At 42.0% G+C, this 63343-nt stretch overlaps 1 protein-coding gene across 1 annotated transcript; it reads left to right on the top strand.

Annotated features, from left to right (window-relative positions):
* Positions 1 to 9759: 9759 nt before the first annotated feature.
* Positions 9760 to 48327, top strand: NAMPT (nicotinamide phosphoribosyltransferase). The gene is made up of 11 exons (XM_053255243.1): positions 9760 to 10117; positions 17764 to 17920; positions 20336 to 20439; positions 26431 to 26559; positions 27063 to 27221; positions 27572 to 27708; positions 29624 to 29849; positions 37892 to 38011; positions 41138 to 41278; positions 41421 to 41555; positions 42887 to 48327. Exons 1-11 carry the CDS (start codon positions 10058 to 10060, stop codon positions 42998 to 43000), a joined length of 1482 nt encoding a protein of 493 aa, XP_053111218.1. The 5' UTR covers positions 9760 to 10057; the 3' UTR covers positions 43001 to 48327.
* The last annotated feature ends 15016 nt before the right edge of the window (positions 48328 to 63343 follow it).

The following is a 63343-nucleotide window of genomic DNA, read 5'->3' as shown; positions in this document are numbered from 1 at the left end:
GTGTCCTCTCTGACTTACTTTAAAGACAGCTCCATGGTATTCAGACAAGTTACGGGAGCTGAAGTGGCGAGGTAGACCAGAGTTTCTTAACCTCGGGCCCCCAGATGTTGTTGGACTACAACTCCCATCATCCTCAGCCACAAAGGCCATGTCTGGAAATGATGGGAGTTGTAGTCCAACAACATCTGGGGGCCCAAGGGTAAGAAACCCTAAGGGAGACAATTAGAGCGCGTGTGGAGGAAAACTCAGTGTGAGTCTGATTGGGCACAACACAGAGCACATTTGAAGACCTATGCTCTTGCAGTATGGGCGGCAAAGAAGCAGTTCTTTTCTGCCCACATTGCTTCTGCAAATTCACATCCAGCTGAGTTGTCTAGGGTTGTGAGAGGATTAGTATGTACCCCCTCCCCCTTGAATTTAAACTTGGAACCATCAGTCACTCGCTGTGACGTCTTTAACAACCTTTTTGCAGACAAAATCTCTCAGATTCGAGCTGAGCTGGATTCCACAGTTACTGCAGAGTCTACTGTGGAGGTGTCCAGCAACTCCTCTTATGGGATTAGATTGGATCATTTTCAGTTTGTGACTCCTGAGGAAGTGGACAAACTGCTTTGGAATGTGCATAGTACAACCTGTTCCCTTGCCCCTTGCCCAACTTGGCTTATCGCACCTGATAATCATATTATCAGAGAAGGTCTGGTTAATATTATAAATGCTTCTCCGAGGGAGGGCAGGATGCCTCCTTGTCTTAAGGAGGCTATTATTAGACCACTTTTGAAGGAAGCTACGCTGGATCCCTCAGAGTTAGCTAATTACAGACCTGTTTCTAATCTTCCATGGTTGGGCAAGGTGGTTGAGCGGGTAGTGGCCTCTCAGCTCCAGGCAGTTTTGGATGATGCAGATTATCTAGACCCATTTCAAACTGGCTCTTGTGTGGGCTATAGGGTTGGTCGGCCTGATGGATGATCTCCAACTGGCTATCAACAGAGGGAGTGCGACTCTGCTGATCCTTTTAGATCTCTCTGCAGCTTCCAATACCATTGACCATGGTATCCTTCTGGAATGCCTGCGGGAAGTGGAATTGGGTGGCATTGTTTTACAGTGGTTCCACTCCTACCTCTCTGGCAGATTCCAGATGGTGTTGCTTGGAGACTGTTGTTCCACTAAGCAAGAATTGAAGTGTGGAGTTTCACAAGGCTCCATATTGTCTCCAATGCTCTTTAACATCTACATGAAACCGCTGAGAGAGATCATCAAGAGGCTTGGTGCAGGGTGTTATCAATATGCTGATGACACCCAGATTAACTTCTCCATGTCAACCTCATCAGGAAATGGTATATCTTCCCTAAATGCCTGCCTGGAAGCAGTAATGGGCTGGATGAGGGATAACAAACTGAGGTTGAATCCAAATAAGACAGAGGTACTGACTGTGGGGGGCCAGGACCTGAGGATGGTTTAGACCTGCCTGTTCTGAATGGGTTTACACTCCCCCTGAAAGATCAGGTATGTAGCTTGGGAGTGCTCCTGGACCCCAAACTCTCCCTGGCTTCTCAGGTGGAGAAACCTCCGCAATCACAGAGGTGGTGGCCAGAAGCGCTTTCTATCCGCTTCAGTTGATTTGTCAGCTATATCCATTTTTAGAGGTGAATGACCTTAAAACAGTGGTGCATATGCTGGTAACTTCCAGGCTTGACTACTGTAATGCGCTCTATGTGGGGCTGCCTTTGTACGTAGTCTGGAAACTACAATTGGTACAAAATGCAGCAGCCAGATTGGTCTCTGAGACAACACGAAGGGACCACATAACACCGGTTCTAAAAGAACTGCACTGGCTGCCATATGTTTCCGGGTGAAATACAAAGTGCTGGTTATTATCTATAAAATCCTTAATGGCTTGGGTCACGGCTATTTGATAGAGCACCTCTTTAAATTTTGTATACCACCTAGAGATATACATAGCAGGCGGTACAAAAATATGAAAATAGATAGATAGATAGATATTTCTGTAATCTGCTCACTCCCACTCCTCTACTCTGTCTTATTCATTTCTGGTACCACACCAAATGAAAACATCCTTGTTAAAAAGATACCAGAATAATAATATTTGGGGCATTTAACAAAGTAACATGTCACAGGCTACAGTACTGGTTGTGGACTTGGAGTAATGAAATTCGGTTCGTGCTGGCTACTGTCCTTCACACAAATCCACAATATAGACAGCTCGCAGTACTGAAAGCAATGCTAAATAATATATTGGATAAGAAACTTGGCAGAAAGTCAGTCAACAGCTATGAATAATATATATGTAAATGTGCACAACTGAAGTATACTAAACATAGAATTTTAGTACAGCTATTCCCAGTCATTATTTGGTACTTCCTTAGCGATAGAATGCTGCACTGCTTACCCTTCCCCTACACCAGGATTTACTTAACTTTATTACATAGAACAGCTTCTCACAGTTGCCCGTAAATAGGTACAACATAAGCAGGAAGGAACCAGAGGTTCCTAGGGGGTGCAAACTCCAGTTGGGCTCGTCATCTGAAGCAGCTGACACAGCCAGTTACCAACTTCCACTTAAGATTCTACCAAGAATCTCCACCCAACTTCAAAACTTTCTCACAATGAGTAACGAGTCAGGTTAGTGGCTTCAAATGGCATGCTGGATGGAAGCATGTACTCCCTAGGAACCTCTGGTTCATTCTACTTACTTTGTACCTACTTATGGGGCGATTGTGAAAAGCCGTCCAGACTGTACGCATGAGTATCTACCTTTTTCAGTATGTGTGTGTGTGGTGGTCTTTGATGACTGGTAGCTACTCTGGGCCACTAAAATCTGTATCACACCTCACTCATCTCAGCAGAGACTGAAACAAGCTGTTTTGGTCACTAAATGTGAAAAAAGATTCAGTGGATCTTTTCTAAACTTGGAACACATAGCTTATTATAAAAGTTATCACAAAACTCAATCAGTCTCTCACGAGTAAAAGGCTGCCCACCAGCCTCCTGTAGCTCAGGAGAGGAGTGAAGGAATGCTATTTTTGATTCCACTGATGTTTTTGTTTTTTCTTTGACCCTGTTACTGGTCCCTCACAGCAGAGTGAAGTGGCGGTAGAACAAAAAGGTTAATATTGGTTACACACCAATTGGTAACACACTTGAAGGGCACTCAGCATTGCTGAGGAATTTATTTCCCATTAAATACAGGGAAAAAGAAGCCAGACTCTGCCAATGTAACTGCTTCTGAATAACAGGGTCAATCATTTATCTGAAGCCTGAGAAAGTGTGCCTTGAATCTCTTTACTGGGACTCTTAAAGATATCAATAGGCTGTAAAAGATCTTATTGCTGTGGAAAATTACTATCCTGGCAAAAGTCAAACCAATATTATTATAGTTGCAATAGTGGTTTAACGGAAGATAAGCCAAATTGTATGAAAGCACTTCATATGAACCTGCCCAAATGTTAAAATTATTCACAGAGGCCCTACTTCAATCCCCTTACCTTCTGAAGCCTAGTGGGTGGAGCCTTTTCAGCTGCGGTGGCCCCCCAGTGGAATGCCTTCTCCAGCTATGTTTGTCTGGCACTAAAGACTATAACCTTCTTCAGATGTTATAAGAACACCCTGCTGTAGCCATGTACAATGGGGCAATGGGGGAGGAAGTCCCACCCTTGCGTCACTCCCCTGAGTGCCCTGCCACTCACGCTTACAACGGGGCCCATCTGAAGAGGGCAGAGCCCTACCCATGGTGGCGAATGGATGGTGGATCCACCTCACAATCACAGATGTGCCTGTCATCATGGGTAGGGCTCTGTAAGTGTGAACAGTGGGGTGCATGGGTGAGTGATGCGGCAAGGGAGGAATTTCCTCCCCCTTCGCCCTACTGTACACGGCTACAGTGGGGTGTTTTTATAATGTCTCAAGCTGCCTTCTGTCTTTTGGGCTTCAAGTGAAGAAGTAAAAAAGGCTCAGGTCTTCCAGCATATCAGCTAAACTGGTTTTAACAAACAGTTGTTATGGATTTTACTAATATTATTGTTTCAACCTGTTTTACTGTTCTTGTGGGGTTCATTTTATTCATTTGTACTATTGATTTTATTTGTTTGGTGTTGGCCATCCTGGGAGTTTTGCAAACTGAAGGGCAGCATAGTCTTGCTTGGTTTTCATCCTTGTTCTGAAAGAAACCTAAAGTTCTAATCCTGTTTTGTGCAATGTTTTCATATCACTTGATCCTGTAAATAGTGGTTTCCAAATATTTTTGCTAAGGAAACTACGTGTTAAGGTGAGTATACATTGTTTATGTATACTTGATATCAATTTTTGTCCCAGACCTCTTTGGCCTGTTTTGTGCTATATAATTATAACTGCTGGGAGTCTAATCACACTTTCTAACATAGGAGCTCGTGTGCTGTAGTGGCCAAGAATGTGAAGAGAGATTGGTACTTGTGCACACTCATTCCATTCTGGAAAACAGGTTTTGTACATCTTTGTATTGTTTAAACCTCCCCACCCCACTGAAAAACTTGTTTGACTAGATACATCAGTGGGATCAAATAAGTATGTTTGCACATTACGGAAAGCAGTCTTTCCCAATTCTCTTAAAAACTATTGTTTTGCTTAGTTCTCAACAAAGGTAGATGACGTGGTAAACCTGTTTCTAGGCTGTGTGGCTTCAGATGGCAGGTCAGGGCTCATATGAGTGTTCCCCCAAATGATGACGACGACGATGATGAATCCCTACAGATGGAGAACTGTCAGGATGAATACTAAGCTTGAACCCCAGTCTACCATGTACAGTAAACGTTTTTGTAAGAAGGAATATGTAATGTATTGTCAAAAGTGCTCTCCCTTGCAGTATGAAGTGGTACAATCCAGAAATGGATTTCCCAATTCATCTTTTTATGAGGCTATATTTCTCCATCTTTAATGGCTTTATTCATTCATGTGTTTTAACAGCTTCTCCTCCATTTAAGAGACTAATGCAGCTAGCAGGAAGAACCTTAAACTAGCCAGCCAAATGTCCATGGCCAGGCAGGCTTCTCTGGGGAGGGCATTCCAGAATTGGAACTGGATTGAAAAGGTCTCAGAAAGGCTCAAGGGCTTCATCAATTAAGCCCCATTCACTTGTTATTGTACCCAGGCACAGGGAGAACAGGAAAGTGCTAGCTAGCCCAGCCCTCCACCACCAGTGTATCCAATAGCCAAGTCCTCCACCCCAGCTCTCTTCAAGTACAGTGTTTATTTGCAGAGGCAAATGCTATACTTGGAGGAATTTTCCTCGGGTGCAGTGTTACAGAAACAGCTTGTCTTCGGCCTGCAGATAGAACCCCTCTATGTGATTTGGAGTTGCAGGCTTGTAACCTCCATCTTGGACACTTGAGTTCACAGGATCATGAACTCTGCATATGTCCATATTTGGCAAATATGCACTTTGGTCACTTAGCACAAGCAAACATGGAGCAGCACTGTACATGGTCAAGTTAACAAATGGCTACCGGGAGACCCCCATTCCTCTTGAAAAAAAGGGAGGAAGCTAGCAAGCAGACCTGGGTCAAAGAGGCCTTCACAGGTGAAATAGCTAACTCCCTTCGCAATGGAATTAGCTTTGCTAATCACTTTCACAACTACTCAGATAAGCATGGCACCCCTCCCCACCCCCAACCTCCTATCTCTTAGTTAATGAGCTGGCAAGTGAGTTTCAGCCCTTGCAGTCAGGATGCTTGACTTATGCATTGACTCAGGATATTTCTGAGTACAAGTACCCCTGGCCCAGCCATATGGCCTCAGGATCAGACTCCAGGTGGATCTTTGCCTTGCTGGTTCTCACGGGTTTGAGTGGTAGCTCTTTGCTCCTCACCACTGTTCTCTCTATTTTTTTTCATCTGTTTGCAGAATGAGTTTTGTTCTGGGCAGCAGTATCAAGGCAGTGTGTGTGCACATGCATTCAGAGTGGGGCCCTCCTGATTCAACCTGAGCAGGATCTAAAATTAACTGAGCGGACATCAAAAAAAACTTGTGAGCAGGCCTTAGAGAAAACTGCTCCTCACTCTTTCTTCTTCCCACTTTTCTGCTGCCTTCCCCCTGCAAGGAAGTCTACCTGTGCACCCCAACCTGTAAGTGTATCCAACACACCAACAGATAGTTAGTAATACTAACTGCCTATCCCCTTTAAAATCTCCTTGCTCCCTTCTCTCTCCTCAAGTTTATATCTTGGTGCTTTCTCAAGCAAAAGCCTTAAGCTAATTCATTGACAATTTGGAACTTAAGCTAAAATACCTCTACGTGAGACTCTAGTTAATACTGTTAAGATTTTATTGCCTCCTCACCTTGCCTAATCAATCTTTTTCTCTTCCTGTACCCCAGTAATCCCTAATAATCTGATTGTACCATATTCCTGTCTTCTCATCATTTCCAGACCAAAACTTTGCACAAATTCATTCTGAAATGCACTGTTCCATATAGTCACGCTGATTCCCCATGTTAGTCCAAAAGCCCGATTTGAGTGTTTGGCCAGCATTCCAGAACAGTTTCATTAACAGCAGAATTGCCTCTGCAAACAAATGTTATAGTCAGGGATAGCTCAGGTTGTGACTACAGAGCATGCTCCAATTTCTCCTGTATTTGAGTTACAATAATGTCTGAACAGGGGTTTAATAACCCAGTAATCCAAAAAGAGAAACAGAGCCTAGTTTCATATTTTGTAAAGCAAAGGAAAGGTTGTGCCGTCAATTCGGTGTCAACTCCTGGCAACCACAGAGCCATGTGGGGTTTTTTTGGTAGAATACAGGAGGGGTTTACCATTGCCATGTCCTGTGCAGTATGAGATGATGCCTTTCAGCACCTTCCTATATCGATGCTGCCCAATACAGGAGTTTCCCATAGTCTGGGAAACACCCCAGTGGGGATTCGAACCAAGATCTCTAGGCAGGTTGCTTCCCCACTATGCCATTAAGTGGCCCATTTTGTGTGTGTAGACAGATAGCACATTAAATATTATTTTTTCACAAGCTGGGTTCGTGGCCTAACATTTTAGAATCACTACATTTAAGTTTCTCTCATGCACTTAGGGATTTGACTTGTATGACAAACTAAGGTTAGCGTAGGGTGTATACAATGTATATTTTATATTATGGATACAATGAAGGCTTTATAGAATGTCCTAACAACTAGGGCTGTTACCCAATTAAAGTATTTGAGCAACCCAATGCTATGGTCCCACTATGCTAGTAGCAGCTACACCTGTAGCTAGATGTAATATAGCTGCTCTTCGATGCATTCTTAATAGCAAAGTATGAAGGAAAACAATAAGGAACATTAAAAAATATTTTTAAAAAATATTTTTTGGTTTAAACTAAGAGTTAAGGTGCTTCCAAGTTCACTTTGCTCTAAAAATTGTGGAAACTGGAAGTTAAGACAGTCACCTTAACTTCCTTGGCATGTAAGCAGAAAAGATTTTCTACAATCCTGTACATTATGCTAGCTTTAAAAAATAGGCTATATGCACCCATACCTTCACCTATAGCGGGCAGCAGCAATATAGGAAGATGCTGAAAGGCATCATCTCATCCTGCGTGGCAGATGGCAATGGTAAACCGCTCCTCTATTCTACCAAAGACAACCACAGGGCTCTGTGGTCGCCAGGAGTCGACATCGAATCGACGGCACACTTTACCTTTACCCATACTTTGCCTTGGTTTTTCAGATCACTGAATTTCTGCCTGGACATTTACTATAGTAGACAGTATTTGGGGGGAGCATTGTGCTTGCAAAGCATCAAGCAGAAATCCATGAGATGCATCATTAGCAAATGACTGGAGAACCTGTTGATTTTCTGTTTAGCCCACTATAAAGCTGAAAGAGCGTGACAAAATGTGGGTGCAAGGGGCCAATTTGTAAAACTAGTATCATATATGAAGACTGCAGAAAGTCTTTACTGTTTATATGACCCAGATATTATATGACATGACTTTCCATTATTCCCCACCAGCACATTTCCTGCCCTGGCTGTTTAAACCCCACCCCCCATCCACCAACCTCCCCCCCAAAAATCCCCAGGGATTGTTCCATTACAACTGCCAGTGGCTCACATCCCGACCAACAAAGTGTAATTGAAATAGCTCTGAAAGGTTCAGTTAACTCAACTCCACTGATGCCTTCAACACCTCTCCTTTCCTAGGAAGTGCTCTGTGTCACCTGAAAATATGTCCCTGAGGGTCATATTTTTGCCCTCAGGAACATATTTTTGGGTTACACAAAGGACTCCAAGGGGGAAAGGGAAGAAGTTGAAAACCACCCCCCCACACACATACTGAATAACTTGTGCAGTGTTATTCTGCAACTCTCCAGAAGCACTGGTGCTTTATTAACAAGGATGTCAGCCACTGTTTTTAAAATGGATTTCCATTATTCCCCATTTTTACAACAATCTGTCCATTACTTCCCTTCCTATTAATAGTGGAACTTACTTTGGAATAAACATGCAAAGGACTGTATGGTTATGCAACCACTGCAGGCACAAGAGGCTCAGTAAGCCACCAATCTCTGTTCTGAACAAGGGTCAATTTACACACACAGCTCATCTTGCTACCATATTATTGTTCTGTTAGCCCAGGCAGCCAAGCAGAAATGCAGGTGGCAGCCATCTTGAGGGAAAAGATTACTACTGAGAAAAAACAACGAGACCATTTGATATGTGCCCTCAGTTGATCATCTTGTTATAATGGGTACTTCAAAAGATATTAACTCAAGAAATACTCAACGGAGTTTTTATTCAAAACAACAAAAGTGTGAACCAGAAAAATCAGCTTACATACCAACAGTAACTGCAAACATGTAAGTTTGCATACATTAAATAGATCCTTTCAATTTAGTGCACGTAAAACCACTTTTAACAGTTACAATTTTAAGCCCATTTACACCAGCTCTGTTGAACTTAGTGGGCCTCACTTTGTAAACAGAATCCTGGACTCCCTTGCACAGAATCGGGCTGTAGGGCAGCAGTGCCAGGCACGCGTACAAGTCTCCGTGAACACGATCAGGCTTGTTTTTTTGGTGTTTTTTTTTGGTTTTGTTTTGTTTTTGCATACGGATAATTAATGGTAATGAAAATAACTATTAAGGTCATTCCAAGCTCCTTTGCAAAAACGCACATTCCATGGAACAGAGTGTGATTAAACAGAGTAAACGTGTTTAGGTCATGTGTTTGCGCTCCATGTGGAAGTGTGCATCACCGGCAGAGACGATAGTGGGGAATCCCAACCGCACTCACTCCTTTCGCCAGGGGAGCCAGTTCCTGCAGCTGGGGCCACTTCCTCGGTGCATGCCCTTCGCATTTCAGGTTCACTTTCTATTTCCCGGAACACGCTCCCGCCATCACTAAAGAAGAAAACCCTCCGCGCCAGAGAATCGAAAGCGTAGCCCTGCCCCTAACTGCGCACGCGCTTTCATTCCTTCGCCCGCCGCAGCCACCGCCATCCTTCTCAAGCACCCTCTCACGCCCTTTCTCCCTACCCTCCTCGGGCGACACCCGCGAACTAGAGCCTGCTATCCAATGAGGAGAGGGCAAAAAGTGAAGTATTAACCCATGTGACGTCAACCCCTCAGCCCCTACCCTTTTGCGTTCCTTGGAGAACGGCGGACCAAACAGAGGGTCGGACTCGGAGCGCTACCCACTCGTCACCTTACGTCACTGTCCCTCATTCTCCTCCCCCCCGCCCCGCGACTCGGGGATGTAGACCAATTAACAAAGACGTCGTCTTCCCCTCCCAGTGACCTCACAGCTCCTCTCTGTCCGTCCCTCCCCCCGCTCTAGCGGACAGCATCCAATCAAGGGCGGCGGCGGCCCTGTCCTTCGGCCCTCGTTGACGCTTTGGCCCCGCCCCCCCGGCCGCCGCTGGCGCTTGGCTGTGGGCATCGGGAGAGGCAGCCGAGCCCCTTCGCGTGCTCCTCACTTCCTTCCTCTCAGTGGCTGGTGCTTGCGCGGGGAACTCTTCTCCTTGCCTCCTTCTTCTGCCTCTCTCCGTTATCCTCGCGTGTGCCTCCTCAACCACCCGGCGACATGAAGAGTGCGGCGGAGGGAGCCGAATTCAACATCCTCTTGGCCACCGACTCCTACAAGGTTGGGGGTGAAGGAAGAGGGGAGGCAGGCGGGCGGGAAAAAAGCTGGGGCTGCTGGAGCGGGCGGGTGGTCCACTCATTTCGGTGCCTCGCCATTCCACTCTCCGAAGAGGGTGCCTTGCTCGGCTGGCTGCGGGCATTGCGGGGTCCCCTTTCCTGGCTCGGTGCCTCCTCTGCTGCCCGCCTCCCCCCGCTGCGCTGTTTTCTCTCCCCCCCCCCGCATCGCCGCCATCTGATTCCCGGTCTCCCTCTGCCCCCTCTATCTCTTCTCCCCCCTCCCCGCCGCTTCAGGCACCGGGCCAGGTCTGGTGGCTGGCTGCTAGAGGACCTGTGTTCGGGGCGCTGCATGGCGCTGGGTGCCCGGGGCTACGTGTGTGACGGCTCGCAGGCTATGCCTGCACGAGGGGCCTGCTAAAATCGGGGAGGGGAAGAGGTGGAATGATCGAATGGAGTACAGGCAGCAGGCTGGCTTGCCCTTGGTGCACCTGATGCTAGGAGGCTCTTGCCTGCTAGAGAACGCTGATACCACAGTATCTTTAAAGTTTGTATTTATTTAAAAGCGGTATATAAATATTCGTAGTAGTCGTCTCTACAGAGTAGCACGTTTCTTTGTTTTTGCTGCAACAAACTAAGGCTCTAATCGTATGCACGCTTAATTGGGAGTAAGCACCATTGAAATCTGGAACACTTTTAAGTCAAAGCGGCTGGAACACTAAGTTAAAGGTGGCTGGTAATTTTGGTATGGTGAAATGAAGCTGGTTGGGGCTAGTTATCTTCCGGTTAGAAGATCGGATCGGGGCATGTTATGGCTCTCTAGCGAAGAGAGTAGGAAAGGGAGGGCAGCCCAATACTTGGCTTATTCCTGAACATAACCTCTCTCTTATCACACTGTGCTTGGGTGGTGCACAGATGGGAAATAGGAGTTCTCGGGGACCTCTGCTGTTGTTGGTAGAGTGGGCAGGAGGGCTTGCTGGCCATGGTGGTTCTCCTTTGCCACATGCTGTACCTGGAGAAGTTCCCAGTAAAAGGGGAGGGAGAGATAAAATGGGCCAAGATAGAAAGTGAAACCTGTGTGGCAGGAAAGGGCTGCTTCAGCAGCGCAGCCTCTTTCACTTATTCTTTCAGTCTTGCATCCAGTCATCGCAGAGGGGAATAAATAAATCATGTTAAAACACTTGCTTCATTCCCCTTCTGTGCTAACGTTTGCTGACTGGTGGTGGGAAAGGTCACTGTCTTTTTGTGGAAAGGTCACCATTTGTAAGCAAGCAGATTAAAATGTATCTGATCAAAATGTACCAGGTTTCTAACTGTCAAAGTATGTTAACTGCATTTTTATGAAGCTAACAGATTCTGTTTATTGGTCTACAGACAGCTTTGTAACTTTTGTTAAAAGCCCTTACCAACAACTTGTATTCCTTCATTACTACAGATGTTGATTAAATGAACAGCAAAGTTGCAACTCTGGGGATCTTTCCGCCCTAAGTACATAGTTTATAATGCTCTGTAGAATCGCAGGGGGTTTGGTTGAATGTTACTAAATGCCTGTATTGCTGTCTTTAAGCATGTAGTTGTTTCTTACCAAAACATGATTCAGATTTTTTAATTTTTGTGTTATAATTACAGTAATTGCTGCTATAGTGACTTCCAAAGTTTAATTCTCTTACACAATTACTGGTTTGAAAAGCTTGGAACCGGAAATGAAAGTAGATCCTTGTGTTATGAAACAGAAAAGGTTTCTAATGCCAACAAGATAATCAAACTGTTTAAACCAGCCATACAATCTGTAGATGCTGATCATGAAAGTATTTAAATAGGCCCACTGATTTTAAGGGGAAGACAGGAAAGTTGTGCTTGAGGGAAACCCTGTCCCTTGATATTGTACTGTTCTAAGGGTAACGAAACTTTGATTTAAAAGCTATGCTCATACATTGCAGCATTGCATATGCTGTTTTATTTGTTGGCAGTGATTCACTTGCTACAGCTATGTTATAGCATTTACCAATGTACTAAGCACTTTGGCTTGATCCAGCCAGAGTGAAGTACTTCAGTCCCATTCATTTCAATGGGCAAGAGTTGGCACATGCCTGGACTTAAAAAATTCTTACCTCTCTCTGCGATGTGCTTTGTTTTTAATTTGACTTCATCATCATGATAATTAAAATGCTAGGGAAAATTGCTAGCTTCTCTGGCAATAGAAGTAATAAGATATCCGTATGAAAGTGTAATCCAAGCAAGTGATACTCTTTAAAGCTTGGGGTGGGCAGAGATTGTTGCTACAATTAAAGATTGTTAATCATGTTATAGCAACCTAATGGCGCAGCGGGGAAATGACTTGATTATCAAGCCAGAGGTTGCTGGTTCGAATCCCCGCTGGTATGTTTCCCAGACTATGGGAAACGTCTATATCGGGCAGCAGCAATATAGGAAGATGTGAAAGGCATCATCTCATACTGCACAGGAGATGGCTATGGTAAACCCCTCCTGTATTCTACCAAAGACAACCACAGGGTTCTGTGGTCACCAGCAGTTGAAACTGCCTCAACAGCACACTTTAATAATTTTATAAGTGTAACAGGACACACCTTAATTTTTGAAGTAAAAATCTTTTTCGCATGCCTACTTTTATAATTTGAAATCCTTCTGTTAGAGTACAAGGAGCTTTATCTTTGTCCAACATATTTCTATATAGCCTGAATAGTTTAGGATCTAGAGTGTTGAATTAAGATGTTGGAATATTCAAATCATGCTCTGCCACCTAACATTCAGGATGGGTTGGATGACTTGCTGTCCTTCAGCTTAACTTGAGAGAGTTCTTTTGCTGCTGTTTTTGTTTTTGTCAATTGTCGAACAGAACAATTCTGTTCTTTTTATAATGTATGCTTATGATGTATTCTTGTTTTAGTTAGTTGTAGAAATGTGCACGAACCAAGGTTTGGTGGCAAACCGATTTGGATGAGGTCCAAACTGGTTCCGAAATGAGCTGAACTGGGTCATTTGCTCCAAAAATTTCCCCAAAGGGCAAAATAGGGACATCTAAAACAAAAACACAGAGACTTGTACTGAGTAAATTAGGACAGTTGAAGAATTTGTTAGAGTGCCGTAAACAGAAATACAGGTTCGTGTCTCACTAAGCTTACAGTCTGAATTTTAATACTGAAGGAGCAGTGAGGGGTAATGAGAAGAATAAGCATGAGTTCAATTGCTTGTAGTTAAAGCCTTGTTTCAGTTAGTGGTGAAGACTAAGCGGTTACGCGAAAGGCTTCCTGAGAGAATTGGGTTTTGGAGAAAGAGAAATAAATGGCACTGTGTAGCTATTCTGGGAATTTCTTAGCTTTTAAAAGGAAAAATCTCCTAAGTCCAAATGGCTTCATATGTATTGAAACATGGCAGTCTACCAGATTAAAGGCCAGATTGTTTAGTTCCTGTGAGAAGCTAAAAGGTAAACAAACATGCTTACTTGTCTCAGAAAGGCAAGCAAGGATTTTCCCTGAATTTCTCTAGGAAGGGAAGTCCACAGGCCTAGAGCTGCCACTGTACAGAATCTGCTCCTTGTTGTCACAGGGTGTTGGCACTCTAAATCATGCCTCCCAGTTGATGTTAATGGTTGAAGACTATGGCATTCAGGCTGTTTAATACTACAACACACACCTTGAATTATGTCCAGAAGCTAATGGGGAACAGTGCAATTTACTACATATTCATGGTAATCCTTTCCCAGTTAAAATGAGCTGCCATCTTTTGCACTAGCTGCATCTTCCAAATACCTCTCAAGACAATCCTACAAAAGTACAATACTGCAATCAAGCCTGTAGGTTACAAGATTGACAGATTGCAAACTACACAGGCAAAGATGTGTAGTTTGTAATGCACTCTGTGACCTTAGCTGGACATCTTATTGCTCTTACTGAGATTCTTTTCCTATTAATACATAGGCTTTGGCGATGGAAAAATATTTGTCCAAAGGAAATACAAGGGACTGAACAATTTGACTGGTGCAATTTGACTTTGGAGTTACGAGCATTTACAAGAACTCTTTTAACTTTTGGTTAATCCAACTCACCGGCATGTAACATACAACGTACTTATGACTGATGTCTGTACTCACTGCTAAGCTGCATAGTACTAGTGATCTGGCGTGGTATGTCAGATTTTTAGAAATAAGTTTAACTTTCTTTATGGTAAAGTTCTGATTTCATCATAGGCATCCAGTCCTTGATTAGTCAGCTACTGATTTGTTTCTGTATGAAGAAATATTCTGATTGCAGAATTGGGAGTGTGCTCCATCTCAGAAAACTGGATACAGAATTGCAGTTCTTCTAATTGAAGAAGTGGTTTTTATGTTGCAGAGTATTTTAAAAGTTGTTTTGTGTTTGTTTTTTAGTCTTTAGATATTTAGCTTTTGTTTTCAAAAATTCTTATTAAGCAATTAAAAAGTGATCATGTGGAAATTTAGAACATTGAATAAACCATTCCAACAAATCTCTTGCTAAAACAGAGCCTAGTTTGTCTTTCTGGATTGGATGCTACAGTTTTTTTATTTTGAATAAAGATGTAACTGACTGGTATTTACCCACAATGTTGGTGGTGTATCATAGCCTAGATTTTAGTTAATACCACTATTGGAGATTACTGATCACGTCAGAAACTATTTAATAAATATCACCCCACATTCTGCTCTGAACCAAACCTTTGGGATGGCTTAGAGCTGTGATGTGTTGTTTTTTCAAGTGGGGGCCCACTTTTGCAACAAATATGTTCACTTTTTTTTTTTACCCTTATCAAACATCCCCTTGCAGTGTTGGACACTCAAACGCCACACCATTGTGCTGGTGTATCAGAAACAGTGAAACTGACCAGTTTAATTCATTGCCCAAGCTGAGAGAAATGCCTAAATAAATAAATAAACAGCATAAGTGATGGAAAGGAAAATTGAATTTTAAAAATCTTTTTATCTACAGCTTTTGTACTGCAGGTAAGGGAAAAATTAAATGCTTTTGTCTTGAAAATATCAGGACTTCATATTTCACAGTAAGGTGGGATATTGTTCCCTGAAAAGGTGTCATCAGACTGAAGCTTTGTATATTAAATTAACTGATTTTTGATGGCATACTCCAAACTTATTTTAGGGAAGGTACTAGTAGAAAGATAACAAGAGTGACTTACTAAAATTGTCATGATCAAACTATCAACCAAACGTGTTTTTCTTAAACTTGTTTTTGGCAACATTTCTTATGTAACTTGTAACAGTACTGTAACTGAAAAATATTCTACTTACGCATGCAGTAAACCCATGTCATGTGACGTTTGGGAGCAAAATGTATTATTCACGCCACAACTGTAGAAAGGAAAATTTGGCGACAGTCTTTTTTGGAGTGTGTATGTTATGGTTTTGTGTTATAGTTTTGCTTTGTTTTGTTTAACCTTGCCAATTAATATTGCCAGGAATCACATGATGGGCATGTGAGTCTAAAAGGAGCTTGTTTTTAGACAAGACAAAGAGCTCTAGACTTGCAGTGCAAATTTAAGAAAATCATGTGGCTGTACCTGGTGATAACTTTGGTTATATAATTAGTTGGAAGCAAAATTTGTAAAACTTGGCCTGTTCTTGAAGAAACCTTGTAATAAGGGGTGGGCGGGGGGGACATCCTGCAGATCCCTGAAACAATAATTCATGGGCATGCTGCTGCTATGGAACTACTCAGTGAAAACCTGTCACTTTTTACATTTAAGAACGTGAATTGCTGGTCACTTTCACTTCTCCATTGTGGAAAGTTCTTGTTTAAAATGTGTAAAAGAGGAGCATGCAGTGAAATACAACTGCATTCTTGAGCAGCTGGAAATTAGAGGCAGGGATGCTCTGGTTCTGAGCACAGGATAAATCCTGCTGGTTCAGACCAAAGGTCCACCAAATCTCTAGCATCCAGTTTCCCACTGTGGCTAACCAGATGCCTCTAGGAAGCTCTCAAGAAGAGCATTAAGGCAAATAGCTCTTTCCCGCTGTTGCTTTCCAGTACAGCAAATGATATTCACTGGCATGTTGGCCCTACACTTGGAGGTTCCATGTAACCGTTGTGACTAGTAGCTACTGGGCTGGTTCAGATATAATGCAATTTATTTTGTCTAACTGTGGTTTGTTTGTATGTCTGAACCTGAATAAATTAAGGTTATTCCTGGCCAATGATATGAGCCCATGGTTTGAAGTTGGTTTGCAAATAGCTGTTACTGCTAACTGTTGTTTCATGTTATGTCTGCATTCACAAACTATTGATAAAACTTAGAGCCAGTGTTCCCTCTAAGGTATGCACATGTGCACACAAATTTTTTTATGTCCACTCAGTTAATTTTAGATCGCACTCAGGCTGAATCAGGAAGGTCCCACTCTGAATTCACGTGCACCTTGATTCTGCTGCCCAGAACACAACTCATACCACACACACGGAAAAAGAAAAAAAAGAGGGAACACATGGCTATTGCTCCATGTCACAGTGTTCCCTCTAAGGCGTGCATGTGTGTGTTGATTCAGGAAGGCACCATTCTAAATGCACATGTCCACACACTGCCTCATTACTTCCACCCAAAACAAAACTCATTCTGCACATAAATGAAAAAAATTAGAGGGAATACTGGTCAGGAAACTACTGTACCATGGCAGTGGGAATGAACTCCTGACCATATAAAACTGAATCCTGAGCAGATGGGAAAACAAAAGTAGACAAGCTGCTCTAAACCACCATTTGCATGCTGTGCATTTGGAAGCTCCTACCATGGTTTGGATTCTTAACTGTGGTTAGCACAAACCAAAGTTTCATGTTACGTCTGACCCCGGCCACTGATAGACTTGTTCTCCATACATTTGTCTGCTTTCTCTTTTATAGCCATCTAAACTACATCTTGTGTCAGCAGATTCCATAAATTGTGTATCCTGAATCTCTTGTCAATAGTTTCATTGGATGACTCTAGCATTATATGAGAGTGAGAAAAAAATCCCACTTTGTTCACACCATGTATAATTTTATAAACCAAGTCCTGACAAAAAGATTTGGATCTGGAACCAGCCCAAAAATTTAGGAGTAAGACAATGGACACTTGACAAAATTACCAGACTTAGTGATTGATATTGTCGAGGTCAGGGGATAAATGGACTTCTCGTTATAAGTATGTTACTTGTAAAGGGGATAACAGAAACAGGGCTGCCTTGGGCAAATAAAGGTTTTATTACATAACTCTACCTCTGAAAATCCTTGTGGCCAAAGTTAAATTTCTGGACACCAGAGCTCCCTTGTGCCTTGGATTTGTCAAGTCCTTTTATAAACTTTCTCTAAAATACTTGTTCCATATATTGCTAGTAGGGGAAGCGGTGATAAAATGCTCCTTGTTTTCCAGAGCTAGGAAAAGTTGAGGACTTCTGATGAAGCTGTTCAAAATGCCTCAAGAAACCTCTATTATGACCAACACTTATTTGAGACGTGTTGAAGACCTTCCTCTTTGTCGTTTCTTATTTGGTGCCTTGCTTATTTGGTTTTTCTTGTTGAGCTGAAGTGTGAAACTGATCCTTGATGTAATATAAGCCTAGCTTATTTTGATAACTCTTTCTGGTATGTGATGAAATGTATTAAATTCTTATTGAGGCTTTTTTTTTAATTGTAGGTGACACACTATAAGCAATACCCACCCAATACAAGCAAAGTTTATTCCTACTTTGAATGTCGAGAGAAGAAGACGGAAAACTCTAAATTAAGGAAGGTGAAATATGAGGAAACTGTTTTTTACGGGTTGCAGTACATTCTTAAAAAATATTTAAAAGGTATTTTGCCCAACAATTTTATAAAAGTTGAACACAAATGCCGTTTCTCAACTTTTTGATAATAAGTTATCAAATAAGTTAGATAACTTTCAAAATGTCAATTTTGAATACAATTTCTCAAATGGTGGCATAGGTGAATCCTGGTCTGGATAGTGAGCCACTGACAATCATAAAAGTGGGTTCTGCGCCTGTGCAGACCGCTTTGTGATAAATTTGTTAGCTCTTCATGGTATCTATAACTGCTTTCCATGTGTGCTCCGCATTCCTGGGGGAAAGGCAAATAAAGTGATCCAAAAGAGTGATCTGTCTTGTCCTGTAGCATCTACTACTGGAAAATAGCTCTCCTTAGGGTTTGGGGCAGGATTTCTCTCCCTCCACACAGTATGAGAAGATGCCTTTCATCACCTTCTTATATCGCTGCTGCCCGATATAAGAGTTTCCCATATTCTGGGAAACACACTGGCGGGGCTTTGAACCAGCAGCTTCCTGCTCACTAGGCAGGTTGCTTCCCTGCTGTGTCATTAGATGGCATTAACTAAGTATACTGAGAACCAAATCTTATAGAGCATATACTTTACTTCTATGGGTTACCGTTTTGCTGGCTTCCTTCAGGGGAACTGTTAATAAATGTTTAGATACAGAAAAACCTTTGAGAGTGGAAGAATACACTAGAGTAACCAAGGAGGGCAATAATGCTATATACTGTTGGATTTGGTTAAGCTTTGAAAGAAAGTATTTTATGTTTAAATGTGAACATGTTATACATGAGTTGCATGGAAGAAAGGCACGAATAGAAATGCAATAAAATGCTTTAATAGTATTACACTTTTTGGGGAGGACATATTACTGTAATGTTGAGGTTTTGGCACAAGCATATACTTAAGATGGCAATTTGTTGTCATACAGCTAATATTTAGAAACCTATGTTGTATTCAAATTTGTATTCAAACTGAATAGAGAAGAGAACTTTTTCACAGATTCTCCTTACCTTTGCAGTCCCCTGTGCCAGAGATGTGTGGGGATTGAATTGGAAAAGCTTCCAGAAAATGTTCCCATGCAAAGTTCCTCACAGTTGCATACAATTTGATTATTTTTTTCTTAAAAAAAAAAAACACTATACAAATTTTCCTTATGCCTCAAATAGATTGTGATCTGATTTTGGCATGTTGGACCTATTTATACAGTTTAAAAAAAAACAAAAACACCCCTACCATATTAACTCCTCAAACTCTATCTCACAAGTTTTTCAAGTAGCTGAACTGAAATATTTGGTGGGGGAGGGAAGTCAATGAACACTTCATGTGTTTTAATTGTTATATTGAAACAAATTCAAAGCTTTATGTGAAAATAATTTTGTACTGGAATATGCAAATCAATAAAACATATGTATCTATCTCACACATTTCCTAGGGACAGTCATCTGAAAAATATTAATTACAGCTTTGAAATTGCTGGACTTGCCCAATAATTGTATCGCATCCATTGAGAGTGACTAATGGATTTTATGTAACAGTGCTAGATATCCAGCCTAGTGGTGACATGTGCAGCAGTGTGAGTTCTAGACTACTGCTGCCTGAATAGGTGAAGGAGTGATTTTTACCAATCATCACTTCCCTCTGGCAACCACTGTGCATAGTCAAAATATGTCCATGAGGGTCATGCAACCCTCAAGGACATATTTTGCTGATACACAGTAGCCTTCAAAGGGAAGCAGAATTGGTGGAAACCTCTGGTCTTCTGAGCTTTGAAAACTGGGTTGGAATGATCATCCTGTTGTTGGTATGCAGCTGTCTTCTTCAGATTGGTATTAAACAGATTGGTATCAATCAGCACAACATCTAGTGTATGAATATGAGAAAAATACTAGGGCAGTCCATTTCCTGGTTGCTGTAAGATGGAGGTAACAAAGAGTTAAAGCAATAAGAATTACCTTGCTATCATTGTACTCTTTACTTGATTAGATAAAATTTTGTCATGGATTATTTCCTCATATTGCGGGAAACTGATAGGTGGGGATAACCATGACGTATTTGCTATAACCTGGACTGATAATTATGTGCCCTAATTATAAAATATTTATTTATTTGCAAGTAAATTCTGCTTTTAAACCTATGGAACCTGCTTCCAAGTAAACCTGTGCACAACCCAATCCTATGCATGTTTACTTGGAAATTAGTCCTCTTGAGTTTAGTAGGGTGTATTTCCAATTGCAGCCAAAATCAGAAGAAGTTTCTTTAGCCAAGTCAAGAAATCAAAAACTTGGCATAATGATATGATTGTGCCTAGCCAAATTCTAGAAGGCATTTTAAAGTTGTTGTTGTTGTTAGTTCGATTTCTATACCGCCCTTCCAAAAATGGCTCAGGGCGGTTTACACAGAGAAATTGTTGCACAACTTAAACTGCTTTTCATCACAGGCAAAGTGGTAACCAAAGAGAAAATTCAGGAAGCCAAAGAAGTATATAAGGAACACTTTCAAGATGATGTCTTTAATGAAACAGGATGGAACTACATTCTTGAGGTAAAAGGGAAATGCTGATGACTTGAATTTAGGAGAAAATGTCTGGTTCTTTCCTTCTGAATAATTGCCAATCATATGACCATCAGATGTTTATTATTTATTTATCAAACTTGTTTATCAAACTCATATCTGGGCGGTTTACGACATAAAACAAGTTAAAACACAGGAAATAAAATCCTTAAAACAATTTAAAACCAGAGCCAGATTAAAAAGCTTGAGTGAAGATGTAAGTCTTCGGGTGCTTTTAAAAAGTTGTCAGAGATAGAGAGGCTCGTATTTCAGTAGGGAGCACATTCCACAGTCTCGGGGCAGCAACAGAGAAGACCTGTCCCTGTGTGGCCACCAGACGAGCCATTGATAACACCCAGGCCCTAAGCCTTTCAGGACTTTGTATTTTGCCCGGAAACTTATTGTCAGCCAGTGTAGATCTTTCAACACAGGAGTATTGTGTTCTCTCCAAGATGACCCAGAGACCAACCTGGCTGCCGCATTCTGGACCAACTGCATTTTCCAGACTACATACAGAGGCAGCCCCACAGAGAGTGCATTGCAGAAGTCCATTGCAGAAGTTACCAGCATATGTACCACTATTCTAAGGTTGTTCATCTCAAGAAACAGATCCAGCTAGCGTATCAGCCAAAGCTGATAGAAAGCACCTCTGTTTGTTATTCCTCATCCAGCCCATTGCCACATCCATGCGGGCATTTAGGGAGGTTATGTCTTCTCCTGATGACGTTGACATGGAGAAATAGATCTGGGTGTCAGCATACTGATGACACCTTGCACCACATCCCCGATGATCTCTCCCAGTGGTTTTATGTAGATGTTAAAAAGCATTGGATTCAGTATGAAGCCCTGAAGGACACCATACATAAGCTCACGTTTCAAAGAGTGACTGTCTCCAAGCTACACCATCTGAAATCTTATCTGAGAGGTAGGAGTGGACCCACTGTAAAATAATGCCTCCCACCCCCAACACTCTCAGATGTTCCAGAAGGATACTATGGTCCATAGTATCAAAAGCTGCTGAGAGATCCAAAAGGACCAACAGAGTCACACTTCCTCTGTCAATTCCCAGTTGGAGATCATCCGTCAGGCTGACCAAGGCAGTCTCCACCCCTAACCTGCTTGAAAGCCAGTTTGAAATGGGTCTAGATCAGGGATTCTCAATGTGTGGGTCCCCAGATGTAATTCAACTCCCATAATTCCCAACCAAAGGCCACTGGGGCCGGGGATTATGGGAGTTGAAGTCGAATAACATCTGGGGACCCACACGTTGAGAAACCCTGGTCTAGATAATTGGTTTTCCCCAAGACTGTCTAGATTTGGGAGGCCACCACCTTCTCAATTAGAGGTGTGCACGGACCGGAGGCCATTTTGATCCGGACCGGTCCGGCAGGGGTGGTGGCTACCTTTAAGGGCGGGGGGGTAGAACTTACCCCTCCCGCCGCTCTTCCCCCTCTGGCGCTGCTTTTAGAATCCACGTTTTCGGGGCGGCAGCGTTCTTCCCTGCTGCCCCGGCCCCCGTCGTTGCCCAGAAGTAGTGTAGAAGCCAACACGCATGCGTGCGTCGCGGCGTGCGCCTGGCACCGCCGTGCGCACGCATGCCGCGACGCATGCATGCGTGTTGGCTTCTACACTACTTCTGGGCAATGACGGGGGCCGGGGCAGCAGGGAAGAACGCTGCCGCCCCGAAAACGTGGATTCTAAAAGCAGCGCCAGAGGGGGAAGAGCGGCGGGAGGGGTAAGTTCTACCCCCCCGCCCTTAAAGGTAGCCACCACCCCCTTGCCGGTCCGGACGGATCCGGACCGATGCACACCACTACTCTCAATTACCTTGCCTAGCCATGTAAGGTTGGAGACAGGCCTATAATTGTTCAACTCTGAGGGATCCAATGCAGGTTTCTTCAGAAGAGGACTGATGATTGCCTCCTTAAGACAAGGAGGCATCCTGCCCTCCCTCAGAGAAGCATTTATGATTTCTACCAGGCCTACAACAACCTCTCTGCCAGATAGAATAAGCCATGTTGGACAAGGGTCAAGAGAACAAGTTGTAGGTCTCACTGCTCCATGCAACTTGTCCACATCTTCAGGAGTCATAAACTGGAACTGATCCAGCTAAACCACACAAGAGAAGTTACTGGACACCTCCAATTCAGACACTGCAGTAATTGTGGAATCTCCATCTAAGTCGGCCCAAATACGAGAGATTTGGTCTACAAAGTACTCATTCAAAACGTCACAGTGGATAATTGATGGTTCCAACTTCTGATTCAAGGAAGGAGGGCATATACTACTCCCCTCACAACCCTGAAAAACTCCACTGGACGTGAACTCGCAGATGCAATACAGGCAGAAAAGAATTGCTTCTTTGCTGCACATATTGCTTGAGCGTAGATCTTTAAATGCACTCTACATTGTAATCTGTCAGATTTGAGTCGAGTCTTTACTTGCGCTCCAGATATTACCTATCCTTAGCTATGGAATTGCACTTGATAGACTCTTAGCTTCTTGAGTTTTGTTTGATAGGACTAATTTTATTTTAATTTTATTTATTGTTAAATTTATATACTGCCTTTCATTAAAACAATCCCAAGGCAGTAATATCTAATAGTTAAAGCCCTTTGTTTTGTTTGAAAGGTAACTCCATAGAGCAAAGAAATGTTTATGACCTTCAAATCCAAATTGGACTTTCCGGATAGGGATTTGCTGCTGTGTACTAAAATGCATGGGAATTGAGTTTGCTGAGCAAATTTCCATATATGCAAAGCAAATGATGTGAATTCTGAAAGAGCTTTACATGTTTTTTTACATAAGCAAACATCTCTTGGTAATTGACTGGATGGAGGGGTAATATATTGAGCTGAATCCATACAAGATGGAGAACTCATGGGGGGTGGTAACTCAGGAGATGGATTGGATCTCTCTGTTCTGTTCTTTCTCAGAACAAACAGGTGTGCAAATTGATAGTACATCTGGACCCAAGCTTCTCTGGTATTTCAGACTGAGGCAGTGGCCAAGAGTGTTTTATCAGCTTTGGCAGATATGCTAGCTGCATCCATTTCTGGAAGAGATCAACCTTAAAACAGCAGTGCATATGCTGGTGGTGACCTCTAGGCTTGCAGTGCGCTTTGTTGGGCTGCTTTTGTACATAGTCTGGAAACATCAGTTGGTGCATAACTTAGCAGCTATGCTGGTCTCCATGATGACCCAAAGAGACCATATTACTCCCATCTTAAAAGCATTATACTGGCTGCTACTATGTTTCTAGACAAAATACAAAGTGCTGGTAATTACCTATAAAGCCCTAAATGGTTTGTGCCCAGGGTATATAAGAGAACACTGCTGTCTTCATGATCCCCATTGCTTATTAAGATTGACTGGGGAGGTCTGCCTACGGTGGCCGCTAGCTCATCTGGTGGTGACTCAGGTCGGGCCTTCTCTATAGCTGCCCCAGGGCTTTGGAATATGCTTCCTGCTGGAGTGAGAGCCTTTACATCTCTGGCAGCATTAGAAAAGTCTTGAAAATTCACCCATTCAGCTAGGCCTTTGGTTAGTATTAAGTTGTGTTAAAATGTTGTTTTTAATCTTTTGTATTTTAGTGCATTTTGCACTTAATTTTTGTGTGAACTGCCATGAGATTTATAGTTTTGGTGGTGTATAAATGTGTGAAATAGAAATGTGCTAAATAAAAACATGTAAGTAATGGTGTAGAAAATGAAATATCTAACATGTTATGCTTCTTAAAAGCTGGGGGTGGGGGGCGTGTGGCAGCACCACCATGTTGCACAGCAGGCATGACAGAATTACCAGAGTTAGTGATGGACTTGGTGTGTGCAACAGGATGCTATGACTTAGTTATTAAATCAGTAAAATAGTGCACAATTTTCCACACCAGGGGTGGGGGCGGGGGGGGAGTATCCTAGCTAGCTAATAACAATAATACTAAAATAAATTCAGCTCTCTGTATTGCTTTCTAATGTATCTGAAAACTGGAAGTAGAGAGTATTCAGTGCAACCCTATCCATAATGGACAACAATATCAGAACAGTAAACATCTGATATTATGTTTGGGCTATAACTAAAGATAAAGACTGATGTTCACTTGTGTTGGTCATGTAGAAATAAGATGCATTGTAGGAAGCGAAATGGACCTTTGGTCTGATCTGTCAGATAACTACTGACATTCTTAATTATAGCTTAGACTGCCTCCAAACATGGAGGTTCTATCTCTGAATACTAGATTTAGGGAAGTGAGGATAGTGTATTTCTATGTTATATTGCAGGGTAGCAGTAGTGGAAGGAGCAATGACTTCATCTCCTGCTTGTGGGCTTACTAGAGGCATTTGGTTGGCCACTGTGAGAAATTATGCTGGTTTAGATGGGCCCTTGGTCTGATTCATTAGGGCTGTTCTTTTGTTTCTGTGTGATTGTGGTTAAACTGAGCAAAGAGTTAGAAGGTAGAGATGTGCATGAAACATGATTTGGAAACCGAATCACAGCATATCCCTTTAAAACAGAGGCATCACACATCACCTTTAACACAGAGTAGAGCAGGTCCATACCTCCTCCTCTGCTTGCTGCTACTTTTGTCATCATGGTGCTCCCCCAGCTATGTTTGCGCGCTCATGGGGCATCTCCTAGCTGCCCCTGCATGATGCCTGCACGCACATGGGCTCCACACATGCGTGCTGGCCATTTGCATGGTCAACAACCATGCTGTTGGGTTGAGCACCATGATTGCAGAAGAGGTGGTAAGTGGAGGAGGAACAGGTATGGGCTTGCTATCCCCCATGTTAAAGGGAATGTGTAATCCCACTGCACTGTTTTAAAGGGATGTGCCGCAATTCGGTTTCTGAATCACATTTCATGCACATCCCTATTAGAAGGCCCCAAGCTGGGTGGCTATCATTTTTGGTGTAAATGATCTGAACTAAATTTGTGATCCTCCAAGAGGAGGAATAAAATGAGAGAGACTGGTGGTTTCCTCTGCAATCTGTTTCTCTTTGAGAAACCCCCACACACACTTAGTCTCTTCCCTTTCCAGTTGTTCATCACTATCACCCCACAAATATTCCATCTAACCCACTGCATTAAAAAATAATTCCTGAGGAGATCAGCAAAGTTTTGAGCACAGGGAGAGAAGAGAAACCTGTTGAATCTATCAGACTACCATATGCTTTTCTAAAAACTTTGAAATGTGGGTGGGAGCACTTGCTTCCCCCTCCCCCTCGTGCATCTTCCAAGTAAACATTTCATAGTCGCAGACTAGGGAAAATGATCTAAGAGTTCAGGAAAGTTCTTCCTAAAGCCACTGCAGCAAAGAGGCAGTCTTAGGAGCACACACACTATTGCTATTCACCAGGCTGTCCTGAATGAGCGTGGGCAACAAGACCTTGTCAACTACTCTCCAGTGTCCAATCTCCCATGCAAGTGTGATAGAGTGAGAGCAGCAGCATACAGAGAATGAGCCTCTAAGAAGCAGGCAATTGCTGGCTGGGGACCCTGGTGCTGATCTGAGCACTGATCTCAGCACCACAGACACCTGAATCTGTGTGCAAAACACACTGTCAATCTCAGCTTGAAAGTCAGGGGCAAGTTGAAACTTCATTTTCTGATTAAATCAAAATGTGTCCTGAGATCAGATCTACCTTTATACACCCTAGCATTTTTATGCCAACCTAAGAAAATCTTGCCCCACAGTTTGAGAGTACTGCTCTAAATTTGCTGGTGCAATAATCATTTTGCCTTACATGTGGCATTGTCTCTCTCACACAGGCTCTGGGTATATGTGAGTCAGGCTAGCACATGCTGGTTTGTGGCTTTAATTTTCTTTTAGTCAAACTAGGGGGTTATGTAGCAGTGACTGAGTAATTCACTTAAGAAACATTGTCAAGTAGAAACACACCAGTTATTTCTAATCTGTTCTTCCTCCAGTGAAACAAAGGCTAGTTCAACTAATCATTGTATGTTGCGCTGTTTACATAACAGAAGTATGAAGGGTGTCTTCCTATAGAAGTAAAGGCTGTTCCTGAGGGCTCTGTCATTCCCAGAGGAAATGTACTTTTCACAGTTGAAAACACTGATCCAGACTGTTACTGGCTCACAAACTGGATTGAAGTAAGTAGTGAAAAATTATTTATATGACTGATAAAATCTTTCTAGCTAAATGGCTTCCATTTTTAATATGTTCAGTTGTATATTTGAAGTCCTTTAAAAGTACCATTCTATCCACTAGGGCTTTTTGTTAACCTTGCTCCCATCGCCATGTTTCATCACCCTCCTTGTTCTCTCACATTATACAAATAGGTGTGCTCATTTTGTACTTCTCAGTATAAAGCCATTCATTTTTCATCTTTTCTGCCATCTTTCAGTTGAAGGATGATGTGGTCAATTTTATCAGTAACTTTTAAAATGTGATAAGTGTCTCTTTTATCTTAAAACTCTTTTGCTTTTGAACAGTACTACAGAATGAGCAACAGAAGTCTCAGTAGGGGCACATGTGACCATTACCTGCCATATCTATTTTGTACTTCTCAGTCCACTCTCATTTCCCCTACCTCTACCTTGAATCAAAGAGAAGGGGATATTCTAACAGCTGTTGATTGCACATCTTTTCCTAGACTATTCTTGTTCAGTCCTGGTATCCAATCACAGTGGCCACAAACTCTAGAGAACAAAAGAAGATATTGGCAAAATACCTGCTAGAAACCTCTGGCAGTTTAGAAGGACTGGAGTACAAACTACATGACTTTGGCTACAGAGGGGTTTCTTCCCAAGAGGTAATGCTACTGTTTCATTATGTTTGAAGTCCTTCCTGCTGACTAATGCAGAACTAAGCTACTCTTGACCACTGTGCTTGATATTGGTTTCATGTGAGGTGCTTCCTAAAATGAACCTTGAGCACCATGTACTATACTGTCTTTTATTCTTGCATCTTTAAATGCCACCATAAAAGTCAGTATGGCACTTCATATCTTATTTACATTGTCTGCTAGGTTCTGTACAACAATCTGTAAAACTGGATAAAGTATATTTGAACTTGGAGTTACTGTACATTGCAACAGAAGGCTCCAGTAATTGCCATTTAGGTTGAGTGTGCCTGTAACGCAAAATCCTATCTTGTTCTCAGACTGCAGGAATAGGAGCCTCTGCACATTTGGTGAACTTTAAAGGAACTGACACTGTAGCGGGAATTGCTTTAATTAAGAAATACTATGGAACAAAAGACCCTGTGCCAGGCTATTCTGTTCCAGCTGCTGAACACAGGTATTTGCTTGACACTTTCTAGAACATCCCCATTCTGCACTCTAAATCTAGTTTAAATGAAACTGCCTGGAACTTTTTGTGAAGTCTTGGGATATAATATTAAATAAAATGAATATGTTAAGGATCTGAGCTTTAATTAATTATTGTAGGCATTATTAAATGGATCCTAGTTAGTCAGCATACTGTTAGGAACTGAATACCCCTCTTGTCAACATGTTGGATTCCCCCCCTCCACTGTTAAGTGCTTGCATCATATGCGGTAAATAGTAAATGTCTGGTGGTGTTGCAAGCATTCTAGAGATGTTATAAGCCTGTGTAACAAGACTGAATAGCTTGTAGAGAGTTATGACTGGAAAAAGACTGGCTATCTAAAAATGTAGGTATTCACCGAGGTCTTTATGTGAAATCTTTCCAATTCCCTTTGGCAATCTATCAAACCACTACATTGAGGTGATGCTGAAAATAAAACTTCCTCAAGATGTTCCTGGACTGAGGACTGCTGTATTTGACACCCATGAATGTTCTTCATGAGGCCATGCATGTTGCCTTCAATTAGCATTCTGGGAGGGAGGGAGGGTGTACACAATAGAAAGAATGAGATGCCACAAAATTGGCACATGGTCATTTACATTGCTCTCAAAAAGAGGTCGTGCCGAGCAACCCCTTTAAGAGTACTACTGTTTATCTGCTATTTAACTGCAGCGTGGAATGTGTTCTTATGATGTAAAAGCAGAGAAAGCAAGTACCAGATTATCTGACCTATAATTTAACCCAAATACTCTGGCTTTTACATTTTCTCTTCTAGTTTATGTAGTTTCCAAGATGTCAAGGGGTCTGCTACTTTCCCGACTACCTAGCTGTCTGAGTTTCCTCCATTGACCTGTTGAATATAGGTTGCTTTGTAACTGGCTCTGTATGAGAGGGTTCTTTGGCATAAGTCCCCCGTAACCCTGACTTTGAAATCTGATTACACCCAAACAGCGACCATGAGGCAGTTGCTTCATGCAGTGGGCTAGTGATGGCTGCCACTATCCATTTCTGCTCTCTCCTTTCATGCTTCCTGGATCTAAAAAGGCAGAAGGGAACAGACTAGAAGAGCAGGTGTTGAGAAAGGCAAATAGTGGGCTAGAGCATCCCATGCCTGCAGTGGGATGCCAGATGTTGCCCCCACCCTCTTATCTGGTGGCACACAGCACCCACTTCCCTGTGCTGCTTGGATTTAGAAAGGAAGGTGCAGGGATGGGACAGAAAAAGAAGTACAAAGGAGAGGTGGGTAGTGGGCCAGACACTCCACCTTCCCATGCTGTACATCTCCACACTTCCTCTTCCATTCCCCTATATCCTTCATTCCAGGGAGCATGGAAGAGTGGTAGCTCTTGGTGTACCACTGGATGAGGGAGCAGCATTTAGTGTGACAGGGTGCCCAACACTACTGGATAAGGGTGGCAGTGTTGGACACTCCCCTTCAGGTGCCAGCAGATTTTGGCCTAGACTACACATTAGAGAAAGATGGATAAAATGCAAACTTAATTTCACAGCCCTACTTTGATATCCAATTTGGTATGTATCTTTACAGATATACATCAAAGTGTCTTCAGGATAAGCTATTACACTATTGCTCCTACCATGATATCTGTTCTCAAAACTTGGGAGTAATTCAGACAATGAAACGCTCTTGGTCTGACATGGATGGCAAAACTGTCTAAGATGAGAGAAAGCAACATGTAATCTTGTAACACTTGAGAGAATCCCTGACTGAAACCTGTACAGTAGATAGGTTGGTAGAGGTTGTGTAAAATTAAGGAATAGTTGTATACGTACAACACAACGTGTTGCAGTTACCTAAGATGTATGCTAAAAGAAAAGTGTAACTTGAGACAAACAGAGCTAATAGATATTTCCTTTCACCCCACAGTACTATAACAGCTTGGGGGAAAGACCATGAAAAAGATGCTTTTGAACACATTGTAACACAGTTTTCTTCAGTGCCTGTATCTGTGGTCAGTGACAGTTATGACATCTACAACGCTTGTGAAAAAATATGGGGTGAGGATTTAAGGCATTTAATTGAATCAAGAAGTCCAGAGGCGCCACTGATTATTAGACCAGATTCAGGGAATCCTCTTGACACTGTGCTAAAGGTAATGTTTTAAAAAAAACACCTCACTGAAGGTTTATAAATTATTTAACTAAGATACTTGGGGAAATCGTGTATATTATCTAGTCACTTCAACAGTATACAAACCTGTCTCACTGACAAAATCTACAACCATTTAAAATTGTATGTTGTTATCCCACATAGCGGCTTAGGATCTGGTTCATGATCCGTTGACATCCATTAGAATGGGTTCTGCGCCTGCGCGGAAGCCTTTCAGTGTTGAGTTCCACCACTCCTTTTCGGCGCCTGTGCCCCGCCCCATGTGACCACGTGGCTATTTAAGGCGGGAGGCAACACAGACGTTCCTTTGCGACCGCTGTAGGGATCACTCTCTCAATTTCTGTGGCTCCTTCATTCTGGTTCCTTTTTTCTTCTCAAGAGTTCTACTTTTTGCTGCCTATTTGGTTTTTACCTGGACTGTTTTTTGTACTATTTTCTGGCTTTCTGATATGGATGGATTGATCTTGGTTTTGACCTCATACTGTTGACGTTTTACCTCTTCTTGCTGATTCCATCTGACGAAAGATTGTACTGATTTCTGGCTCTTTGACCACAGACAGTTAAAGGCGTGAGTACTATGGATAACCCAAAGGGGAAAAAAGACTTTTAAACGCTGCACTAAGTGCAAAGCAAAGTTGCCCTCACAAGATGGCCATAGTTTGTGTTTGCTATGTTTGGGGGAGGCCCACATTATTTCGGCCTGCAAGATTTGCAGTCCTTCTCTAAACAAGGAGGAATCGGGAGCTACCTTTAAGGGCGGCAATTTATGATGATATATTCGCTGCACCCTCTTCATCGAAGTCTCCTCAGACGCAAGGCATAAGGGCCCTGGGTTTGGCTCAGTCTTAAACCTCTATGACCTCAGTGAAGACCTTGAAGAGGCCGGGTTATAAAATGGCGGCTGTGGGTGAGCCTGCTAAAAAACGTGGAGACCAGCAAAGATTGTCTGAGTCGACGCTGTCTCTGAGTTCCGCTCAGGATATCGCCTCTGCATCGACAGCGCCATCGACATCGAGAAAATCGCCACCGGAACTTTCAATGCCGAAAACCCTGCTCAGCTCGACATCAAGAGCTTTGCCGCTGAAGATTGCTTCGATGTTGGACCAACACACATCCCCGATATCGAAGCTGTCGATGCCGAAGCCGTCGACATCAACAACGACATTGATGGAAGCTACGAGGGAACAACTCCAAGGGAACAACAGCTCTCGATGTCGATCATATCTGCAGTACAACCCACGCCGGCATCATTGCACTTGATACAGACGGCTAGGGACCTAGTGCCTGCACCAACACCTATTTGATTCCCTTCGACATCGAGGGATGGAGAGCAGGCGTCCACATTAAACACCCCGGCTAACATCACCACTGTGATCCCAAGGTTCTGGGCCCCTATGACGTTCATCCTAGAGGATGCTGACATTTCGGACACGGAGGCACCACCTTTGGATCCTCTTCTCAAGATGTTGGATTCAGCAACCACCACTCCCTCTACGTTTCATGGATCCCCAGCGTTCTGAGGATGAAGCGGCTCTTGTTGCCAGTGCGACACCTCAACTGTTCACAGCAGCTTGGTTTGCTACCACCACACCATGGCACATTTGCAACTTCAGACACGATGTGTCTCCATCAAGGGAAACAGCGCTGCCAGGCACCACTTCATCTGGTGTGGCATATGGCTTTCTGGAGGACCGTATTTGGGGAAAAAAGTATTTCCACAATTCAAAAACATTCAAAGACCCCTTCCGCGCTTCCCATCCACCCACTCTCGGCAGGGGATGCTCCACCTGCTCCTGTAAAAGTGTGCAATACGGCAGGGACTCAGACCCTCCTTCTGACCTCCACTACACATTCTCAAACTCCGTTACAATGCTTTACCACGACAGCGGCACAGACATACCCCATACCGGCATCTGCCCCCCTGCATTTGCAGTCGCCACGGACAGACCTATCGCACCACTCCGTTTCTGACCCTGATTCTGATCATAGTCACCATGGCTCTTCTGACTTCGAATCAGATACTGAAACGGTGGAAGCTGACCCATCACCAGATGTTGCCACACCGGCGCATGTTTCGCCAACAGAAAAGCTTAAAGCATATCACTCTCACGTGAAACAGATGGCCGCGGCCTTGGGGCTTGATCTATCCTCACAGCTGAAGACTATCGACGATCCAGTGTACAATCTTATGCAACATTCTCAATCCACTCAACCAGTTGCTCTACCACTACTTCCCATCATCTCCAATGCAGTACAGTGCACATGGCAGGTTCCGCATACTTCTACGTCAACTTCCAAACGTTTGGAGAGCCTTTATCGAGTGCAGGAGCAGGACAATACATACCTGTTCAAGCATCCAGTCCCAAACTTGCTGGTTATTGATTGTGCAACCACCTCCAGATTGGGCAGGAGACACACCACCCCTGTGGATAAAGAAGGCAGGAAGTTGGACGTGATGGGAAGGAAGCTCTACTCCACCTTCTGTCTTTCTATTAAGGTGGCTAACTACTCTGCATGCATGGCAAAATACAGTTATTGTATCTGGAAGAACCTAGAAAAAGACTTAGATTCTTTATCACCAGAGGAACTGAAACTTAGATTCCGAAAGACACTACAGAAGACAGGTGATCTTACCTGTCAGCAGTTAAGCACGGCAAAGCACTTGGCAGAGTCTGAATCCCGGTCCATCACTATGGCCGTTGCCCTCCGTCGTCATGCTTGGTTGAGGTCAGCGGCTGTACAAGAGGATATGAAAGATAAAATAGAGGGGCTGCCATTTGATGGTAAAGGCCTCTTTTCAGAGGAAACTGATGCGACTGTGGAGAAGATGAAAAAGTCCAAGTTTACAGCCAATACTTTTACATCTTCGGCCTCAACCTCCACATCCTATGGTGGAAAACAAAGGTCCTTTTATCGCCCCCGGGCCACATATAAACAGGACCACAGGGACTTTCATTGATTGAAAAACTGCCAGCAGCTCTAGAAAGTTTGTGTAGTTTTCAATCAATGAAAGCTTTTCTTCTGATGCTGCAGGGACGTGTTGTCCAACTGCAGCTGGACAACACTACTGCCATCACCTATCTCAACAGGCAAGGAGGAACAGTTTCCAGGTCACTCTGTGCACTGAGCATCCAAAGACCTCCAAACTGTCCGGATCTGCTGACTCAAGAGGAGGGACTAGTTCTGTACCCCGAGGTTCTCACACTGCAACTGACAGCATGGCGAATCAACTGTTTAAAAAGATCCTGCTAAATGAGCGTAAACTTTATACCAGGAAGAACTATGCCAGTAAGTGGAAGAGATTTACTACCTATGCAAGGGATCATGGCTTCTGTCTTGCTCTGTCTCACATCCCTGAAAGCGTCTAAACTCTCCAATGTGTCTATAAGGTTCCACCTCGCTGCCCTGTAGTCCAGGCATCCTGGCTGGGATGGCAAGACATTGTTCTCTCATCCTTCCTGTAAAAGTTTCTAGAAAGGCCTCGTTAATCTCTGTCCACCTATCCGTAAGCCCCTGAAACAATGGAGCATCTCTTTGGCCCTCTCCGCTTTGACGGAACCACCATTCGAGCCCATGAGTTCTGCAATCCTAAAACATGTTTCCTTAAAAACTGCCTTCTTGGTGGCTATCACCACTGCTCGCAGGGTGAGCAAACTTACGGCACTCTGGGTGGATATGCCTTCTACCCAGTTCTACCCGGATAAGGTTCTCCTGCGCCCAGACATTACCTTTTTGCCTAAGATTGTGACTGATTTCCACGTCAATCAGGACATTGTACTGCCCACCTTCTTCAGGTCACCATCCACATCTCTGGAGAAGACACTCCAATCGGATGTCCGTAGGGCACTGCTTTATTATCTCTCTAGGACAAAATCATTTCGAACGTCAAAGAAACTAGTTATATCTTACAAGGGTCTTCATATGGGTCAAGCATTGTCCAGGCAAAGGCTTTTGCATTGGCTGGTGGAGACCATTAGCCTTGCCTACTCTATTCAAAAGGTTCCGGCGCCTCAATCCAATCCATGAAAGCACATTCCACGAGAACTTATGGGACATCTGCAGCGTTTTTGTCTGGCATATCCTTTCAGGATATCTGTAAGGCTGCCACTTGGTCTTCTGAACAGCCTTTTGTGAAACATTATGCACTTGACCTGCGTTCGGCTGCGGAGTTGAACTTTGGGAGAGCTGTACTTAAGAGGGTGTTACAATAATTCACTGCTCCCTCCTCCTTTTGGAGCTAACTAGACACCCATTCTAATGGATTCAACTGATCACGAACCAGATAAACAAGTTGCTCACCTGTAACTGATGATCCTGGTAGTGATCCGTTAACATCCATTAGACCCTCCCGAACCTCCCCTCCGCAGTTGAACTTACTTATGTACAGTAGAACTCACCTGTTTGTCATCTCATCTGACTGCTTCGGCGCTCTCCAAGGAACTGAGGTACCTGCGTTGCCTCCAGCCTTAAATAGCCACGTGGTCACGTGAGGCAGGGCGCAGGTACCGAAAAGGAGCTGTGGAACTCGGCACCGAAAGGCTTCCGCGCAAGCGCAGAACCCATTCTAATGGATGTCAACGGATCACTTCACTACCAGATAATCAGTTACAGGTGAGCAACCTGGTTTTTTTTTACTTGGAATACTTGCAGATATGGCATTGTTTGTCTGTTTGATCTTTTCAGTTTTTATTTCTAAATTCATGTTTGTGAACTGTGCCGATATTAAACTTGCTTTATGTATCATTACATAGCAGGTTTATGTGAAATATGAGTTTCATAGACTAACACAAGATGCTTCAGTCCATGCATTGCAATCAGTGACTTCGTTATAGATAGTATTGCTCCTGGTTATATAGAAATTCACAATGCCACAAGAGTGTAATATTGGTAAGATGCTTGTTGATGGGCTGCACAATTGTTTGCTTATAGAGCTTTAAGCTCAGCCTATAGAAAGCTAAATGAGCAGCAGAAGAGACTGTTTATTTCCTAAGACCATACATATCAACATTGAGTTATGCTACTTTCCCATTCTGCCTCTTTAACTCCTCTTCCCACCTTTTTAACATACTGATTATATAATGGTTGTCCCACTATTCCACTCTAAGCTATCATGGCTGTGCTAGTGAAGGAGTTAAAACAAAATGAAGTAACTGAACTACCGCTTTCTCATTTGCATGGTGCAGATCTCTTGTACATTAGGGCTGTACATGGATTGGAGCCAGTCTGGATCAAGAGATGATTGTATTGTTCCTCCAAGACAAATAGTTGCTCAGATTGAATCAGTCCAGTGCATCATATTGGGATGATGCATCATCCATAGGAAATAATGAAAAATCACCCAAATGCCTATACTGTACATATTATTGTATTGCCCCAAAATTGCTCACTTGCCCATTTCTTTTGTGGGTAGGGTGGTAGGTAGCACCCATCATGTCCTATCACACAACCCACTTTGGTTTCCCTAGGAGCTAACCATGGGGAACAATGGGGTGTTTCGAGTAGTGATGTGCACGGAACTGGTTCAGAGGCCTTTTATGGACCTCCAAACTGGTTCAAAAGTCTGGCAGCTCAGCCGGTTCAAAGGTGCGGAGGGATAACATTAAAGACTGAGGAGGGTGCTCTTACGCCACTACCCCATCGTGTTTCCCCCACTGATGCTATCCTGAAAAGCAGTCCTGCGGGGCAGCAATGTGCCTCCTTGCCGACCCGGTGAGTCATGGACCGGAAGTACCCGGAAGTGCCTGATGCAACGTGTGCACGAACACTAGGCACTTCCGGGTACTTCCAGTCCGTGACTCACCGGGTCAGCAAGGAGGTACACTGCCGCCCCCACAGGACCATTTTTTAGGACAGCACCAGTGGGGGAAACATGACCGGGGGGGGGTTTAAAAGCACCCTCCCCAGTCCTTAAAGGGTTTTTTTTTCCCCACCTTTGAACCAGCAGTCGCCGGTTCCATGCACATCCCTAGTTTTGAGTTTCCCTATTCCATATGGCTAGAACAAGCTGTGCTCACACAGTGCGCACACACATTTTGCATTGCAAGTTGCAATGCAGTTTGCAACCCTCCCTTGAAAAACACTGCAGAAGCACACAGTAAAAGGGAATCTGTCCCTTTCAACATAGAACACACATCTCAAACACAGTCCAAAAATGGCCAAAAAAGAATCACCCAGAATCCACTGCTAGCTACAGTGCCTGCACTGCAGTAACATCATTGGCACAAGTTGCTCCCTCACACAAAATTATGACTTCTTATGTTACTTCCTAGCATTGCATCAGCTGCCACAGCAGTACCCTTAGCAGCAAGCATATCCATAAGCTCAACTAGAGCAACTTCAGCTACATGTTGAGTGATTACACCTTGCAATGCAGATTGGAAAGCAGTGAATGAAGCTTGTCTCAAGGCCAGACATGGAGCAATTGCCAGGAAATATTTTAATATATACACATGCACACACACACACATGCACACACTCCACTGTCTATTTCTCACCAGAACACTATCTCACAAACAAAACATACCACAACTCAAGGAAGACAGGCACCCAAGTTCTGCCTCTGTCAATCTGAGATCCAGCAAAACCAGATAGTCATAGCAGCAATAACACAGCATATTATACTCATTGCTGAGAGAACCACAAACTCAAACCACCTTCCTTCCATTCTGATGTATCCTCTTCAAGGGAAGCACACTATAAGGGCTCTCTCTGCCTCCCAGTCCCTATACATTTTGAAACTCTCTCCTTCTTGGTTCCCCCCTCCCCCTAGCCAATGGGGGCACAGTTGCCCATGATATCACTTGATTTGTAGAATAACTAGCTAGCTAAGAAGAAAGGAGATCACAAGTCAATTGGAAGCCAGTGCCAGAAAATGAATCAGCAAGGGGAAAATGGGCCTCCAAACTGGTGCTCAAATCATTTTGACTTGAAGCAAGGTTATTTCATTGAAACAGGCCCTTTATTTAGACTACTGTTTCAAGGTTGAAACTGCCTATTTCGAGCTCGAAACCTTCTGCACATCTTTACTACAGATGTCAGTCGGATAACTCCTTTTCTCCCGCCGCCCTTCAGCATTTTCCACATATGAAACATCACCTGATAAAGATAAAGCTTTGGAACAAAACAGGAAATAAACAGCCATCTGATCCTCTTTTATGATATGGAAAATACCCAGTTTTGAATTGAAAGGGGCTCACTATTAAATTTACGTCAGGAACAAGATGATGCAAAAACATTATGACACAGATTGAAACAATAATTGTTTCTAATTCAGTACACAGAATAGTTGGTGGTGTAAGCTTATGACATTACATCTGAAGTCTTCTGTTTCCACAATAAGAGCTTAATTTAGTCATTTTTCAGCACATTTATGTGCAAAATAGCATTCTCTGCTATTTTGGAATTACGGATTTCGCTTCTAGAAATATAAAATACAGAACATAAACTGTACTGTTTTGCATATATGGCCTGTCTGCTTCACCAATAAAAGTTAATGGTTTCAGTTTAACAGCAAATGGAGTGCTTGATAAACAATCACAAGTGTTTCAGCTATCTGCAAGAACAAATATGAATTTAACTAGTTTGTTTAAATTGGCATGGTCCCAGTAGGCAGATGCTGTCTCCATAATAATGTACAGCCCTTTCTAAGAATTATGAAAAGACATCAAGTAAGCCAAAGCAATGTTATGACTAATTAGAGCAGAATTTCACATTGAGGTTTGGGATGAACTTGCAGACTGTGGCATTACAGTAGTTTTATTTATTTAAAACAGTTCTGTCTTGGCTCTCCAGCACAGTTCAAAATAGTAAGGGGCTCTAGCTTAATGGCAGAGCACATATTTTGCTTCCAGAATTTTCCAATTTTCCATACGACTACTTACTACTTTTGATCAGAGTTCTCAAAGCAGTTTACATAGAAAAGGAATAATATGGAGAAGGTGGTTCTAAATCTTTGTCATAAGGTTCACAAAGTGAATGTTGTTTGCTAGAGTACTAAACAGAATTGTTTAACTTTACTCCCTACAGGTTTTGGACATTCTAAGAAAGAAGTTCCCTGTTACGGAAAATTATTTGGGCTATAAAGTGTTACCTCCTTACCTCAGAATTATTCAAGGAGATGGTGTCGATATCAACACATTGCAAGAGGTGCAACTTTTTCTTAACATGTGTACAGCTACATCAATTAAACCAGACATTACAAAAAGTGGTTAACAAATCTTGATCTTTATTCATATATTGCTCCAAAATTTGTTATAACAACATTGGGTTATATCCAAAGACACTTGGTCATAACTAACCTACTTTGAATTTAATGGAACTTAAGTTAGTAATGATTAACTTTTCTAGTTAATTTAAACAGTGCTTAGTCATTATTAACTTGCTTTGGATACAACTGATTTTATCAGTGAACCTTGAGTAATTAAGCTGCATTCATGTGCTATAAAGTGTGTTATCTTTCCTCACTTCCACACCATCCCCAAAGCTCAAGACAAAAATGCATAGTTTTCAGAGCTTCTACATGAATTCTGCAACCATAACGAATTTTAATTAACTAGCAATTGAATATGTAATATTTTAAATTCATTAAGCTTTAGAGGAACATTCATACTTCTGAGTAAGACAACTGGAAAACAAAAGCAGAACACTTTCAAGGGTATTGGCCTACACTTTTTAAAAGAACAGTTAAATATAATCTCTCTGTATTTGGAAAGGCATAACACTTCAGATTCTGTAGATTGGATCTCCTTTATACACAATAGAGCACCTGCTAAATTTAGGTTTGTTTAGAATTCTAAACACTCTTAAAACTCTGTACAGACACTCATGAATGTAAAATAGAAATATAGGTTGGAAGAACTTCATACTTCTACCTTCTTTCACTTGTTTACATTGGTAGTGTAGTTGTTTGTATAATTTACCCTTTCTGAAAATATTACCATGGCACAACAAAGTTCTTCAAATCATTTTGTTTTACTGTGCCGTAACATGTTTCATATTTCAAGACCCCATAAAAGCATTACTAGATCTATTAAAAGCTGGTGGAAGGGATTTATACGTTTTTGATGCTGTATATTACCAGGACACCATGGAGTGGCTTCTAAGGGAAGCATTTGACACCGGGGAGTATAATCTTCATTTTTTTCACTATAGTTTTCCAAATTGGAGTTTACAAGAAATTCAGTGTTGAACTTTCCCCCCTCTAGCATATTGGATATTCTCTGGAAATAATAGGGCTATATTGTAGTAGTTAAGTTTAAATAACCCAAAGCAGCCAGAGAATTTTCAGCTATTCTTACAAGAATAAAATTACCATTCTGATTTAAGATGAAAATGAAGGGGTTATTTAAAAGGTGTCAAGTAAGGAATACTTTTTCTAAATTCTTAAGGTTAACTTAGGCTGGGTTCTCACAATCACAGCAGCCCCGTTTTAAAAGTTAATCTGGATCAGTGAGCATCGCACATTCCCATGGAGCTTTGTGAAAACCCATTCAGCAGTTCTATAAAAAAGGAGGCTGTAGTCAGAGACTCTACTCTGGTAGAATCTCTGAAAGCATACCAGAAGTCTTGCCTGGCATGTCAGTCATTCAATTCTCCTGACATACCTCTCGCACTTAGTGTCCATCTGAAGAGGCCAATGCTGTAAGCGTGGTGATGGGGGCGCTTCTGTGATTGGCAAGCTCCAGCTCCTTCCATTCATAGGTATTTCAACTGGTGGAGCACTAGTCTGGGATACCACCCAGACTCGGAAAAAGAAATTAGTTTAAATAGACATGCTTCGTGTTAGAAAAACAGAAAACACTCAGTAAACCTACCTCCCAAGCTCCTGCTGCCCAAGCAAAACACTCCCACAGGTGTTTGGGCCAGTTTCCTGCCGTCTCCTCTTGCCTATGGAGCTGGTTTTCAGGCTGCAGGGGGGGAGGGGGGAGACAAGACAAATTTGGCAACAAAAACCCCATGCGAATGGAATTGCTTTCCATTCGGACAGCCAGATCTTTTTATCCACTCCATAATTTGTAACAGATCTTCAAATTTCAAGCATTGATTGATACCATTCAGCCAAACATGAGGTTTGAATATTTCCCAAACTTTTCTTAGCTATTATATTTTCTTAGACTTTGATCTTGCTTACATATGTCAAGTCTGGCAGCAGTTCACCTAAATAAGAGCTGTTCTTGTATATATTGGTAACACTGTTTTTACATTGTTGAGTAATATTAAATGTTCTGGTATTTAACTTTTCCCCTCCCACTCATGATAAAGCCTGACTACCAAGGAAACATGCTTGCATGAAGAAACATACTGGGTTGATTTAGATGGCTCAATTAAACCAATTGTAAATGTGGCCTGAATCAGTATACGCTCTTCTCCCCTCTCCCCTCGTCTCCTCTGCTCACATGCTGAGGCAATCCTGGTTTGTCAAGCCACAGTTGTGTTGCTTGTCGAAACCCAGAGATGTGATTCAACTGGCTTACAAATCTCAATTCAACCAGCATTTGAAAACATTTGTGGTTAGTAAACCAAAGTTAAAGTTCAGCTCCAGGTGCAGATGAGCCAAACTATACTCCTGATGTTACAGCTCAGCAGTAGAGACTGAGGGGAGTGGAGAGGAAAGAACACATGGGCTCAGGCTGCGTTTATGATGGAATAAACCATGGCTTATTTGATTATTTGAACACACCCAATGCATGAAATGGTAAATTAAAATGCTAAGACCTATGAGATAGTTGATTATGCCTGTGTAATGTATGAACACTACTAACTGACTAGATGTCACTTGGCAAATATAAAGCACCATCTAACAGTGATTTGAAATAGCGTGAACAAACCTGAGCTGGAGGATGATCCCAAAGACTGTCTGTACCTTTTTGAAATGGAAAAAGAAATGACCTCTGTTTCTCTCCCTAAGGTGCTATAAAGTCAGCCTCTTTTTGTACAGAAGATATCTACCAATTGCAGCTGTTCACCCCTCTCCCCACAACCAGAGAATTAGACAAATTAGCCTTAAATGTGTGTGTGAAACTAGCTTACATGACACACAGTGACCCTTCCAGACTGAATAATTATGTACAGATAATGGAGTTCTTTAGCAGTAGATTTCTGTAACTACTTCATATATTTTTCAAATAAAATTCAAGCAGCATACTAAGATCGTGTTCCCAAAATATACATTTCATTTTACTGTAAAAGAACACTGTGGTAAATGCATAATATGGAAAATAACGTGCCTTATTTGCCCGGCTCTTAAAATACATTCTATCACTTTCTCATCAGATGGTGGAAGGAATGAAACAGCAGAAATGGAGTATTGAAAATATTGCCTTTGGATCTGGGGGAGCTTTACTGCAAAAAATAACTAGGGATCTCCTGAATTGCTCCTTCAAATGTAGTTATGTGGTGACCAACGGCCTTGGGGTATGTTCTCTAAATGTAACCTTTTACATTGATGGCTGGGAAAGTAGTGGGGAGGAGAATTGATTTCACTCTTCAGTATGTGTGAGAGCTTACTGGGGAGTGGAATGAACTTTTACTCATAACTTTTCGTTTTGACTTCTAGGTCAATGTCTTTAAGGATCCTGTAGCTGATCCTAACAAAAGATCAAAGAAAGGTCGATTGTCTTTACACAGGACACCAAATGGTGACTTCGTTACACTAGAAGAAGGCAAAGGAGATCTTGAAGAATATGGCCAGGTGTGTGTCTTAAGCACTTGATTTAAATAGATTTCATTTCCCTTAAGGTCTTAAGCCTGAGGGAAAGTATCTCCTATAGCTTGCTTTAAGCTTTAAAGAACCAAAAGCCCAGAGGAGAATTGCTTTATCTGGTAATTTAATCAGACTGTTTAAAATATCTTTTAATATTGGAATATGTTTAACTCCCAATTAGTAGAAAATTGAGCAAACTACATATTTCAGTGACTTTGAAAGAGGAAGGAAAATGAAATGGTATAATTTCAATTCACTTAATCTGCCACTATCTTTTATAAATGTGTTTCTGCGGCTCACTATAAAAATGGCTTTAAAATTTCTCTCACTCATCACTCTAGGAGCTACTGTGTTTTTATCCAAGTTATTTAGCCATCAATAGCTCAGATATCTTTATTTCCAAACATACTCCAATATTTTGCACAATATACCTGCCACCACTGTGCCATGATCCACCCCCCAAAAAAATATAGGAGGACCCCATTATTCGTGAGGGTTCCATTCCATGGGGGAGCTGTTCTTTGCAGAAGCCGCAGATACCAAATCCACAAATAATGAGGCATTACAGCAATGGGAACTAGGGAGGGTTTAGGTACTCGGGTGTAAAAAATTGGCTGAAAATCATAGTTTTTGCCTGTCCCCCCCCCCATTGCCTCCAAATGACACCCAAAGTGCCCTACCATGCTGAAACCTGGCCAAAAATCTCGGTGTTTGACCCCGTTCCAGTCATAAAATGGCTCCCGATCACTCCAGCAATCAAAATGGCAGCCAGAAATGACCTCCAAGGTCATTTCTGGCCACCACCAACCCTCAGATACATGGTTTTAACCCTTTATCAAGCTTCCCCCACCCACATATACCGAGTCAGGTGCTAATTAGTGCTGTAGCAGGTATACAAATAAAATTTATGAAGCATATAGAACCATTCAGGTATCTATATTAGTTACACATTGATTGAGTTATCTGGTGATGATCTAGATGTGTGAACTAGCCATCACCAGAGAGAACCTGTGTGTTTGCCAACAATCCCTTCCAACTTTCTCTGCCTGTCTTTGAGAGAGATTCAGAATTCTGACTTACCCGTGTCTTACTTTTGACACTGTGAATGCAGTTTGTGGCCAAGCTCTCAAATCTTTGATTTAAAAATATCTGCTTACTACTTTTCAACAAAAGAAAGTTATCAAAATGGTTTACATAGCCAAACATTCACTGTATTAGGACCTATCTCTAAGGATTTGTATCTCCCATTGTAGTCTCCTTGACCTGCTGAGAGGTGCAATACTATCTTGTTGAAACTGAAAAAAAAAATCTCTCTACAGGATCTCCTTCACACAGTGTTTAAGAATGGAGTCGTAACGAAATCTTACTCATTTGATGAAGTAAGAAAAAATGCCCAGCTGAAGACTAGTGAACTGAATTTGGCATCTCACTAAAGTTTCATTCCATGTTTGTATGTGTGTAACAATTATGTACTGCATAGCTAATGTTTTCTTGTACAGATCTGTGTGATTGTGTTTTCCACATTATAGCCAAATTATTTGTTGGTTTATGGACATCACTGCCCTGTTTTATTTTTGATTTTTTGCTTGTCTTTAGAAGAAATGGGATTGGGAGATACTTGTAGTGCAAAACATGTTCAGTGTGCTTTTAGGTGCCCCTTGCCAGTAGTGATTCAATCTGGTATTGATCTCACAAATGAGACAAATGTGACTTTTTATATATACATATATACATATATATATATATATATAGTAGGATATCGCAAACAGATTTGCATAAAAGTATCATTGCTTTATGTTTATATTTAACTTGTATTTTTGTACAAACAAGATTGTGTAAAATATATTTAAAATTTCAATAATTATGTCTTTCCAACTTTTCATGATTTTTATGAGCACAGCCTTTCAAGGAAATACTTGGGGTGGGGAAATTCATTGCCTTTTTGTCCATTGATCAGCAAATAAAACATGGCCTTAAGTTTTATTGTGACAACTGTACTATTTGAAACTTTTAATCAGGACTCTCCCTCAGATTCTTAGTAGTACAGTCCTTGGTGTTCATTGTAGTTATATCTGTGTCTGTTGACAGCTAAACTTCTGTTCTTGCTAGAATGGTGAGGTACTATAAATCTGCAGGCCTTGCTAAAGGGCAAGAAAGTCAATGGAATGCCAAATGTTAAAGGACTTTTTACTGCAACAAAGATTGCCAGGTGCACCTTTTAAGAGCAAGGCTATGCACTCATATCTGGGTGTAAGTCTCATTGAAATCATTGGAACTTGTTACTAAGTAAATATGTGTGAGTTTGGGCTACGCAACATCGAAGGGATCTGTTCTTCCACTACAGGATGTATAACATGTAAAATATTGACAGGCATGGAAGTGGTGTATTAAAGTAATTACACTTCTGGATTTATTTTTCCATATATTGTGACCGACTTTAAAGCAAAATACTGAATGGAGTAGTACACTTTTTAATTTTTTTGTATTTTGGTCATTAATTTTGCCTTTTTGTCAGATTGGATATTAAATTGTATAGACATCTTGACTATTTTTTGTTAAACAACTTGAATAAAACATACTAGCCAAACTCCTTTTACATTGGTAGCCTCCCCTATTGGGGACACTATGCAGAGGTTAACTATTTTAAGAAACAAATGGTAATGAAAGGTACACTCTCTCTCTTTTTTTTTGTTGCTGCACTTGATTCACTTTCTACACATGCTCTGAATTGCTTACTAAAGAACAAGACAGTTAGTGACTGACTTAATCAAGTTCTCAGGTGTACAGCCATACTTCAGGATAGTTCCTGGAAGAAAAGGACTTGGCAGCCTTTCTAGAGAAGGCAGTATAATTGTCTTGAATAATTCTGGTGAGGGATAAAATGTCTGGTCATTGTACAGATGGCACTTGGGTGGATTTGAACAATTTGAATTCTTGAAAATGGTTCAGAAGAGCTTGAATGAAATGGAGAAAGCAAAGATACTATGCTTTTAAACATGTTTGAAAAGCCATATTTTAATGTTCCTACTATGAAATGTGTTTAATTATCTAGAAGTGGTGTTGAGTCATCTGTGCCCCATCTCAGTAGTTTATTTTGCTTAATAAGGTTTCTACTATTACTGTATGTGATTATACATGGAACAGAGGTATTGTTATCAAAAGCAGTAGCTTGGTTAGTTCTCTAAACACTGACTTTCATGCCTAGAAGCAGCCTTCCTTACTCAGATAACTGCAACAGGTTTGTCTTGATCAGAAAAAAAAAGCAGATTAAAGATTAGCAAAGCTTTAACCCCTCTACTTAGTGTTCTGGGGAACAAATTATGTGATTAGTACAAAAAGCCTAGTAAGTCTCCCTTATAACTGATATTTTTGTACCTGAAGGCTGTGTAAAGGTACTATTATGTACCATAAAATCCTTGATTGAATGCTTGATTTCTAGATATTTCTAGGGGGTTGTTTTATATTAAGACTCTCTCTGAATTTCCTCAGCTACATTTGTTAGCACTGGTTCCTACTACCAAGGGTTTAGTGATGGATAGGTGACAATATCCAAGGCGCCAAGTAGTTTGGTGTTGGATACAACTTACTCAACAGACCTTGAACCTGAAATATCCTAATTCTTCCATACTGAAGCAAACAGCATGTTTGGTTTTGCTTCAAACAGTTGGGTATGTAGGAATTGGTGTCTTTAGCTCCCATTTCATTATAGTACAGTATTTGTATTTAAAGATGGCAACTGGGAATCTTTGTGTTTACTCTAAAAGTAATTTATTTGTAACCTGTATTTAACATAAAAATATTTTTGTGACTATTTTTTTCTCAAGAGTGGTTATGAAATTGATATAAAATCTTTTATAGCAAAGAATTGGTCTTGGAAGATTTGAGATGTATTTATTTGCCAAAATTCAAACCTTAAACAGAATTTTCTCTAGTTTTACATTCCTTCCTACCCTACTTAGCTGTGTAAGTATTCTTCACATGAAGCCTATGTTAATTAGTCATAATGTCTTGGCATCAAAGATGAATGTGATAAACATGAAAATAAAGTTTAGTTCCAGTAGTAAAACACATAGCTACTTGACTTTGTTTAAGACTTTTGCTGTTCAATTGTCAAGACAACTTGTGTTTTAATAACCCTTCTAGGACAGAGGGCAATATGATGCTGTAAACCAGGGATGGCCAATTTCTTAAATTCTTGACTGTTTTACTCAGCAGACACTAGGCCAGAGGTTTGAAATATACTTTGGTATGCAATCCGATCCTGCTCCCTGCCTCAAAGGGGGGGACACCAAAGTTGGCATCAGCTAACAGTAAGGACTTCACAATTATAGAGCACATGTGCTCAGATAGTTATGAAGTTATTGACTGGGGAAGTTGAGAACTTAATGTTTCTTGATTGATCTGCTCAAGAGATAGGTAAATGACTTGTCATTCTAGAATATAGATTGAGTAGTAGTACTATAAAATATATGTGAATGAAGTGAACAGGTTTTTACTACACTGTGGTAAGCCCTAGAAATGTCTCCAGGGGGCAGGTTTAGCTCACAGTCTGCCAGTTGGCCATCCCTCGTGTAACTCAGTTAGCCCTCCTGCTCACAATGTATAATTCTAGATTTGTAGAAAAGGTAGGACTACATTCACTTCACCTCGTCATCTCTCTAATTCAACACTATTTCTTCTGTGCTCATTTGTATTAGTTCTTTGCACATCTAATGGTGTGCAGTTAACAAAATAGTGGTAACTTGGAGAATGTTAATTCTGCTTGCTACACACTTAGCCCATGAACACTGAAAAGAGTTAGTGTATAAGAGAAATGGACCTGTCTGCACAGTTCTTACTGCCAGTGGGAAGCCACAATTGGCTACTTCTCCCTACTGCTGTATTTACCTGAATCCAAGACTAGGTTTTTTTCAAGTTTTTTAATATTAGCAATTGGGAGATCCAGGGTCCTGTTCCTTTTGAGCAAATGCAGGTATAACATCTTCATAAAGGGGGAGTTTTAAAATTCAGAGTTTTTGATTCAGGTAAATATGGTATACAGTACCTATAGATAGTCTACACCCCCTTGAACATTTGTCTACACCAGAGCTTACAACATTACAAGGGGAGTGGAGACTTATCTTAGGGTTGCATTTCAGTTCTGTATTTTGAATGTATGCTTTTCCCCACAAACACATTTTGTTTTCTCTGAAAAGTATGGTGTGTTGATGAGTGGAATAACATTTAAATACATACACATCCGATGCACTAACAACAAAATGTGATAAATGTTCAAGGGGGTATAGACTTTCTATAGGCACTGTATGTGCAGTCCATGCAAAAATGATTGACCAAGTTTTCTTCCATCTGGAAGTAAGCACATTCTGGAAAGGGGCTGTAGCTTAAGGCTAGAATATCACAGATAGCATAGCTAGCTAAGCATTTTACCTGGAGATCTTAATGTGCTGCAGCCAACTCCAGACAAAACTGGGCTTGATAATTATCCTGATTTTTTTTTTAGAGGTGGCAATTAAGAAAAATGCTGCTTGTAATCTGTCTGACCTGTAAACCTGAAACCAAATTTTGTTCTCATCTTAATAGGTTTTCACAGTACAAATACTCATTACAAGAAATATGTACCAAATAGCTTTCAAAAATAAAGAATCCATATTTTCCCATAAAGCAGTTCACTTGAAGTTAGTTTTGATGTACCCAATCTAGAAAGTCTGATGTAACTAATCACCAAGAACAGGGATAGAACTCCCTTCATACAATTAGCTGAAAAACATTTAAGCGATACAAAACTGCAGACTGCTTCATTTCCCCTCCCCCCTCTAGCTTCACAGGAAATCTTTGCTCATAATGCAAATGCATTAAGGAGTATAAATATTGCACTGTTGAAATACTCTTAACCCAGATGCACAATATTATCATTATTTTTACATTTATATCCCGCTCTTCTTCCAAGGAGCCCAGAGCAGTGTACTACGTACTTGAGTTTCTCTTTCACAACAGCCCTGTGAAGTAGGCTAGGCTGAGAGAGAAGTGGCTGGCCCAGAGTCACCCAGCTAGTATCATGGCTGAATGGGGATTTGAACTCAGGTCTCCCTGGTCCTAGTCCAGCACTCTAACCACTACACCACGTTGGCTCTTTAGATAACTAAAGTTATAATAACGCTAGCTAAAGATGCATTATTATAACTTCTAGATTATTTTCAGCAATTTTACTTTTTAGTTATCTGTTGTGCATCTGGGCTTTCAACAGTGCAATAACTGGGGGGAGGAGTGCTTCAGTGTGTAACTCGTAGTTCCGCCCACTGGATTGCAGAAGCCAAATAAACTATCCCAAGAAGTAAACAATTTGGATTCATTAGCACAAAGTACAGCCCCACCCTTGTGGGTTTTCAGAAATTAGCAGTCATTGATAGCAGTCTTATTCTAGAACGGTTACAGATTTTCCCCCCCAAAGGGAGATTAGAGCATGAATCAGAATTTATAAGGAGGGTTGATATCACAGGCCTCAGTCAAGCCAGGTGTGTTTTACTATGTTAGGGTTAATTAACTTAGCATTGCTTGGAGGTTATCATCGCCAATTGTGAATTGTCACTTTGTGTATTTTTGTATATTTTTAGGCTTGTCATGAGACTAGGCTTTTTGCATTTCCTCTTGCATTTTACTGTCTGTCTGTCCCCATGTGTATAATATATATACATGCATCTAATGAAGTGAACTGTAGTCCACAAAAGCTTATGCTACAATAAATTTGTTAGTTTTTAAGCTGTCACAAGACTTTGTTGTGTTTGCTGTTACAGACTAAAACAGCTCTACCCCTTGGAAGATTTTTCTCTCAGTGTGGGCAATGGTGAGATTCTGCAACCGTCTGTAGCTATGTAGACTTCTGCGCCCTGATAAATAAAATAAGTAGATGTCATGAAAATTAGGTACACTAAAAGTTCTTGGGCCATTCATTAGTTAATACCTTGGAAGAACTTCAGTGGTGAGTAGGTATAATGCATTATGCCAAAAGGCAAGTTCAGGCAAAGCTCTGAGGTGTGACACAGGTGGATCTGTTCTTCACTACACATACGTACATGTAGTTTTCATTGGTTCATTTGCACGATATTCTTCCTTTGATAGTGCACAGCTGTTAATTTTCATACAAATTATAGGCAGTATGGAGAAAATGGCAAGAAGATCTCAAAGGAGCTCAGTTGTTACCAGCTGTTAACTGCTTTCCTATTACTTAAACCCTATTATGTTCTACCATACATACAGATATCTGTACACATACATGTTATGTATATGCATTCACTTAAAAAATGCATCAGAGTACAGGCCCTTCCAATTGAGGTTACAGATAGGAGGTGCACTCACTGCTGTATGTGTTTGGGCATACACTGTAAAGATTGCACATGTGTTGAACATAAGGTGTGTGTTGTAATCAATAGGGTTGTAATTAAAAATCTGGCAAATGCTAATGTTTTGGAAATATTTCCAAAAATTAAATTATTGCCTGTCGTATGGGAGAAGGCAAAAGGGGAGACTGTTCCATTGAGTATTACCTTAAGCATAATAAGTGTATCAAAGCATTTTAATTAAAACTACAAAGGACAATGGCATGACTATTTATAAACAAAGTAGGTGGCTGACATGCTGACTAAATTGTTTGACAGAAGTCCTATTGAAATTGAGAAAAGTAAATCCAGAGTAGTACTATTGTGTAGCTTAGTCTGAATGTCAGCCACTGCTCTCATAGGAACATAGGAAGCTGTCGTATACTGAGTCAGACCATTGGATTCACCTTAAGTGGTGCAGCAGGGAAATGCTTGACTGACAAGCAGAAGGTTGCCAGTTCAAATCCTTGGGAGAGGAGCGCTGGCCTTGTGGTAGCAAGCATGACTTGTCCCCTTAGCTTAGCAGGGTCTGCCCTGGTTGCATATGAGTGGGAGACTAGAAGTGTGAGCACTGCAAGATATTCCCCTCAGGGGATGGAGCCACTCTTGGAAGAGCATCTAGGTTCCAAGATAGGACAAGGTTTTTTTTATTGAACCAACAAACTACCAAAGCATACAGTACGTTGCCAAAGCACAATTATATACAAAGTAGTTGTTTGTACATCATATATCTACAAAGACTTACACACAAGGATTTGGAAAGCAACAGGGTTATAAAGTATATGCAGGCAGTACTGTAACTCGGTGATGGGGGATTACAAGGCACATCAGGTAAGGGGGGGGGGGCGTTACGTCCAACGTCCATTTCCATAATTTGTCTCATTGCTGTTTAGAAGACATACACTTGTCTTTTTGCACATAACCATACAAACTTTTCCAGAAGAGATTTACTGTCTCATCCACGTGAACCTCTTGGTCACTTCTTCCCTCCCTATTCCTATGTAGGAGCATTGCATAAATGACATACAGGTTTAATAACCTGATTACGAGAAGGGGAACGTTCCAGTTCCCTAGTATGAGGGCACCTGTTACATCCCGTTTCCTTGAAGGTTTCTTTCTGGGACCTCGAAAAGAGGTTCTATCGCTCAAACCCAAGTTTAGTTCTTCCCAAGTCTGTTTTTTCAAATCAGGCCACTCTAACAACTTGCTTACTCCCTGCCACACTCATTTGGCTACCACACACTCTTTTAAGAAATGTGAATGGGTTTCCCTGAATGTTTTGCCTAGCTCACTAGCTTTCTGTTTACAGGTGATTTTAGGACACTCTTGCTGGTCCTTTGGCAGCCATGGCTTAGCCACGTTAAGCAGTAGTACTTGGTGGTATAAACGCCACCTCATTTCCCATAAATGGAAAGGGACCTTTTTCTCTAGGGATGTGCAAAAAATTTCGGGCACAGAACAATCTGTGCCCGAAACGAGCAATTTCGGGTGATTCGGGGCCGAACCGAATCACCCCCGATGTCCCCCGATATTTTTCGGGCCCGAGCCGAATCACCCGAATTTTGGGCCTGAAAAATTCGGGTGATTCAGTTCATGGTTGATTTGGGGGGATTTTTGAAGTTTTAGTGACTTTGGGGCAGTTTGGGGGCATAGCATGGGATCTGGGCAAAAAGAGTGGGGTGGGGTGGTAGTGCCTAATGGGTGCAGGCTACCACCCCAATTTCAGGGGGATTGGGCAAAGGGCTGATTTTTGGGAGATTTCTGAAGTTTTCATGTCTTTGAAAAAAATCAGATTTTTTTCAATTAAACAACTCTCTTTCACTTTTTCACACTCTCAATTACTATGAATATGAGGAAGTAATCAATTTAGCACACTTCACCTTATGAAGACAAACCTCAGAAATTCACCAAAATTCACCCCTCTGCCCAATCACTCTGAAATTGGGGATGGGTGGTAGCCTCCACCCATTAGGCACTATCTACCAGCCCAGCCCACTCCTTTGGGGCAGATCCACTTTCTGCCCCCAATCTGCCCCAAAGACACCAAAACTTCAAATATTCCCAAAAAATCAGCCCTCTGCCCAATCCCCCTGAAATTGGGGTGGTAGCCTCCACCCATTAGGCACTACCACCCCACCCCACTCTTTTGGGGCAGATCCACTTTCTGCCCCCAATCTGCCCCAAAGTCACTAAATATTCAAAAAATCATCCCTTTGTCCAATCCCCCTGAAATTGGGGTGGTAGCCTCCACCCATTAGGCACTACCACCCCACCCCACTATTCTGCCCCAGGCCCAACTTTCTGCCCCAATCTGCCCCAAAGACATGAAAACTTCAGAAATCTCCCAAAAATCAGCCCTTTGCCCAATCCCCCTGAAATTGGGGTGGTAGACTCCACCCATTGGGCACTACCACCCCACCCCACTCCTTTTGCCCAGATCCCATGCTATGCCCCCGAACTGCCCCAAAGTCACTAAAACTTCAAAAATCCCCCCAAAATCAGCCCTTTGCCCAATTCCCCTGAAAATGGGGTGGTAGACTCCACCCATTGGGCACTACCACCCCACCCCAAAATTTTGCCCCTGGGACCCTTTCCCCCCAAATCGATTCAGATTCGGATTAAATCCGAATCCAAACCGAATCAAGGGTGATTTGAGTGGCCCATATTCGGGCACAAAACAGAACAGGGGTGATTCGGTTCGAGTCCCGAACCGAATCACCGAATACCCAAATTGCACACCCCTATTTTTCTCCTTTAAAAGAGCGATAGGGTGATCGGGTTGCAACAAGTACTGTGAAGTGCGGTGTTTGTAGCATTTACGTTCTAAATCAGGTTTTTAAAAACCCACTTCTAGAATCTCTCCATAAATTGTTTTCCTTAGCTGCTTAACTGAGGAGGATCCTTTAAACAGATCCTCAACCTTCCATTTTTTAAGTGTGAATAGCAAATCTCTCAAATAGTCCGGGTGTTCTCTTTTTAATACTTATGTAATATTACTGTTGAAAGATCCTTTCCCCCACCGTACTATGCCCCATGCTGACTTTCGCCAACGCAGAGCGAAAAGTGAGACCCAGGTTTTATGCAGGAGGTTGGACATATTATGGACATTCACGAAGATCCAGTTTCCAAAATTGTAGGACATGAGTTCAGTTACAAAATAGGGTTGCAGGGCAGGTAGGGCTAGGCCTCCCCGCTCAGCCTTCTTAAATGCTACTGCACGGGCCAAAGGGAAGGACGCCATACTAGACGGAAGATCTGGCTTTCAACTCTCCGAAGGAGATCGAGCGGAGGAGGGTAGGCTACTGCCAGGTTATGCACCGGGGGTATCAGGTACGTCCGGATGTAAACCGCTTTCTGGTACATGGCAAGGCTCCATTTTTTCCACATGGTGATTTTAAGCATTACTTTTTCTTCTCAATCTGTCCAATTTCCCCCCCAGACTTTTCCCTTAATCCCATATTCAATCCCCAAAATGTTTACTGTATCTACCCACTTCAGCTTGGACTCTGGGGCCCCTTTGCTTTTACATTCAGAGATGGGTAGGCACGAGAGTTGCTGGCGTCCGGGATCCATTTTAACAAATACACTTTTGTCAGCATTTAATTCTGAGCCTGAGATCTTGCCATATTCCCAGAAGAGGTCTAGTATTACAGAGATTTCATTTTCATTCGATAACTAATGTTATCGGCATGAGCTACAAATTTTGCCCTAAACTCAGAATGCGGTTCTGAGTGGACAGGTGGTTCAGCTATCCCATCACTCTCCCTCCTCCTCCCTCCCAGGAAGATCTCGCAGGGAGGAGGGATAGAGACCATGAGTCCGTGCAGATGGGGTTGTCTCTGAATCCTGATCAGGATCGGATCCAGGGCAAAAACATAAAGTAATGGGCTCAGTGGGCATCCTTGGCGGACACCCAAATGCAAAGTGATCGGGTCGCCCTGCCATCCATTAATCTGCGGTGTCACCCTTTGCATTCACATTCACATAGAGCAGCTGTATCCAAGTAACGAAGAGGTTCCAAGATAGGGCTGAGAGAGATTCCTGTCTGCAACCCTTGGAGGAGCTGCTGCCAGTCTGTGAAGACAATACTGAGCTAGATAGACCGATGGTCTGACTCAGTATATGGCAGCTTCCTATGTGTATCTAGTTCAGTATTGTCTACACAGACTGGCAGCGGCTTCTCCAAGGTTACAGGCAGGAGTCTCTCTCAGCCCTATCTTGGAGGAGCCAGGGAGGGAATATGAAACTACCTGCTCTTCCCAGAGTGGCTCTATCCACTGAGGGGAATATCTTACAGTACTCACTTGTGGTCTCCCATTCAATTGCAACCAGGGTGGAACCTGCTTATCTTGGGGGACAAGTCATGCTTGCTAGCACAAGACCAGCTCTTCTCCTTGCTCTCAAATACTCTGCCTTACAGTATATCTAGTCAGATCAATACTGGCTGCTTTAATTAGCAGCAGTTCTCTGAAGAGAGGTTTCCAACATTGGTGGTGATGAAGTGCCATCAAGTTGGTGTCGATTCTTAGCGACCACATAGATTGATTCTCTCCAGGATGATCTGTCTTCAACTTGGCTTTTAAGGTCTCTCAGTGGTGTATTCATTGCTGATGTAATCGAGTCCATCCACCTTGCTGCTGGTCGTCCTCTTTCCTTCAACTTTTCCCAGCATTATGGACTTCTTGAGGGAGCTGGGTCTTCGCATAATGTGTCCAGAGTATGATAGTTTGAACCTGGTCATTTGTGCCTCGAGTGAAAATTCTGAATGGATTTGTTCTATGTTACATTTGTTTGTTTCCCTGGCTGTCCATGGTATCCTCAAAAGTCTTCTCCAGCACCAAAGTGCAAAAGCATCAACACTTTTTCTATCTTGCTTCTTCAAAGTCCAGCTTTTGCATCCATAGAGGGTCACGGGGGAAACCATTGTCTGAATGATTCTAATATTTGTAAGTGTAGACACGTCACAGCATCTAAATATCGTTTCCAAGACCTTCATTGCAACCATACCAAGTTCTAGTCTGTGGCGTATTTCTTGAATGCTGGATCCTTTACTGTTGATGGTTGATCCTAAAAGGCAGAAGATATCCACCACTGGTTTGGTGGCAGGGGGGTTACCTTTTAAGGAGCAGGGAGAGTGCTCCCCCTCCCCATGCCAGCAATTTGGGTGGAGGAGCACCCTCACTGCTCCTTAAAGGTAACCCCACCCCCAGCTGACGAACCAGCCATCTGCCAGTTCGTGCACATCCCTAAGTCTGTCAGCACTATTGCCCCAAACTTTTCGATTTAGAACTTTTCCAGATGACAGAAATAAATGTTATCTCCTAGTGCTACATCCCGGCTACCTCCAATCCAGAGCTATATCTTATCCTCCTGTAACAAAAAAGGGGTGAGGGTTGCCTTGCTGTAGGAGGCATTTCCTTCATCTTGTTTGCTACTTTAAATAAAGGTATCGGGGTATACTCCACTACTGGACACCTGTTGCAGAAGTGAAATTACAGAAGGAAAGTTTCATAATGTGCAACTTATGAAACTGTGGTAGGAGGAGACAATCTTGCTGATCTGCTGAAGGGCTACATGTTGCTTCCTTTCTGCAGTGTTACAGCAGGAGTGTTTGGCCTCTAAAAAAGCATTTAATTTTTTTAATTTATTTTTTTTTAAACACTTGACAGGATGAACTGGGCAACTGTGGAGAAGGGAGAGTTGTGACATTTCAGTGGTGTCAAAGGCACACATTTCAGCAGTCAAAATTGCAACTGACCAGAGTTAGGAATTGAATCTCCTCAGGAAAATAATATTGAAGTTTATGTGTTGGATCGATGTCCTCAGTATTTCATTGAGGAAAACTTTTTTGATGCTCTGTGACATAGTCCCTTAATTTTTCAAGAGACTTGTGTTTTCATACTATGTGTACAGTTTTTCAATTTTGCATTCTAACTGTATGTGCTAAGTTCATGGGAATGATACATAAATGTTGCTAATTCTGTAATACTGAAATCTGCACAACAGCTGCGCTTCTGGATTATGATGTATTTCCAGTTTAGGCCTGACTCCTGAACAAGATGTCCACCACTATGAATGGGTTGTTTCTGTATTCTGCTTTTACCATTTTCATTATCAGTTATAAAGGTGAGTAGTTCAAAGGGTAACTGTACCTCTTGAAACTGGTACCACTATTGCCCATGGCACCTGCACATTCCTCTTCACATGAAATTGACTTTGACAGGTTCCTCATTCACCTTCTCTAGCCATTGCTACAATGTAAGCCTTCATAACCAAGTAGAATACAAAACCCAAGTTGAGGCGACTGAATCCAGCTATTTCTGCTCCTCTGCCTCTTCCGGCTGCCTTATACCACCACCACCCCACCCAAGCTGGAACACTTGTTGGTTACATTCTTCACTATATTTTTAGCAGATGCTCTATGAGCTCATTCAGCTATTCTCAGTGGCTTGTGACTGACACTGTTCTCAGCAGAAGAGCACCAAGTGGGGAAGACGTCTTTATTGCACAGTTTCTAACTCAGGCACCCCATGAATAATACTCTTCGAAATCATGTTGTCCTGTGCCATTTCATTGACACAGAAATTATGCCAGTCATAATTCTAGAAGAGACCTCTTATTGTTCCTCTGAGACAGCTGGAGAGCAGACACTGGCAACAAGGTAGATGAAATCATGATACACCTATTTCTCCAGCCATGAAATCGATGTTCCTGTCATGACTAATTTATCGAAAGCAAAGCTATATGCCCATCTGTTAAGTGGTGGGAATGTGAACGGGTTAGACTATTGTGCAAAACCTAAATGCGATTCCTACAACTTGCATAACTTTTAGCAAGTGAGAGGAGGGGGCCATGAGCATAAAAATAATTTGAGCTTCCAACTGGCTTCACATGTTTGGCAAGGTGCAAGGTTCACCTCTTTGGTATTTCCCTATGAAATTGGCAGAATGCCCTGCCAAGGCTCTCAGATGACTTTCTAACTTCATATCAAAGGACAATATTCAGCAAGATCTTGTCTCAGGAGTTAATTTCTCAAAGACTCCAATTAAATGACCAAGAAATCTTGTTAACGGAAGTTTTGGAAGCACCATGCAAAATACAGTGCAACTGAGTGAAGTCCAATGGACGATATGCATCCCAGCTATTGAATGATGTGAAGCACTATACAGTATACAATGATGACACTTTTAAAGAATTATTTTATTAAAGCTTCAGCATTATGAAAGTAAGCAGCTTTATTCAAATTGCTAATCTAAAACCAACTTCTGTATTAAAGGATGGGTGTGGATAACTACAGTTATCTGTATTCTGACATTTGAGCAATACAAGTGAATAATTACAGAGTTTGTTACAGTGATCTGGGATCCATTTTAAGAAAAATTGACTCCATATGTCCTAGATTAATTTTCTTGCTTTCGCAATTGTGTACTTTTTGCTAATGTGCATATATAGTCTGCCATTTTGCCTCATGTTTATATGTGTTTAATCCCTTCTTCACACAACTCCCAAGTCTCAAAGATCCCTACATTTGCTGAATTGAACATCCTAATACACACGTGGTCAAATGTGTTGGTACCCCTCCACAAAAAAAGAAGAACCCACAATTGTCTCTGAAAGAAGTTGAAACTGACAAAAGTATTTGGTACCCATCATTGTTTGTTCCTCATTTAACAAAAATCAGACTTTGCTTTAGAGTTTTGATGCAACAGAATATTTCAAATAATAACACAAATGAAAATGGCATAGACAAAAATGATGGGACCCTTAACCTAATATTTTGTTGCACAACCTTTAGAGGCAATTACTGCAAACAAGCAATTCCTGTAGCTCTCAATGAGACTTCTGCACCTGTCAACAGGTAGTTTGGCCCACTCTTCCTGAGCAAACTGCTCCAGCTGTGTCACGTTTGAAGGGTGCCTTCTCCAGACTGCATGTTTTAGTTCTCTCCATAGATGTTCAATAGGATTCCAATCAGGGCTCATAGAAGGCCACTTCAGAATAGTTCAATGTTTTGTTCTTAGCCATTCTTTGGTGCTTTTAGCTGTGTGTTTTGGGTCATGATCCTGTTGGAGGATCCATGACCTGCGACTGAGACAGAGCTTTCTGACACTGGGCAGTACGTTTTGCTCGAGAATGTCTTGATAGTCTTGAGATTTCATTGTTCCCTGCTCAGACTCAAGGCACCCCGTGCCAGACGTAGCAAAGCAGCCCCAAAACAAAACCGAGCCTCCTCCATGTTTCACAGTAGGTATGGTGTTCTTTTCTTTGAAAGCTTGGTTTTTTTGACATTTGTTATTATTGCCCATTAATCCCTATGTGGAGTACCTAGGGGCAAAAAACTGGGGTGGGTGGTAGGCACCCGGGGTGCCTACTACTCACCAAACCCCAAGACAATCAGACACTTCTCTGATTATTGGTGAATTGTTGAAGTATTTTCCCATTTTTGTATTCCTCCCATAAGGAATAATGGGGATTTGAGGATGCCCCATTCCTCACCTTTGGGGGATGCCAGAGCACCCCAAATTGAGTCTGGGGGCACAGCATGGCTGTCCTTGGGGTTTGGTGGATGGTAGGCTAGGCTGAGAGCTATATGACTGTCCCAGAGTCACCCAGTGAGTTTCATGGTTGAATGGGGATTTGAACTCGGGTTTTCCCAGTCCTACTCCAACACTCTAACCACTATGCTGATTATGTACAGAGATTAGTTGTTATAAACTGAGGAGCATTATGTTATATTCTCTCCCACCTGCAGTCTGAGGTAAAGAGATTTAGCTCATCTGTTGTGTATAAGAACTAGTCTTGTGTTAGTCCTCTTTGTTACAACATGTTCATTTCAGTGTCTGCCATTTTGAATATGCCATTAAGGCATTTTCAAGCTTCCAAGGAGAAGGGGGGACATGGGTGTGGTGATACTACAGTTGATTCTGAATACTGATGCACATTTGAAGAGATGTGTGTTGTAACCACATATCAGTACGAGATGATGAGAGACAGGTTTCTGAAATGAAAGTGCTTACACTTGTACTGCATAAGGTTTCTGAGATCAAGACTTCCTACTTTCTGGAAGGTCAACATACTTTGGCAGATAACAACTTGATAAATATAGTAACAACTTGATAAAATATAGTATGTTGACCCTGTACTTTAGCAATGTAACACAAAACCACAAGAGAGCCTTTAGCTATAGAAACAATCTTGAATATCAAATAGAGTTTATTTTCCCAACAGGTGGGGATTCCCACCCCCCAGACCTTTGAAGGTAAAGTGTGCCATCAAGTCTATTTCGACAGGGCACCCACAGAGCCCTGTGGTTTTCTTTGGTAAAATACAGGAGGGGTTTACCATTGCCTCATCCCATGCAGTATGAGATAATGCCTTTCAGCAACTTTCTATATCACTGCTGCCCGATATAGTACCAGCGGGGATTCAAACCAGCAACCTTCTGCTTTTTAGTCAAGCATTTACCCGCTGCACCACTTAAGGTGGCCAGACCTTTGAGCTAACTAGTATAACTGTGATATACTAACTCTTAGACAAAGACCCGTCCCTTCCTACATTGTGGGATGTTCAGGATAAGTTTTCTTATCATAGAATAGGTTTCCTTAAATGGAAAGTGCAATGGAGAGTTGCGGTTTCTTTGTAGTAATCAATTATTTATGCATGTAGAGGCAGAAGACCTTAGTAGGCCTAAGACAGGGCACGAATGCTGTCTTCTCCATTCACAATTCATGCACATTTTCCTTTTTGTTTGCTATCTCCCCCATTTCTATTTAGATACATAAACATGCTGCTGCTCCTCCACCGCCACCTCCTCATCTGCCTTCTGGACGGACTCTTGCGCCATGCTAGAAATCACAGAAAGCAGAAGAATTTACTGACACTTCTAGAAGACTCTCAGGAGCATTTCCTGTACTCTACTACCCTTCCATCTTCTGCTTCCTTCTGTTCATTACTAGCTTGGCGAGGGATGTAGGAGGGTCTGCGTCAGGCTAAAAGGAGGTGGCAGAGGTGAATTTTAGAATGGCTCTCTGCAGAGCGGTACTTGTACCAGACCTCAGTGAAGAGCTTCTCCAATGATTAGATTGTGAGCCCTTTGGGGACAGGAATCCATCTTATTTATTTATTATTTCTCTGTGTAAACCGCCCTGAGACATTTTTGGAAGGGCGGTATAGAAATCAAATTATTATTATTAATTATTATTATTAATTTATTAATTATTATTATTATTAATGGTGGTGGGCAGTACAGGGAGGTAGGTGAAACAGCAGGGGATATATTGGCACCTCAGAAGTGACTGCCTCACCTCACCCCTGGGTGGTCCTTCCATGATGTGGTTGCCTCAGGCAGTGTATTATTGGGGCATCAGGAGGACTGCAAGATGCCTCCCACCTGTCTTTTTCTCCCCCCCCCCCCCCGGAAGCAGCTCTGCATCCTCATCCTCCTGTTGCTACTTGCCTCAGCATGGGTCCCCTTACCACCTCGTCTGCTTCCTCTCTTTTATATCACTGAACTGATAATGAAAGTAGGGGGACATGGAGAAGGAATTGGAGGAGGGCACATGTTTTGCACAGTGGCAGCTATCAGCATTGCAGAGAATCAGTAAACAACAGTGTGCGCGTACGTGCACACACAAAATCAAGAGGCAACTATAGCCAGTGTAATTGGTTATAGTTGGGGAAAGGAAAGAGGGGAGAGGGGTGTAAATGAGGGGGAGCAGCATTTGGCACCCCACAAGTGCACAAAGAACTTGAGCTGCCACTGATCTTGCCTCATGGAAGGTCTCCCCATGTAGTAGACTATGAGCACACAACATGGAAATGCAGAAGCAAGCACAAAAGTAGACAGTGCTAGTCCCAGTACAACATCAGAGCTGCCTTTCATAAACCAAGCTAATTCTCTACCAGCAAAATCTAAATAATTTCTCTTTAGCTCTCCTTGTAGACTCTCTAAACTCAGATGACTTTTAAGAAGGGGCATCAGCTTACTGCTTGTGGATGCTCCTTCATTTGCATTATATGTGCAACAACCAACTGCCCATTACTGGTAATCTTTGGTTATCTCCAGTTGATGGATTTCGGGGCTAAAACAATTTGAGACCTATTGAGCTCCAAAGTAAATAGGCCCTATTTGGCCCTGTTCAACCCAAAGAGAAGCTATATACACTACACTTCAAGTCTAATGTGGCCCTAGGCCCCTAACCAAAGCCAGACTGGGATGAATCACTTCAGGAACAAACAGGCCTCTGAAGCTTCACACAATCACACCCCACTCCAATCCCTGTACTTCTCAGACCATTCTGGTTTTCACTCTGACAGCAAGGGAGCAGGTGCCAATGGTGGCTTCTGTTTCAAAAAACTCCCAGTAGGTTTCATTCCCCCTCAGCAGTCATGCAAATGGCACAAGTGCTCCTGGGAACCATATTATTTTCAGGAACTGCAGCAATGGGCACAGCCCCTGAGAAAATTAAGATTTGTAGGAGCACCAGCACTATTCCCAGGACTGTGGAGAGTGGAGGGATCCTACTGGATGTCTGTTAGAATGAGAAATTGTGCTTGGCAACTGCTCCATCCTTGCAAACAGAGCAAAGAAGATTAGAGGCCTGGCTGGTAAATAGGCTTACCAGGTGAAATGAGAATCTCCCCATCTCTGACAACTTTTTAAAAGTCTCTAAAGATTTGTTCTTCATCCAGTCTTTTAAACTGGACTGTGATTTTAAATTGTTTTAAGGTTTTTATTTTTAATCTGTTTTATGTTGTTGTAAACTGCTCAGAGATGGAAGTTTGGGGCGGTATACAAAGTTGAAAAAATCAGTCAGTCTTTGGGTGGCTGATGCTTAGACTACAAATTGAAGTGAGCCATATCAAATAAACTCAACTCTCCAAAGGGCTGGATCAAACTGGGGCCACCTCTGAATTAGAGGTGCATTTCATGGTCATTTCATGGTCATTTGGCCTGATTGTTTATAATAGATAGTTTACTGGTTGAGATGTGATGTGGAGCCAAGATTGAATTCTAGTGTTAATGAGATGTCCCCTAGGCTCAGGCACACACCCCTTGTGTTTTTATTACATGAGGTGGAAGGATTATAGTTCTGATCCTGGCTTACACAAGAATGTACTCTGCATTTGCTGAGACTTTTTCAAACAAGGGAAAAATAACATTTGATGAAATGGTCTCTAGCCCACAAAACCTTATATCACAATAAATCTGCGAATCTTGAAGGTACCACAGGACTTCTTGGGTACTGTTTTGAAAACACTGTCCAGCATTAACTCTTTAAAAAGATCTCTCCCCAGTTCAAGACTCAGCAATGCTTGTCTAAAAGACTTGTCAGAATAAATACTGGCTCAAATGGGCGTTGGCTGTTTTAAAATAGGCTGCAGATCCTGTCATATCATATCTTGTTGGGATACGTTCTGTCAAAATACTGTATTACGATGTTTTCTTCTCCTTTATGGGTGGGTTTTAACAGCAGAGCAATTGGCAACAATATGTGAAGAACCAATTTTGAAACAAACAGCTTTAAATAATGAAAGTCATATCTTCCCATAGATTCCAAACTCTGAAGGCCTTGTATTCATACTTGTGGCTACCAAACTCTTCTCTGGCTGTCTTTCTTGGCAAGACACCCCATGCATTAATGAATGGTTCATTAATACAGTATGCTCTTAATTGTGGGTTGGAGGGGTTGTCACAAAGACAATGTGAATAACTTAGCACTCTGTGGCTCTTTTTCGTCTCTTATCAGGGGTTATGGCAATGCAAGCTTCATGCAGCTGAACCCTTGTATTCCCTTTCATCAACTGCAAATTAATGTGCTGTTTCTCTCAGCTGTTGAACACAACCTAGATGGTCCATCTTTTCCCCTTAAGACTGCTCAATGAGACCTCATGCTGTGATTGTTACTGAGAGGTGTTGAACTTGACATTTGTTCCCCTGTGGCTGAAATGACCTCATTAAACCAGCTACTATATAATTGTCTCAAGCTTACCCTTGAACGTGTCTCTGGAAAAATCAAGAGGTTTAAAGACCAAAATAAAAAATAAAAAATGTAAAAGCTATTGCCAAACTGCTCTTATGCAGTCATTATATATTATAGACACAAGCACATTTGCCTAGACTCCAGGCTTATCTTAAATTCCTCACATCACTCTGCAACCTGGTCCCAATCACTAAGCATAAGAAACTGATCTATTTTTGGAAGCAAATAGAGCTATGCCAGTTACACATACCATGGAGGTGGAACAGCATTGAATACAGCTAGTGAAAGGAAAAGGCTGTCAGGATTTTACAAATTTGAATGTCAAAATAATCAAAGGTGGGAATTCAAAGCTGATAATAATAGCTGATTGTCAAACACACACACAAACACACACAGCAGGAAGCAAGACCTGATCAGGATTCAAGGTTTACCCTTTAAGCAAACAAAAAAAAAACCCCACACAAACACATCAAATGGCTGCTAGAGTAGAATGAGCTTTTAGTTTTATTTATTTATTTATTTTTTTAATCATTCAATCAATCAATGTATATACCACCGTTCCTAAGGTGACTCAGGGTGGTTTACATTAAAATCAGAAACACATAATAAAAAATTAAAATGAAAAAACATTTAAACCAGATTAAAATCAAACATATCATTAAAAGCCAGGCTAAAAAGATGGGTCCTTAAGGCTCTCCTGAAAGGCTTCCAAGGCAGATCATTCTCTTATATCCACAGGGAGCACGTTCCACAACCCAGGAGTGACAGCTGAGAAGGCCCGATCCAGTGCAACTGTTTAAGAACAGGCATAATGTGGTCTCTCTGGGATACCCCAGAGACCAATCTGGATGCTGCATTTTGAACTAATGGAAGTTTCTGAACTACAGTCATCCCTTGCCAACCACGGTTTCACGAACCGCGGATTTGAGTATATACAAATAGGACAGGTCTTGCCAACCGTGACCCGAGTATCCATGGTTGGCAAGGTATTTTTAGTGATTGGGGGAGGGGGGTTTCAGTGATTTGTGGGGGTTCAGAAGTTCGATCTGCTTATTCCTCTTGGTGACCCTTGCTTTGTTGTCCCTTGCCAATTTAAAATGCCTTTGAGTGAGGGGTTTTTAAAAAAAATTTCCAGAAGTTTGATCTGCTCATTCTTCTTGATGACTCTTGGCGATATTACTGGATATTTTTGTGATTTTTTTTTTTTAGCATTTTTTGTGATTTCCCCCTTTATTTTTAGCTCTTTTCCTTGTTCTTGTTCCCCTAACCCCATGTTTCCCATAGACTTTAATGCCTCGCCAAATGTGAATTTGCCAATGGTGAGGGTTTGCCATAACAGAACCCTAGCGGTTGGCGAGGGATGACTGTACTTACAAAGGCAGCCCTACATAGAGCACGTTGCAATAGTCCAACCTGGAGG

The sequence above is a fragment of the Hemicordylus capensis genome, chromosome 5 (assembly GCF_027244095.1).
Source record: "Hemicordylus capensis ecotype Gifberg chromosome 5, rHemCap1.1.pri, whole genome shotgun sequence".
NCBI classification, from domain to species: Eukaryota; Metazoa; Chordata; class Lepidosauria; order Squamata; family Cordylidae; genus Hemicordylus; species Hemicordylus capensis.
The sequence above is the reverse complement of the archived record's forward strand: the minus strand, read 5'-3'. Positions and strand labels throughout refer to the sequence as shown.

What these genes read in the sequence shown, in the direction of transcription:
- NAMPT (XM_053255243.1), top strand. Translation starts at nt 10,058, where the DNA reads ATGAAGAGTGCGGCGGAGGGAGCCGAATTCAACATCCTCTTGGCCACC. An exon ending in GGCTCACAAACTGGATTGAA is followed by an intron (nt 26,560 to 27,062) that starts GTAAGTAGTGAA and finishes ATCTTTTCCTAG; the next exon opens with ACTATTCTTGTTCAGTCCTG. An exon ending in ATCTTGAAGAATATGGCCAG is followed by an intron (nt 41,556 to 42,886) that starts GTGTGTGTCTTA and finishes ATCTCTCTACAG; the next exon opens with GATCTCCTTCACACAGTGTT.